Genomic DNA, 70,489 nt, shown 5'->3' with positions numbered 1-70,489 from the left:
GTTTTATTTTTAATCAGTGATTGTGAGATAAGGTTCCTCAGGGACCAGCTGCTGGAAGAACTTAACTTAAACACTCATATTGGACCACCACCTTAGTCAATGGGCTGCATAATATCACAAGGAAATCATTGCTTGTTGCAAAGTAAGTTAGACAATGTTGGGGTTTAGTGCAGCCAGAGTTATTCAAGCTAAACACTGCATGAAATAGCTATAAATGTTTTTGAATATATAGGAACAGCAGACAAAGTCTATGTGAGAAGGGTATAACATCAAAGCACCTCATTCTTCAGGCAGTTCAGAACTTCAGAGCAGAAAGGAGCAAGAGGAAATAAGATCAAGGTATATAAAAGAAGGGATGGCATTGAGAAGGCCTTTTGGTTGTGCCTGTTAGTAATCTAAGGACAAGGGTAACTTGAATTTGAAAGACAGATCATTTAAAGTGGATAAAAGGAAGTAGTTCTTTTGCAGCATGAACCTGATCCAAAGCCCCCCGGAGTCAAAGGAAGGGCTCCCATGAACTTCAGCTGATGTTGAATCACGTCCCTTATAACTGAACTGTAGACCTTGGCTGCCATATCATATTATTGAGCTAAGAACCACTCATCTCTAAATCTAATGTTTTTGTTGGTAATACAAGGACTGGAAAGCCTCAGGAAACTGCTGTTCCGACTTCTTGTTAGCCAGTGTGGTGAAACAGAAGTTTAGTTTTGTTGCTGGTTTGGTATATCTCATGGGAGAATAACCTTATTTTTGGGATGTATCTGCTCTAGTTCTCAGCAGTTTGTCCTGAATTTGGTATTCTCAGTTGTGACCCATGGAGGCATGGTTACACCCAGTATGGCCGCTCTTATGTTCTTATGTACAGAACAGATGATGGAAAGGGGAGAAAGGCAGGGAAAGGAGGGCAAAAGGGAGAAAGAGAGTGGGGGTGAGAATGGAGGGAGCGAGGGAGGGAACAAAGCTAGTGAGCTGGATAAGAAAGTGTAAGTGATGCAGGAGGAGCCTAGAAGACATGGTTGGGGCTGAGGTCAATGGGGAAATGAGGCAAAATGGGGGAAGGCAGTAATGTTTGATTAGGTCATAGTGGCTTCCCCCTTGTTCTATTTCACCAGCAGTTGCCCAAATCAGACTTGTTAACATTTTATATAGGGGTGAATACAATTAAAAAAAAAGATTCTCCATTTTTTTAAAGTCACTTTCAATTGATACAGAATAAACCTCTTAAAATACTATGGATGAAAAGAGTGTGGTAACCTGAAGCAGCTGCCTAACTTGCCCCTCACCTCCAAAAAACTCCATGGGAACTAACCTGCTTCCTAGTTGCTGGTACCTTCCTATTAGCTAACCCTTATCCAACACCTTCCTTAAGGCACCAGGCAATGCCCTAGATCTAGGAATTAAAGGTGTTTAGCCACTATCCATGTGATATTAGAAGTCCACAAAGAACAATCCCTCATCAGCTGTGTCCACACTCATTCTCTATGCTTGCTTTTTTGGAAATCTTGAGAGATAACTGATCCTGGCAGATAACAAGTAGGGAGATGAATGGAATCTTGACTTAAAAGGTTTTGCTTCAGTCACATGAAAAGGATGGCAAGTGAAGAGTTACCATTTCACAGGCTGCTGTTTCTATTGCTTAAAACATCTTCATTTTTTTACCACCTTTTCTGTCTTGCTATTGAATCCAAAAGTTTGTAGATGCCCAAAGAACTGAATTGATTTCTGTGTTTAAATTTGCTGTTGTAATGAGTGATTCTGAATTTTACAAGCTTTTCATTTTATGTTCTTTATTATTTCATAGATACATAGAAAGCAGAGATGGAAAAGACTTAACATGGTCAATCATCTAGTTTCCTCTCCTCTGACCCATTCAAGATTGTTCCCAGGAGGGTATTCTTGGGTATTTTATGCAGTTTAGTTTCAAATGACCCAAGCAATGAAGCTTCACCACTTCCTTTGAGAGAAGAGTACATTCTAATGGATGTCACCATTAGGAAAGTTCCCTGATGTAGCCAGTTTAAATTTTTATGTGCTTGTTGTCATCAAATAGACTCTCATGAGGTCACCACCTCTGTCATCCTTTCTTGTTTATACCCTTTTGACAGGTGGGAATCAAAACTCTGCTTGGGATAAATTCATTGAAGTCAATGGAGTTTCATTAGCTCCTTTCCTCTTTTCCTCTAAATTTCCTCTTCCATCGTTGTGCATTATTGTTGATAGTCTTTGAATTTCTTATAGTTTATCAAAGTTGTGGTTTCTGGAGCGCGTAGAACTGAGGGCAGATTTCTTGGGGGTGGTAACAACAACGTTAGGCTCCTTTTAGTCTCCTCATACCGAATTAGGATTCTGTGTGGTGAATGATGCCTCAGTATATGCAGCCCAAAATCACACTGGCTTTTTTTTGCTGACATATCTCATTGCAATCTCATAGCTAATTTCCTGCACACTGTCACCCGGGGGTCTCTCCTGGGACCAGTTCCTACCAAATTTCTTCTTACATAAGGCTTGTGTTTTGAATGATTGCCTCCAGATGCTTTAGCTTGCATTTTTTCCATGCTGAATATCAGTATATCCTCTCCATCTATCTGACATCTTCAGACCCAAGGGTGTGACATCTTTGTTTTCAGTGGTTTTCACAAAACTTCCTAGTTTAATATCACCCAGAAATTTAATTAACAAATGGCCTGATTTTCATAAGTGTTCCTAGCTCAACAGCTCCCAGTGAGAAAAATGGGAGCTGGCGGGTGATGGGCACTTCTGAAAATCAGGCCACTGCTGTTTACCTTTCTAATGACACAGTGCTTAGCACAATAGGGCCTCAGTCCTGCCTGGGGCCTCCGAGACACCTGTTAAAGAAGCCCAGACCTGATACTGATCCTTGGGGGACCGCATTAGACACCTTGTCCCATCCTGATACCTTGATGTGAATCATTCTCCTTTGTTTACAATTCCCAAACTGTGAAACTATCAAAGCAATTTGAATCAGTTTTGAATAATACAATGTTTGGTAACATATTATGCAGGAGGTCTGCAAAGCAGCTGTAGTGGCCCTGTGTCTCTTCGCTGTCTGTAAGCCATTAAGCATCTCTATGGTGCTCTATAAATAACAGTTTTGTATGAATGCTTGTAATAACTGCATGTGTTTGCTCTTGTATTAACAAACATGGGGATGTCCAGCTTGATCCTTTGCTATTTTCAATGTCTTTGTGGAATGGAAACCAAAGTTAGGTTGCTGAATTCCACTTGTTGGGCTTTTCTGGCCTCTGTGAGCTGCAGACGTTACTGTTTGGGATATGCTTAGTTATCTTCTTGGTTGTCACCCCTTTGGGGAATGGACCATAATGATGGCGATCTGGCTGGACCATCACCTCCACACCCCATGTACTTCTTGTTCAGCCACCTTTCCTTCTTGGACAGTTGTTTTTCCTTCATCACCACCCCCAACCTGCTGGTAAACCTCTTGTTGGAGAAGAAGTGCATCTCCTTCAGTGGCTGCATTGTGCAGATAGTTTTTTTTTTTCATCACCATGGCGGACACTGAGCTCTTGCTGCTGGCAGCCATGGGATATGACTGCTAGGTTGCAATTTGCCACCCCTGCATTACACGGTCATGAGCAGAGCAGTGTGCATTGCCTTCATGGCCAGCTCATGGACAGATGGCTTCACAACATCCTTGTTACACATTCTCCTGATGTCCAGGTTGCCTTTCTAGGGCTCCATTGTCATTCACCATTTTCATTGTGACATCTAGCCTCTCTTGGAGCTGGCTTATGCTGACACCTTCCTGAATGATGTCCTGATCTTTGCCGTCGGAGCGGGGTGACTCTGGTGAGTTCTTTCATCCTGACTTGCATCTCCTATGTTTCCATCCTCCCCATCATCCTGAGAAAGCACTTTGGGTGCCACGGGAAAGTAAAGGCCTTCTCCACCTGCTTCTCCCATCTGACAGTGATTGCTATCTTCTATGGGAGGATGAGCTTCATATACACGCGCCCCACCTCCAGCTTGTCTAGCAGTCTGGATAGCTGGTATCTGTGATGTATATGGTGGTGACACTCATGCTTATTTACAGCCTCAGGAATGTGGAGGAGAAAGGAGAAGTGAGAAAAATACTGGAGAGAAAAAAGTGATGCCAATTAAATGAGGACAGTGAATGTCCACTGAAAATCTCCTCCTCTCGCCTCAGAATCCTTGTATCTCTGTTTCAAACCACGGTACATCAACGTAAACTAGGGAACTTTTAGTGCTCAGCAGTGGGGTCCACACAGATAATTAGTGAGGCACTGGAGAACCCCAGCTTGCCACGAATGAAGTATTCGCGTAGACATATCCTCTCTCTGTTCCTCACCCCCCACCCCCCAACTCCCTCTGCATATCTAGCAGAGGCCTCCTCTCCGTCCTTCACGCAATCTAGTAGCTGTTGGTATGAGGGCCTTCTCCTGTGGCAAGTTGCCCATGCAGAGCTGTCTTCCTGTTATTTCCATCTCTTTGACTTTAGGCTCTTTCATTTCTGCTATTATTCCTTCCCTTCTATAACATGGTCGCTGTATTGCTTGACTCTGTGAAGCATTTTGAGGTACACTTTGAAAGAAAGAGGCTATAAAAGTAAAGTGGTGGTGTGCTGAACTTTTCACTTGTGTGGGTGCCTATCAGCAGTCTTTTCTGTGTCCCTTCTCATAACATTCCTCCCACAGGTAATCCAGGAGCCTTCTCCTCTGCCGCCTCTGCCAATGAAGCAGCCTTCAGGTATCTTTTGGCTTTGTTCACTTTCCACTTCCTTTTAAATCTTGTCTGAAAACTTCTTTGTCTTTACATCTCTCAATCTCTACCTCCTCTTACTCTATGGTGCCCACCTCTCTTTAGTAATGTTTCCCATTCTCTCTGAAAGAAGAGATCCTTTCACACAACAAGGGGAGAATTGGTTATGGAATGAGGGTTTATTTCCAAGTTATTGAATGTATTCTTAAAGAACAGGGGCCAAATCCCTGGCTGGTGTAAATCAGCACAGGTTCGCTGACTTTGAGGGAGCTATGCCCGTTTGCACCAGCTGAGGATCTGGCCTCTAGTTGGAGGTACATTTGAATGTAGTATTTAATTAGTTAAAAGCAAATTCTTCAAGAGCAGGATGTTAAAACCTTTGCTAAGATTCTACCCTGGGTACTTTGAAGAGGACATCAGCAAAGCCAGATGTGTCTCACACTGGATTGAGAATTAGGAGACCTGGATTCTAAGTTTGCCTCTGCCACTGATTTTCTATGTGACCTCAGGCAAGTAGTTTCATCTCTCTGTGCTTCTGTTTCCCCTCCTACCTTTTGTCTGTCGCACTATGTGTTTGTACAGCACTTAGCAGTTCAATAGATCCACATCTCAGTTGGGACCGCTAGCTGCTACTCTGTGGTGCAGTCCTGCTATTTAAAGTATAGGTACTCTGCTCTGCCAGCATGGCCATGCATATACAGGGTGTGCAAGCTCACGCTGTGTGGAGATGCTGTTTTGTTCTTTACAATGGACACCTCCATGCAGCTGCATGGAGGACACCATTTTGTTTCTGTATAAAATAGTATCCTCCATGTGGTGTGACCTCACACAAGTACAGTGCATGCGAGGCCATGCTATGCAGAGGATGCCATTTTGAGAACAAAATGGCATCCCTCCATTCAGTAAAAGTGCCGGAATGCTGTTCAGGTGTGATCCAGCCCCACGACAGCACAGCTGCTACCATAATAAAATAATACTAAAAAAGCTATACAATTGGGTATTTTTAACCAAGGGAGGAATGCTTAAGATGTATCACTAAATCCTCTCACTTCATTTTCTGTATTTCTTCTGATTGTTTACTCTGAACGCATCTTTGCTATTGAGAGAGATTATTGTGAGATGTGTATGACCCTTTGAGATATAACTGAATTGATTTATTTTGGTTTACTTGGGATTTACTGTAGGCCTTATCATGTAACCTACACAAAGAACCAAACACCTAATTTACTCTGAGGGGGGACGCTTGGACTTGGTTGGCAATAAATACCTCAACTCTGTGATCAGACCCATTAGAAAGGAAAGCTTTTATTATTGCTTAGAGCAGGGGTAGAGTGGGGAGAGGAGAGCATCTTCTGAGAGGGTGGTGAATGTGATCAGTGTGTCAGGAACCTAGTTACAGGTATGAAGCTGGGAAAGGAGGCAGTCTTCAGAAAGAGGGCATTACATTTCAAATTTTCTAAACCTTTTTTTTTTTTTTTTACTGTTACATAGGATGAATGATTGAAAGTTTGCCAGTGTTGCCGACTTCTGTGACATTTGGTGATTTTCTTAAAGCCCCAGCTGCTGGAGTCAGGTGATTACTAGAGAATCTCAGTTTCATTTAATTTTTTGTTTGTGTGTGTATGTGTAAGTTTCCAGCCTTGAAGGGTTGGGGAGAAAAAGTGTAACGTGTATAGCAAAGGCACCCTAAAGCTCAGAAACATAACCCAATATTTATTATTTTAAAAAATATTTGGATTTTTAAGCCCATCTCATGATTTTGTGGGGGTCTGGCTCATGATTTATGAATACTTGTGTTGGTAATATGGAAATCTGCTCATTTATTCAACTGTCACATCTCCCCCGTCACGTGTATGTACCCTAGGGTATTTTATAGGGTGATTCATGAGAGATGGCCTATCCAGACTGGGTTGTTACTGTAGAGTGACTCTTATGCACTAGGTTGTTCACACATTGATTTGTCATCATGGGGCTGCTTAGTGTTGAGCTTCGAGAGTTCTTGAATTTAGAAGTAAAAGGGCTATTGAAATATGTTTTGGATTAGTGAGTTGGGAAACATATAAAGAGTTTGCGAACAGCTTCAAGGCTATATCCATGGAGCTATGCTGGAGCTACTCCACCTGAGGTGCTGGCCCATAAGTTACAGAAAATGTAGGCTATGATGTTCCAGAAAATATGGGCTAAATCCCACTCCTGCTTGTTATCGATTCCACTGACAGTGGCCTGTCACAGGAATCGGTGACTAAGTATTATCTCCCCAGTAGCAGCACAAACAGAGGAGAATGTAGATTTGCTTCTCAAATGATGTCATAACTGAACTCTGTCGCTTATTGGCTACATGGCAACAATAGCTCAGAAAATAACTTGCCTTCTTTCAAGGGGGGATGGGAGGTGGGGGCAGTGATGGAGTGTTTCTAAAAGGCTCCTTCTGTCCCAGTCCGATCTGGCCAGAGGTGAAGGAAATAGCATGAAATGCTTCTAGTGAAAACATGATGTGTCTATTGTTAAAAGTAATTTCAGACCATCTCTTCAGGATTTTAAAAACAATTTTAATAGTAAAAGAACAAAGAATAATCTGTTACAATGTGTACATGCTGCAGTAGTATTTCATAAGGTTTTTTTACATATATTTTTTTCCTTGCAACATTGACAACTCTCACAGCTTCTTCTGAAAATTAAGATTGCAGGGGCTCTCTTGTTCTCTCTTTTTTTAAAGACCAAAAGAGAACATGTTTTAAAATTCCTTTCATAAATCTTAAAACTCCTTAAAATGAAAGGAACAATTATCATCTTAACCCCCCCCCCCCAAAAAAAAAAACAACCTAAGACCAACAGCAGCTGCCCCAAAGCCCCTGCAAAACAGGACTTCAGCCAGGTATGGGAGCTAGCAGGGAATGTATTGATTTTGGACTCCTTTGAAGAGGAAACCTAGCAATACTCTTATGGCAGAAGGGAATGTACCAACACAGGGTTCAGAGGAGAAACTATATCAATACCTTGATGTTCACTAGAATGTCCCAATCTCTGGACGCCTTTAGAAAGAGGGAACTTTGAGAATGCCCCAGTGTTTGCTGGCAGAGAACAGTCCCAATGTCACAAGGTCATGTCTCAACCTGGGACAAAAATGGGAGCTCAAGGGCTACTCTAATGCTCAGTCCTTTTGTTATGTTCCTAATTAAGTACACTGATGAGAGAAGCAATGATCACACTTCTCTGTGTGATCCAGAAAGTGGAACCAATAGGCCTTTTCCCAGACAAATTATAAGAGAGGGTCAGACTCTGAGAGGGAGAGATAAGGGTCATATAAATGGAGCAATTTAAGGTGAGAGAAAGCACAAGAAAACTGACATCCTTATTTAATCAAAAAACCAAAGGCTATTAAGTATGACTGAAGATAAATGAAATAAGTCACTCATATTTAAAAGCTAAATACAAATCAGACCTGCACAGAGAAGATTTTGAGAAAGAGGAAGAGCTGTAAAAGGAGCGAAGGGTGCAAGAAACGAGGAGCAACAGTGCATGAAAAACAAAGGTTATAGATGGTATCTGCCTAACAAGTAGTCCTGTGATTGGTTGAGGGGGTTTCCTGCAACTGTGGGGCCTACTTTCGATCCTCCCTCTGTTCACACATCTGGGCAGAGTTCCTCTGGGCAGCGTCCACTGGCTCCCTTGACACCTTTGAGGAGCAGTGGTGCTGTCCAGGGTTCTCTGCTCTGTGTCCCCCACAGGTTTCCTACCTTTGACCCTCACACTTATCCCTGTTATTTTTCCATTGTCCCATGCAATTATTTGAGTCCCGGGCCCAGTGGATCCTCCCCATGGGCTGCAGGAGGGCGCTTTACCAGTGGGCGGGCTTGTGTCCACCGACTTCCCGGAACCCAGTATGAAGTAGTCTTGTGATGTAGTTCGCCAGTTGACACGCAACTTGTACTTGTAATGGTTACATTGCTGTAATGTGTTTCCTGTTTGTGTACTATGTACTGCCTTCTAGTGACTGGCCTATTGAAAATAAAAGCAGTACAACTGACAGCTAATGAGCATATTCCTTTATCTTTAAAGTGATGAGTCTTGTTTTTTTGGATTAAAGATCCTCACAGTAGCTGGTGATGATGATGCAGCCATGTATTTGTAACAAATCTTTGCGTAAATTGATTTTAAACTTTACACATATTTGCTAAACATTTTCAAGTAAGAATGGAGATATATATAGAAATCATTAGTTTGACACATGCAGTGTAAACCATGGAAAGGTAAATTTGAATGAAGCTCACCACAATGATTAGAAAGATGACATCCTCTTTTATGAGTATCAGACAATAAAAACCACTTGTCCCTTGACTCTGAACAAAATTAAAATCCTTTCTTAATGCAAGAGGGGAAGGGAATATTCTTGCCCATTCTCTGCACAATTCTGAGTGTGGCTAAATGCAACACCATTCACCAGCCCAACAAGGACAAAGGCTGCCAGAGATCAAGAGATAGATCCATAAGGTTAAGTAGAACTACTCTCCTTCTGCCTACTCCCAGTTGTTCTCTTCCACCTGCACCCCAACTTGCTGCACCAACCTCTGAGATCTGGAGTTCAACTTCAACACATGCAATCTGCAAAGCTTGAACTGGAGAAGGGCACGGAAAGAAAATGCTTCACATTCCATGGTTGATAGGGATGGAGTGATGTGGGCGGGGACAGGGGATGGGGGCGGGGGGAGGGCTACTGTATGCTGAATGTGAGGGAGAAGGAGGTAAGTAGGACTCCAGCTTGTGCTAAACCTGCCCTGTACTAGAAGGACTGACCTAAATCTGGCTGGTACACAGCCCATGCCTTAGGATATGTCTACCTTGAGTCGGCTGCCTGTGCGAGGGACCTCTAGGCTTGAGCGGCTACATTATATTTTTACCTTATATTAAGATTTTTCTAACCCAGGCTCAAGCGTAGGACTCTGGCGTCCACACTGCAGTGCGCAGACCCAGGTCTTAGTAACCATATCCCAGAGTCCCTAGCACCTCCACCCTCTGAAATGTGGCTTTTCTAGCCCTAGGACCATGGTGCACTGTGGGAAAACTTTACTGCCTACCCTGCACGTTACCAGGAAGCAGGTCACTTTGCAAAAGGCTTGTTCAGTTTGTTTTCCATTGCGAGCCCAGGAGGCCCTCTGACAGTGTGCTTGCAGATCAGTGATCAGAAGAGAATGGGTTAACACTGACCTGAGCTGCTGCCGTTTGCCATTTTCACGAGAGTGGACTGCAGATGGTTGGGATAGAGAGGACCAAGGAAGTTGTCCCATGGAATTGTGGGATACTTCCAGCTGACTCCAGGACCCGAGACAAGCGGGGCTCTGTCAACATTGCAAAGCAATAGGGTCGCACCCTGGGTTACAGCTTAACTCCTCCAGCCCTGCAGGGTCTGGGACCCTGGGTCCGAGCCCTGGATTAGCGCAATTGCAGTGTACACTGGGGGGTTAGGCTTGAGCCAAGGTTCATGCATAGGCCTACGTTACAGTGTAGACATACCCTTAATGTGCTATATGTCACTGTCAAGTGATGATTGCAATGCTTCTCCATTTTCTTAACCAACAACTGGCAGATACCATATTTACATGAGGACCAGCTTGTACCAGGAACAGGAAGGGATTTCTACTTATAGGATATGAACGTTTATATCACTCTGAGAGTCACTTGATCAGAATGGCAACCTCGCAGGATAGCAGAGGGGTGAGTGCTGTGATAGATTTAGCTAGTGATCTTGAACATTCAGGCTGTCAGCTGTCCTTATTGGACAACAGAAATCTAATGACTACTCCACTAACCTGTGGATAATATAGGGAAGATGTAGTATTCCCAAGCCCTTCTGTTCTATGGCTGTGAGGTGAATTTTAGTGGCAGATTCCCTATGCAGAGCTCACATGAGAGACTCCAGGTTCTCCTTCCTAATGAAAGGTGGATAGGTGACTCTGAGGACTCTGTTCTCTATGAATATACACAGAGCAATTGATTGCTGGCTCAGATATCATGGGAATATCATCCACATCTGTTGGACTTCACATACACATGGAAAGCCTGAGAGTGTCCCGAGAGTGGCGGATAGGTTTAATTCAGAGTTAGATTTCATAGGGTCAAGGGTGGGAATACAGGATAAGACTTCAAATAGGCACATACAGACAGTATCTCAGGAAACTCAGAGCAGGGGATATAGGGTGAAAATTCATACATACAGCATCCCAGGAGTCAGGGGATACAGGTGAGACTTCACACACATGAATACTCCAGGGGGAAGAGAGGATATTTTACAGAGATGTTTAAACATTTCCAGTAGTTTCATCAGACGAGGCCTGGTGAATATTCAGGGTCCCTGATAACTTCTTGCCAAGTTAATCTGAGAAGGAATTGTTTAGGACTAGGTGAATTTCATGAAGCCACCCTGCACGTGCTCAACAGAATCTCGGCAGGTGGATGGAAGGGCCGAAAATAAGTGTCAATGGTGAAGAAGACCATTCTGGAACCTTGGAAGACACCATTCTGGTGACTTAGATGATACCAAACTGCGCCAGCTCATGCAGTTCCAGATGGCTGAAAGCCTCCCATGGACAGATCACTGTGATATCTGCAAGACAGAGAGTGAAACTTGACAAGCTCAGCACAAGCTCGGTATACCTGATTGATTCTTCTGTCCTATAGGGATGGGCAGGCTGCTTTATTAAAGAAATAGTGCTAGGTGAAGGAGAAAGGAAAATGGGCCTCTATTCAAAGACTAGGCAGAGAGGTGAGGGACAATATTTCCCCACCCCATCAGGGTAAGAGTGGGCAGACTCCTGCCTCCCGCTACACTGAACTAGATCAATGGTTCTCATGTGGCATCTCACCTCTTGCTGCACCAGAAAAAAAAACATAGTCCATGCAGTCTTGTATCTCACCTTCAGCAACTGATAACTAGAGCTATTTGAATAGCTCACTTAAAAACTTCTGATTAATTTTGCTTCCCCGTTTGTTTGTTTTTATAACCAGATTGTGATTTTCTTGAATACTTTTGTTATCTGACACTATTTGCTGAATAATCTTGGCACACTGTTCTAGGTGTGTAGATTATTGGGCTGTGTCTGATGTTTGAAATCTGAGCTGTTTTGATTGGACAGATCACATGACACATTTCTTGTCACCGGGTGGATGAGTGTAACTCTTAGAATAAGGAATCTGGTGAGAATGCTAACAATTAGCAATTTGAAATTCACTTTCTGTGATTTTCTTGCATTACTGGCATTAAAGTAACTGTTTCTGTGAACTTTCCTGCCAGTGAAGTAATTTGCTAGAATATTTGCAGAAAGCAAAACACAAGTGAGCCCATTCACAGCCAAGTGAATCCATTTAAAAATTCAAACAGACATAAATTTTTCATAGTATTTGCCTAATTCCACAGCTGATAGAAGATTACAAGGAAGGGAGGCTGGAACACTCACAAGGCACCTTGGCCACTTGTGCAGTGCTACATTATGGAAGGACAAAAATGAAATTTATACCTGACCATAGTAAGCAATCATCTTAAGCCCTGAAGCATGAAGGCTGATTGTCCATCTGTCTTGTAGGGTTTAGACACAACAAATCCTGCATCTTGTCAGGAGGTTAGACTAGATCACCCTTGCTGTCCCTTCTAGCCCCATGATTCTATGTTTTTGTAACAGAAATACTTTAAAGGCATCTGAAGAGCAATATTAAATATGACTTACCTGTTCCAAGTCCCTCCATACCTGGAATGTCATCTCCAAACCTGTGAGAAAGGACAACAGAGGAGAGGTGAGACTGGAACAGAACCAAAAGAGAAGTATTACCTCACACAGGGTCTTTCCTAACTGAAGGGAGATTGGATCAGCACCTGAGAAAAGGGAATAGTTCAACGAGGATTTTGCTAAATTACAGGGACAAAGGACAAAAGATTAGCAGCAGAGGAGTGAACAGCTCACAAGAAGTTCCTCACTGCCAAGGGGACGTAGGGTTGCCAATTTTGATTGGATGAATTCCTGGACATAATCACATGACATAATCTTTAATTAAAGATTAATCTTTAATTACTGGATTGGCAACACTAAAAGGGAGTGACACAAGAGTATAATACAAGTGTTTCCTGGTTTGGCCTAATGGGTTCCATGGAGAATTTGGTGCAACTCTCTTGTCGGACTCATATGGGGGAAGTGTCACTTCTGGCATGATTTCCTCCCTATGAGAATGTATCTTGCCTTTTCATGTTCTATTCATGCAGAGATCATCTGAAAGCTCCCAGATATGAGAAGGTGTATCAGATCTCCTCACTGCTTCACCTAATATATGGGAAGGGACATACCACTCCCTGGAGCTCTCATTAGTGCTCTTACCCTTTTACTCCTTTCTTTGGGGGCTTGCTTTTGAACTGTCTTGTCTGCCTTTGCTTGAACTTGGGAGGTCCCTTGCGTGGTGTGGTGGGACCAGTTGCCACTTCTGTGGTGTTGAGGGTATTGGCGTCGCTCATTCTTGGGTTGCTGTATGCACGAGGTACTCTTTCAAATCTTCCTGTCTGTAAGACAAATGCAGATAATGAAATGGAAGGAGAGTGCTCAACTTATGACTTCTAGATACCATCAACCAGAGGAGGAAGAAAGGACTATAACTTTGACCAGAGCCTGGATGGAGATTCAACAGCCAGGATGGGCAGGTTTGGTGTCCCGAGCCTCTGTTTGCTAGAAGCTGGGATGAGTGACAGGGATCACTTGATGAGTACCTGTTCTGTTCATTCCCTCTGGGGCACCTGGCATTGGCCACTGTCAGAAGACAGGATACTGGGCTAGATGGACCTTTAGACTGACCCAGTATGGCCGTTCTTATGTACAGTATAAGAATCAGAACAGCATCTGCAGTCACACTTGCTTGGATAAAAATGGCAAGTTCTCAGTCTCCAAGCCATGGGGACACCAGCTGGGGGCAGAGAGACATTTATCCCCATAGCAGGATATTGCACAGTGACCTGCAGACAGATGGTTACCCCTGCTTCTGAAACATGCATTACTGGTTAATGTTGGAGACAGGTTGCTAGAGCAGAAAGTCCAGTAATCTGTTCTGGGGGAGCAGGAAGACTAGTACTAATGGAGCTAGACAATTGGTTTGTCCTACTCTGGTAAGGCCTATATTTTTATTTGCAGATTTAGTATTTACCTACTGGGTGCCACATCACCATAAGAAAATGTTTATAATCATTACAGAATATCTAGGCAATATGGACTATTAGCCTCCTAGGGAAATAGTTTTTCCCAAGATGTTTTAAACTGGACCAGTGGAGAATATATTTTAGGAAACAATCCTTCATTGACTAGGATGTGGGAGAGTGTGAATGGGTGAGATGGCCCAATAGACATTGTCCATCTCCAATTTTGATGATTTTAAGTGTCATGAACAACGGTTTTGCATACTCTATTGCTGCATATGGATCAGGCCACAATTCCATATCGTAAAAAGGAAATCCAGGAACAAGGCTAAGTAATTAACACTGTGTGGTTCTCAAATCTGTACATCTGTTCAGCAGATTGTAAAAGTGCCAAGGAACCATTTGGTCACTGTCATCCCCTAGTGGATGGTGGACTGGAAAGGATATGAATTCAATTGCTGGCACATAGAGGACATACATTCTCTTTTGCTGCTTTGGTATCTGAGGGTCCTGTGGTTCTACACCCTATAGGACATGGATCCCTCACACCTGTGTCCCATGGTGTCACCATCCCTTCATTAAGTCTGATGCAGCTCATTGCACATTGTTCAAGAGCACCCAGTGGTATACTGGTTAAAAAAAAAAGTGGATAAACTAGCCTACAATACATTCCATATTCTCCAAAGGAGAAGGGAGTAAACTCTGTTTACTCATTTTACCCTCAGCTCCACTCCTATGTGCACCCATGGAAAAGGCCATTGTCCATCTTTCTCCCTTCCTGAAGTCACATACTTCCCTTCTTTGCGTTCATCATGTAACTCCTGTCCTAAAGCATTTCTGTTGGTTCACTTACTGAAAGTTCATGCTAACAAGTGTTGGAATTAGCTTCATGGTCTCAGTACTGACGTCAAATCCCTTTATGTCACCACAGTAACTTTAGTATAATCCTCCAAATATCCTCTTTCCCTCCCCCACCCTCTGTGATGACGCTACAGTCTGCAGAGATGAGATCTTTCTAATCACCAGCCTATAAAAGCCACCAAAGAGCTGAGAATATTTTTAGATCATTGACAACCATGGAATGAGAGGGCTTCTTGCCCCTCATCAGTGCCTGCACTTGCTGTAATTCTTTCCTTTAAACAAAATCTGGAAAGGTCAGGGGGGACAGCCTGAGGAGCAAAAAATATATTCTTAGCAATTCCATTTTAACGTGTGCATGTGTGTTGATACACCACATACTTTGAAATAAGAGTGTTCCATACAAGGTGCTCAGATACCTAAGTGCTGAACACTCTATGAATACCTCAATAGCTACATCTTTCCATACACTAATACACGAGAGACTGAACGGTGAAAGCCATCCCAAGTGAAATAACAGACAGTAGAGTTTGCAGTGACAGCCAGGAATAGTTTGAAATGTATATGCACTAGCCTTGCTGCCTACAGTATATCCATAATCTTCCAAGGCACACTTGCTATACACTCAATTTGATCACAAACCTAGTCACAGTAAATCTAGTTATGTATCTGTCTTGTTACCTATATGAATCCTGTCACCATAGTATCTGAGCATCTCCCAGGAATTTATGGATTTATCCTCACAACAACCCTGCAGAGTGGGGAAACTACATTTTATAGAAGAGAAGCTGAGATACAGAGATTAAGTGATTTGTCCAAGGTCACAGAGTAAGTTTGTGTCAGAGCCAAGAATTATACCTAGATCTCCTGAATCTCAGTTTAGGGCCAAATTCACTGACGAAGTAAATGGAATTGTGCTAATTTACACTAGTAGGGAGTTTGGTCCCTATTTTCTTAGCCACAAGACCATCTTTCCTTTCTGAGAATGTGTTATTTAAAGAATTGACAAAAATTTTTTTAAACCCTGCTGCTTTGCTCTAAGAAATGTAGAGCTTTAAGCATAAAAATTAAGCATCGTGCATGGGTTATACCTGCCTACACTTGCGGTTAAAGCATTGTGCACTATTCTCAAGAACAATAATAATCAAGGGGTAGTACACAGTTCCAATGATGTAGACACCCTCCTGGAGTACTAGAGGCACAGGGCAACAGAAATGTGTAATCCATATCCAGAGAACATCTCTAACCAGCTTTGATCCACTTTGACAGACCCAGATACTGTGCTGGCTGCCTCCTATCCTGGCCACGAAATGTGACATGATGGTAAAAATGGCTGACTGAGATTTTTAAGCTTGGATACTGACATCAGGAAACCGGAGAGGCAGCGGGGCTAACATCTGTCAGTGAGATCACTCCCTGTTTCAGCAGACACCAGGCTGGTGCTAACACCACACTCCTTCCAGATCATAACGCCTTTGAGAGGCAGCGGCCTCCAGTCCCTCAAAGACCCCTTGGCCCCGAGCTCAGGAAGAGAAGCAGATAATAGGAGGGCTCCGTCTGTGGGATTCAGAGCCTTTCCTCCACCCCACTCCTAAGTGATGTTTCAGCCACCTCCACCTGGTATATGGTGGGAGAAAGCTCAAGACAAAACCATACTACATCCTATTTCTCGTCTGCACCGATGTCACAGAGTCACAGAATCACAGGGTTGGAAGGGACCTTAGGAGATGTAAGAGAGAGGGGGAGACATGGGATTCAAGAGGGTTAAGGAATTACAGTTCTCTCTTCCCCTCAGCACCTTCATTACTCCTGTTCTCCCTACCCATCTCCACATCTTGATGGTGCCTTGGGAAAGAGCACAGAGCTTTTGGGTAGGAAGTAGCCTCAGTGTTGGGAGAGTTCATACTTCCTTCATCTCAAGCTCGGCACCAGACAGCACAACATCAGTGTGCTGCCATTACACTGACAGGCCAGTGAGAGTTAATTTCCATCCACACACAGGCAAAGATGTCTCTGTTCTTGCAGTGGAGACCAATTCTCATGGACACAAGAGCTGCACCAATTCTTGTCCTCTGTGACCAACTCCTCCGGAACCATGCAGGACCACTGAGTGGGGCTGCAGCCCAAGACTCACAGAAGTAGGGGAAACACACAACACAGCCTTCCGCTTGTGTTTTGAAACCCTCTCTATCCATTTATCTATGTACTCAGATGGTCCCCGTCACCCCAATACTTAGGTGCCTGCCAAACTCCTACTAGATTTGATCTTTTTCTATGGCACCTCTTTGAGTTCTCTGGCGCCTTACCTCTCAATACGTTCCAGAGGCTTTGCCACAGCTCCCCTGCCACTAATGTCACTGCCAGACAGTGAAAGATAGTCCCAGGGTGAGAGAACTGACAGAGCCAGTAGCTGTGGATTCCTGTCCTTTCCCAGTGAAGGTTGCTGGACAACTGAATGTTCCTTCACATCCTCTGCCCTCCCTCACACAGTGTTATCTAATTGGCTCTGACAGGATCTCTACTTGGCCCAGGATTTAATCCATTTGCGTAATAGCCTTGCTTGCGTCTGAACACTAATTTTACCTAATACAATCTGTCCACAGTGATGTTCTTATCCCAGTGCTGGCAGATGACATCCTACCTTGTGCTTCCAATGCACTTAAGGAGGCTTGAGTACTAGTGACAAATAGCTGCTCTTTAATCCACCCCCTTCACAGCTTTAATCTCTGATCCTCTATGGAAAATTTCCCTGACAGGCGAAATAGACATCTGACATGATCTTCTTTATAGCAACATCAAACAGATTCCCCATGTGGGCTGTGACCTTCCTCGGGTCCGTGCCCTGGGAAGGTCAGACACGCACTACTGCATGTGTGCTGGGATCTGCAGTGCAGCCCCCAAAATGTCCCAGGTGGGTTGTGATCTTCCTCGCAATAATGCCCTGGAAACACACACCGTCTCCAGGTAGAAATGCTCTCGCTGTTTTATTCCAGGTGGTGATGTCCTCACCATCTCAGCTATGGTCCCCATGTGTGCTGCAGCAGTGATCTTCCTTGCAGCAGTGCTCTAGCTAGAGAACTTTGTATCCAGTATCAGACATAACTGTGGCTGAATGGAGAGAAGACCCACAGCTCCAGTGCCAGTTGTTTGAATTGGGGATGTAATGAATATTTCCAGCCTCGGCCACTGCTGATGCCTGTAACCTACTGCTCTGAGCTCTCAGACTCTTTTCTCTAGCAATGGTTTCAAGACCAAACAGAAACAAAAAAGGATACACTTAAAAAGAGAGTCAGCTTTTAAGCTAGTTCTAAGTAGAACTGAAGTCCTGCAGCCCCCTCCTTGATGGGAATCCTAGGAAATCCCATCCCATCCTGCTAAGGTGAAATGGTGAGCTTGGAAGACAGACAGTTACAGAGAGAAAGGGTTTATTACCAGACTGGGGAAGGGGGTATCTACCTGTGTGAGCAGAACCCTTCAAATACCTCCTGGGGTTTCAGCAGTACCTTGTAAACAGCAGCTGAGGCCTGGACTCCAGTAGTGTCTTTACCAGACTGTACACATTTTACAGCAATGCCCTGCCAGTGCCTGCCACACCAAGACTCAGATGAATTCCACAACAGCCAAGCAACAGTCCAAACCAAACAGTCACCAAGAAAAACACTAAGGAAGAAGCTGCTTCCAAACTAACCAGCCTCTTATAGGTAGGCTGACTATTCGTGCAAGATTTCCATTTACTCCAGCCGCCTTTTTTGTTGCTGTTGTTGTTGTTGTTTTGTTGCTTTTTTTGCTTTGGCAACACCACTCCGGCCACTTTCTTTTTTGTAGCTTCCCCCAAGTGTCCCGATATTTTGTCAGTTTCAGCTGGTCACCCCACCTTATACTAAGGTAAGAGACAGAGCAAAACATTACCTAAGAAATGAAAAACTGTCTCTTCCAGACACAAAACTCCAAACAATTCCCCAGTGGTTTCATTAGACTTTTCTCAGCTCAGTTTCTCTCTTTCCTCCCACCCTCCCTCCCCACCATCAGTCTGGGGTACACAGAGGTTGTAGGGAAAACTTACAGTGCTGAGAGCTTCTCTCGGAAATCATTAAATTACCTTCCTCCAGCCTGATTAGAAAAATCTCTCAAAGACGCAACTCATTCTCCAGAAATAGTCTGCCCGCAGGTGACGTCACAGACTCAAGGCACCAATCATGAGGCATTCGTCCTTGGAGGATGGCAACCACGTCTCCAAGACCTTTGATCCTGGCTTTATTGAGGCTGCATCTAGGGGAAGATTTAAAGAAACGTTATAACCATGACATGCTCCTAACGGAAGGCCCAAGTCGGTTTTCTGAGTTGGGAAGGGAATGTGGGGAAAAGGAATCCTCCCTCATCTCCAACAATCTAGTAGCTTGGGGCAAAGTAGTTGAGTAGCCCACTGCCACTATTATAGCCCATGGGCTAAGGTAACAGCTAGGTCTTCTGGGTGCCCCTGCACTGGAGTAGAGAGGTTAGGCCTGTGGATGAATGGAGTGACAGAAGAGGCAGGTAGGGGTGTGATAGAGAAGACAAGGGGAATACAACATTTTGTGAGGACATTTTACAAGGGAAGCAGATCATACATTGGTCCAAATTAAACTCTGGAATAACTCCACTGATTGTAACATACTTTTTTTTAAAGACCTTTGTTTTTTATTTGGGATGTCTTTTAATGATCAGGTGCACGGGCCTCAGAGGAGAGCAGTTACAGAGATCTAGATGAAAGCAGTGAGTCTGAAGATGATTTTGAAGAAGGCCAGATCTTCAGCTGATGTAACTCCATTGACTTCAGTGGGAATATGCTTATTTACACCACCTAAGGATCTGGCCCAGGGAGTGAGGTCAAGGCACAGAGGAAGGGGTATACTGTTCTGAGAACAGGGAGTGGAATGAAAAGAGATACAGAAATTGCAAGAGGAGAAGGACACAAACATAACATTAGAGAGAGAAGAGTGGGAGAGAGAGTGTTGTATTTCTGAAGCAGGTATCTCTACCTTCCAGACTTACCCAGTAACCTTTGAAGTAGCTACAGTGGTGTTTAAAAGGTGATGCTGCACCTATTGATAGAAAGGATTCTGGGGCACATCTGGGACCCAAATGGCCGGCTGAACAAGAACAGGGAACTCTCTGAGAGGGTAAAGCAACTGAGCAGAAACTCCTGGTGCAGAAGAACAGTTCAAGACTGGACTGTTGATGAGTTACCATAGCATCGCAGTGCGATTCCAGTGCCCGATTAAGTGTGGCATCCGAGGCAACTACCCACTTAGTTCAGGCCTGTGGCAACCTCATGTACGATTGCATTGCTCAGTCATACTGCATTATGTCAAATATCATGAAGGGAGTGCAGTGCTGGGCTGAGCCCACCTTCTGCCTGGCCTGAATGCAATGTCAGAGGTGCATCAAATACTGGCAGTATTGCCAACTCTAGCAAGTGTCACAGGTCTCACCATAACTAAGTCCAGATTTACAAAGATATTGACTTAAATACTCTGAAGATCTGTGCCTTGGTGTTTTCTTTGAAGCGTCACATCTTGCAGGTTGGCCATTACAAGCATGTCTACACTGCCATTAAAAAACTGCAACAGCTGACTTGGGCTTGTGGGGCTCGGGCTAAGGGGCTGCTTAACTGCAGGGTAGATGTCCGGGATCGGGCTGCAGCCTGGGCTCTAGGACCCTGCAAGTTGGGTGGGTCCCAGAGCTCAAGCTGCAGCCCAAGCTGGAATGTTTACACTGCAATTAAACAGCCCCTTGGCCTGAGCCCTGTGAACCTGTGTCAGCTGGCACGGGCCAGCTGCAGGTGTCTAATTGCAGTGTAGACATACCCTGTGTGAGAATCTCAGCTTTCTTTAAAAAATGTCAGTAAGTCCCTACTTTCACGGTTGTGGAGAAAAGCTTGAAAATGTGACCTGGGTGTAACCTAAAGGGTCTGAAACCAGAAGACAAAGAAAAAGAAGCTGAAATATATTTTTCTAGTATCCTCATGATTTTTAAGACAATCTCATAATTTTTTGAGGCTGGACTAACGATTTTTTAATATTTGGGTTGTCATCTCCTCCTCCCTGCAGGGACTGGCTCTGGCACACAAATACTGAGGTTAAACATGGTCAGCAGCTTCCTGCAGGCTGGAGCAGCCTTGGGGATATAAGCAGCTGCAGTATGTTGGCACCAGACTCTCCTCCCACACCCACTGCTCATTCCCAGTTCTCTGTCTGCCTCCAACTGGCCCAGATGTCTGTTTTCTCTCCTTGTCCCTCTCTCTTATATTGAGAGCATGCTGGGAAACAACTGTTTTGTTTTCCCCTGTGAAAAATGTTGATGAAAATGAAACTTTTTTTTAATTTTGTCGAAATTTTTCTTTGAAACTTTTTTCAGGCTTTTGTTCTAAAAGTAAAACTAAATTATGTAGGTTTTCAGCAACCAAAATTCCCAATTTTGCAGTTTAAAACAAATCAATTTTTTTCTGAGAAAAACCTGAAAATGTTTGACGAAAATTGTCATTTTTAATTAAATTTTCCATTTTGTTGAAAAAGTCATTTTCCAGTGAAAAAGACATTTTGACAGAAAATACTCAACCAGCTCCATTTATGTTCTTCTCTTGTCTCTCTTTTTCATCCCTTTCTCACTCTTTCCCACTGTTGCCTTCCCTTTTTCTACTGCTCTCATTCCATCTATTCTCTCACCCTCCCCTTTCGCTTCTCTTTCTCTCCTGAAGGTGCTGGACTCTGCTTTGCAGGGTGTGTGTGTGTGTGTGTGTGTGTGTGAACATGCAGGCAAGCGTGCACTTAATGCTCCCTTTGCATGGCACTAACAGACGTGCAGGAGTGACTGTTGTAATTTTAAGGAGCATCCCAGCTGGATGATGGGATTTGCTGGGCATGATGGCTTGACCAGGAGTCAAGTACCAGATCAGTTCCCTCTGTGTGTCCATGGCTATGGCCTCCCACATTGCTGCTTCATACTCTGGCTTCCATCCCTTCTTGTGAGTGACTAACACAGTGAGAAATTGAGTTTCATGCTTTTTTTCAACTCCCACGTAACACAGCTTAGACCTGAACAGGGCCAGAAACTGGGGTCAAACAATAACAGTAATCCTGTCTCTATGGCCCCGGAAGGGAGAACCACCACTCTCAATGCTGCTGTAGGGATAGCTCAGTAGTTTGAGCATTGGCCTGGTAAACCAGGGTTGTGAATTCAATCCTTGAGGGGGCCATCTGGGGCAAAAATTGGGGATTAGTCTTGCTTTGAGCAGGGGGTTGGACTAGATGACCTCCTGAAGTCCCTTCCAACCCTGATATTCTATGACCTTTCCCCCTCCTTCCATTCTAAGAAATCTTTTGCAACCCCTCCCCCAAGATCTCAAACCCTATGGTAACTATGGTAATCATAACTATACTGGAAATAACAACAAATTTGGCAAACTTTAATGATACAGGAAACACACAATTTAAAATACACTCACAATTCCATGGATGAGTTTGTCTTGCTATGAAAAGATATCTGACCTGAGGCTGAAATATAGCGGGCCAGATCCTTGACTGGTGGTTCTACTGGCATCAGTGGATCTATACTCATTAATTTACACCAGCTGAGGATCTAAAACAGCTGATACAAAACATGTACAATATTTGTTATTTGGACTAACTTGTCACTGTCCTTTTCACAAAACTCTCTGTCCTTCTAAATCCCACCTAGGCCAGAAATGAATTTCCAACAAACAATAAAAATACTTACACTCTGATTGCGATCTCACTTATATTCTAGAGTCATAGAACTGCAGGGCTGGAAGGGACGCCTTAAAAAGTCATCAGGTCAAAGTAAACCTAGGCCATCCCTGACCGATGTTTGTCTAATCTGTTCTTTAAAACCTCCAGTGATGGGGATTCCACAATCTCCCTTGGTAACCTATTCCAGTGCTTAACCACCCTTAGAGTTAGAAAGTTTTTTCTAATATCTAACCTGAATGTCCCTTGCAGCAGCCATTTCTTCTTGTCCTCCCTTCAGGGGACATGGACAACAATCGATCACTGTCCTCTTTATAACAGTCCTTAACAGATTTGAAGACTTTGTCAGGCCTCCTCACAATCTTCTTTTCTCAAGACTAAAGATGTCCACTTGTGTCAACCTTTCCTCAAAGGTCAGGTTTTCTAAACCTTTTATCATTTTTGTTGCTCAGGACTCTCTCCAGTTTGTCCACATCTTTCCGAAAGTTTGACACCCGGCATTGGACACAGTGCTCCAGCTGAGGCCTCACCAGTGCCCAGTAGAGTGGGACAGTTACCTCCTATGTCTTACATACAACACTCCTCCCATACTCCTCCTCCTCCTCCTCTTCCTTGCCCAACACCTCCTCCTCACTGTTCACTTTGGGGGTCTATGACTCCAGCTCCTCCCAAGTATCGGGGGACTCTTGAGGGCGGGAGGGGAAGGGGTCTCTGCCGACAATGGCATGCAGCTCTTTATCAAAGCAGCATGTCTGCGACTCTGCACCAGAGTAACTGTTAGCCTCCCTTGCCTTCTGGTACAACTTTCACATGGCACTGCTGCGGGTCCCTTTTGTAGCCCTTCTCCCCTGACTGAGCTGCTCGTAGATAGCGACATTTCTATGGCTGGGCCAGAGTTGTGCTTGCACAGCCTCTTCTCCCCAGAAACGTAGGAGATCCACCACCTCCTATGTGCTCCTGGCAGGAGTGTGTCTGCAGCGTGGAGCTGGCATGGTCAGCTAGACAGTCGTTGGGTGAGCTTTCCACACTGAGCAAACAGGAAATGGAATTTCAAAAATTCATGGGACTTTTGAGGGGAGAGGCGTGTACCTGTGTACCTGGCCACCAGGCAGTGGAGTTCAAAACGGTGACCAAAGCAGTCACGGTGGGGTATTGGGGGACACCTCCTGCAGGCCACTAAAGTCGACGTAAGTAACGCAGTGTCTACACTGACGCTGCATTGACCTAACTACATTGAGCTAAGTGCTATGCCTCTCATGGAGGTGGAGTTATTAAGTCAGAATAGCAGGCGAGTTACATCAGCAGGAGCAACATTTTAGTGTAGACGCTTACAGACTTAGGTCGATTTAAGTTGCCTTACGTTGACCTAACTCTGTAGTGTAGACCAGGCCTGAGACATTCACTTGCTGTTCTCTAATTTGCACCTAGGGGGACCTGTAGAATCCTTCTCTCCCTATCCAGAAACCTGTCTCCTTTCCTGTATTCACCCTCTTCCTTAGGGTTGACACCTTTCTAATGGCTGGTAACTGGACCCACAAGGCCCTACCCCTGTTTCACCTCTTCCCTTGAGGCCAGGGATGGCAGGTTTGTAGAAATTTTGGTGGTGCCCAGAACATGTAGGCTCTGGGCTGGGGCAAGGGGTGGAGGTGCAGGAGGGGGTGAAGGGTGTAGGCTCTGGGAGGGAGTTTGGGGGCAGGAGGGGCTGTGTGGGAAGTGGGTGGGGGTGCAGGCTCTGGGACGGAGTTTGGGTGCTGGGTGGAGGCTCTGGGCTGGGGCAGGGGGTGGGTGTGCCGGAGGAGTTGAGGGGTGCAGGCTCTAAGATGGAGTTTGGGTGCAGGCTCTGGGCTGGGGGTGAGGATGCAGGCTCTGGGAGGGAGTTTGGGAACAGGAGCGGGTGCGGAGGGAGGGGGTGCAGGATCTGGGAGGGAGTTTGGGGCAGGATGAGGTGTGTGGGAAGGGGGTCAGGGTGCAGGCTCTGGGAGGGAGTTTGAGTGCTGGGTGCAGGCTCTGGGCTAGGATGGGGGTGCAGGAGGGGGTGAGGGTGCAGGCTTTGGGCTGGGGGTGGGGGTGCAGGCTCTGGGAGGGAGTTTGGGGGCGGGAGGGTGTGTGTGGGAAAGGGGTGGGGGATGGAGGGTTGGTGGGGGTGTGTGGCGTTTACCTGGGGCTCCTAGGCAGGGCGGGCCGGGGGGCCTCTGTGTGCTGCTACCCCCAGGCACTGCCCCCACAGCTTCCTATTGGCCACAGGGGCGCTTGGGGTGGGACATAGACCCACCCCGCCCAGGGACAGCAGGGAGGGGCCAGCAGCTACCTGGAGCAAGCAGGCAGGAAGCTGCTCAGCTCCCCTACACTGCCGGTGATGGGTGGGGGTCCCGGGCCATTTTAAATCACCCGGGGGTGCAGGGGGAGTGTCCAGGGGTGGAAGGTGGGGCCGAGGGAGAGACCCGTCCTCAAACAGTGCTGGAGCTGGGCCCCGGGCCACGAATATTCCTGGTGCCCAGGCTCCACAGGCCCATAGAATTTGCCTCCCATGCTTGAGGCCCTTCCCTGTTCTCCACTTCTTCCACAGGCCCTGCGCCTGCTCTGACTCTTCCCCCCAGATTGAAAAAAAAACTGACATCAGAGCTTGTCAAATGGCATCCAGACACACAAGCTGAAACCCAGACTGTCCAGGTGAAAACCGGATGGGTGGCAACCCTACTCTCCTAGTTAGAGTGCCCTCTCCCTTCCTGGGTCTCTCTTTCAAGGTATGTCTACATTGCAAAAAGAGGTGTGTTCTTAACTCTGGTCAGCTAACCCATGTTAGCAAACTCAGGTTAAAATAGCAGGGATGACATGCCAAGTCGACCTAACTCAGGTTAGCAGCTCAAGACAAGCCCAGGCTCCCCTAAAGTATCTCTACACTGCAGCTGGGAGTGAGCCCCCCAGCCCAGGTAGACAGACGTGTGTTAGTGGGGCTTGTGTCTGCATGCTAACAGCAGCAGTGTAGATGTCCAGGCTCGGGCTGGAAGCACAGGGTGTTGTGTTGGTTTGAAAGCCTGAGCTTCCGCCTGAACTGGAACATCCACACTGCTGTTTCTAGCGTGCTAGCTTGAGCCCCACTAGCACGAGTCTACCTCTGTGGGCTGGGGGGCTTGCTGTGTCTTTGCTGCCATTTGAACCTGATTTAGCTAACCTGCATTAAGAGCACACCCATTTTGCAGTGTAGACATACTTGCAGTCTTTGACCCCTCTTTCCTTTACCAGACTGTTTTTCAATCCTTCTGGCTCACTCCACTCTGCCCCTTCTCTGTGTCCCCACCCAGGTCCCTATTTTCCCCTTTCTTCCAGCTGCCCCCTCCCGCCACTTTCTACCTTTCAGTCTCTTTCTCCCTGCCTGAACCACCCTCTCATTTCACCAACACCCTCTCCCCCAGCCTTGCCCCCTTTGTGTGTTTGATAGGTGGAATGCTTCATGAATTTGCATGTATCCTTGCGCAGGGGCCATGCTAATCTTCTCTGTATCATTCCCATTTTAGTATATGTGCTGCTGAAGCAAGTGGGAGAGGCAGCAGCAGTTGCCCAGGGTTCCTGTGTCTTCCTTCCTCACCTTTGAACTGGGGACTGGAGTTATGCGATTAGCACTTTAGCTGGCTTAAAAGCTGCTTAATTGGGCGTTAAGTCTCCAATCTCTCCCCCCCCCCCCTCCCCCAGGCAGAGCACTCCATCACGTTCCCCTGGGCTCAGGTTCCCACCTGACTGATTCCGTGCCACCCAACCTGGAAAATACCTGCAGTCTCATCCCTCTGAATGAATTTCAGGAACCTACTTCCACAGGAAACCTTCTTCAGTAATATGGGTCAGGAATTACGGAAACCCATGAAGGCCCCTGCTGTGTGCTGTGTGTCTGGACCATTCCATGTGTGTCCCCTCCCATCTTTGCTAAACACATGCTCTGTGACCTTCAGCCTACCACATGTAGTGCTGAGGCATGTTAAACACACACCCATTCCTATCTATACAGAGGCTCTCACACTGTGCACATCTGCGCCCATACCAAGGTATGTATTCACATCTCTGTCACTTTCACTTTCCACATAAACTAGTGTACTAGCAGAGTGAAGTAGTGTAACAATGGGGAAAATATGTTGTAAGTTCCTGTGAGTAGCAATAACTTCAACAGGATTTATGCTTTTAAATGATCCCTCAGGCAGGCTGGGGACTTGTACTTGTATAGCATATATGCATTTATACAATTTCAGTTACTGGGCCAAATTCTCCTGTCAATCCCACTGAAGTTGCTCTACATTTATTTTGCAACTTTCTTCCCACAGAATTCCAAAGTACGTCACTAGCTTACCATAGAGACAGTTTCCAAGAGATACTGTAAATTTCATTGGGGCAGGGGGGATTTCTGCATTTAGAAGGGAGGCTTACTACTCTAGCCTAGGAGCCTAATATAGTCAAATTTCATTGTGTGGGCAAGTCAGGGATGGAAGGGTCAGGGAGGTGTCATCTGATTCATAAAAATCCACAGAATCATCATTTCAGTGGTGTCACCCTTGGTAGCGTCACAGGAGGGACTCACTATCCTCGGCTCCCAGCTCCTGCGCCTCCGGTTGGTAGAAATTTTGATAATATAATGCATCGGAAATAGGGCGAGTTGGGTATCATTCGAAAGCCCTTTCCCCACCCCACCCAAACTCAGTTACCAAACAAGGCAAACCTAGAACAATTATGTAGATATATATTGGAGAAAATGTTTAAAAGGCAAAGTTGTGGTAATTACACTTTAACACCAGGATGCATTGCTTACATAAAAAAAGACTTAAAGCGTTCATTCATCGGAGTCATCATCAGTGTTGTCTCTGTCTAGGGCACCACTGCTAGATGCATTGTCACACTAATCCTCATCCGTTCCACACTCATACATCTCCATAAGTGATAGGCTGATGGCCAAACATTTGCAGGGTGGTGAGCATCTGGTCTTTGCACATGACCATCGATTAGCGGAAGGATTGATTCCAGAGCGTGTGGTATTTCAAACATAACTGGTGTGATCAGTCCATTCTCCAAGATCCATCTATGCCCGATAAAGGAGAGTAGTTTTGGATGCTGTCAAGGTTCCTTCCCCACTCTGAATTCTAGGGTACAGATGTGGGGTCTTGCATGAAAACCTCCTAAGCTTATTTTTACCAGCTTAGGTTAAAACTTCCCCAAGGTATAAACTATTTTACCTTCTGCCCTTGGACTTTTGCTGTCACCACTAAACATCTAACAGGGATATAATTGGGAAAGAGCCCGTTTGGAAACGTCTTTACCCCCAAAATCCTCCCAAATCTTACACCCCCTTTCCTGGGGAAGGTTTGATAAAAATCCTCACCAATTTGCATAGGTGAACACAGACCCAAACCCTTGGATCTTAAGAACAATGAAAAAAGCATTCAGATTCCTAAAAAGAATTTCAATAGAAGAAAAAGTCAAAAGAATCACCTCTGTAAAATCAGGATGGTAAATACCTTACAGGGTAATTAGATTCAAAGCATAGAGAATCCCTCTAGGCAAAACCTTAAGTTACAAAAAGACACAAAAACAGGAATCTACATTCCATTCAGCACAGCTTATTTTCTCAGCCATTTAAAGGAATCAGAATCTAACGCGTATCTAGCTAGATTACTTACTAAATTCTAAGACTCCATTCCTGTTCTATCCCCAGCAAAAGCATAACACAGAGGAAAGAAAGAGAGAGAGAAAGAGAGAGAGAGGCTTTGTTTCTCCTTCCTCCCAGCTTTTGAAAGTATCTTGTCTCCTCATTGGTCATTTTGGTCAGGTGCCAGCGAGGTTATCTTAGCTTCTTAACCCTTTACAGGTGAAAGGGTTTTTCCTCTGGCCAGGAGGGATTTTAAAGGTGTTTACCCTTCCCTTTATATTTATGACAGATGCACTTAATCATCCTGAGGCCATTCCATTGCCTGGTAATTTGCCTTCCTGATAACAGATGAAAATGCATCCTTTGTCAGTGGCATTTTTTCTCTGTTTGTCTGCTTCTTGGAAAACATCCACTTATGTAGCTCAGCAAATGTCACAATGATGGTCTTCAAATACTAAACTTGGCATATGAATGCCTCCAGCTGTTCCAAGCATCTTCAGAGCGAGGAAGGAGTCTTTGGTGGCTGAATCAAATGCCTTCCAGTAAGATAATTTGATGTTTCCAGCCAATTGTCCAGTAGTGTCACATTCGGAAATGGCATGGAAATCTTTCAGGATGGCGTCTTTTAATGGTTCAAATTATAGGATATAGAGCAATTCTGATGGATATAGAGCAATTCTGTTCCCCAGCAGGAGGCACAAAAACAAAATCTTGCTGACGTCTTGGGTAGCATCTCACAGTGAGCACTAAAACATCTGTGTCTTGTGCAAATATCCAAAGTTTAGTAGCATTTGTGGCATTGATAGCATGCAAGATTATATTACTGTCAGCCTCCTCATGGGAACTACAAAGAAACTCCACTGAATAGTGAGAGGCAGCAGCTTGATTATACCATGTGACAACCAAATTCTTCAAGCAATTCTTCACATGCTGGAGTGTTTTTCCTGCAAGATATGCATTTAACTCATCCTTCGTGTGAATATGAGATAGTAGCTATTTCATTGTGGCACTGGAGATGTTCATGGAGTCAGTGAATTTGTATTACACAGGTCCAATAGCGTGGAGGCTCTTCTTTCTGGTAATATTTTTAATTGATTTTTCTGCATACATGTCAAACACTAGGTGGATTTCATCATAGGTCCAGTATTTTCTCCGTGACATCATACTGAAGTATTCAGCCCAATCTCAGCAGGTGTTAACAGGTTCTGGTTTGCCGAGAACTTGTACCTGAGTCATACCATCTATGATTGCTCTGCTGAAAGGCCCCTGCCGACATAATGTGCCGGTTACATTGTCAGTAGGTCCTGGCTTAGGAGGACCATACAAGATGTGCATTAGTTTGCTTTTCACCTGGCACACATGCATTGTTCCATAGCATTCGAACATCAATCATGATACCTTGGAGAACTCGGACTTTCCCAAAGTCTCATGTAGATCAACATCATACTAAGATCTGGACATGACCAGGACATGAGCACCCGCGGAGTTGGCGCCTATGTAACCAGGTATCATGTTCTGAGCATTAGCCGGTAACACAGTACTGTCAATCAAGGGCTACAATGTAACTTGGTGAGGGATGCATGTTTGTCATGCCTGTGTTAAAGTATAATTTTAAAAAGTTGATTTTTCAACATTTTCTTGAATAGTTATCTATATAAATGTTCTAGGTTTGTCATATTTGGTACCACTGCATTCGTGGGAGAAAGGGTCTTTGAATGATGTGCATTTTTGACGACATTGTGCAGTATTATCAACATTTCCACCAACCAGAGGACCTGGAGCTGGGAGCCTGGGGAGGAGGGCAGTGAGTCCCCCTGCCATACTGCCGAGGGTGACACCATTGAAGTTAAGATTTTGTAGCTTTTTATGAATAAATGACAACTGTTTTATCTTTCTGGGGAAGCCTCGGGGTGAGACTTACAACTACTTTGCATCAGCTCTACTGGCATAAGGTTGCTGCAACACAACTGTGAATTCCTCCCAGAAAAGATCAGTCACTTGTACGGCTGGCACAGTTAATGATGTAGGTGCAGGACCAGAGGAAATTATACAGAGTAGAGTGAAGTCTAATTAAATAATAATACTTGTAAAGTTCTATACAAGTGCACATTTATACCCCTCACTCAAACATCTCTACATTAAACATTGTTTGCACTAGGAAAAACATAGGCTTTATAACTTCTCATCATTAAAAAATGCTGGAATCTCTGCTCCAACTTCAATCACCTTGTGTCAGAGCCCATAACTAGAAAATTTCGCCTCAAAGATGAATGTTTGGGAAACTTACAAGCATGTGAAAACAAAAGGTTATGACAGAAATTGGTCTGCAGTGTTAACTAAATCTGGTGGTCACCAGTTGCAACTGGCAGAATATAAAGATCACTTCATCCCTTGCTGAAATGCAGCTACCTCTGGGGTGGAATATATCAAAGGCATTAAACAGCATACAGCAACATTCTGCAAAATTTCAGACACAAAATGAAGAGGACACTATATCCAACTGAACTCAGGACAGCAAAATGTAGTTACCTACAATATGTTGTCTATTGCCTGTTGATTAGAAGTGAATACACTGATTCCAAAAATTAAGAACTCCAGAGACAAACCCTGAATATAAACCACCACACCACTTGGATCCTCTCTTTCTCTCTCTCTTTTATTTTTGGTGAGATTCTGAAATGTATTGATAAGGGTTTGGCCTTCCTGGTTTCAGTGGGAGAGAGAACCCAATGGTCACTGGGAGATCTAACCATCACATGATCCTCTACCCCTTCCATTACAGTCACAGAAATCTCTTCTTCCAAAGAGGGCTAGTCAATACTTAATTATGTTCTAGGGTCTCTCAAAATGATGAGTGGTGTACTGGGGAGAGTTTGATTGATCTTTTACGCTTCCTGCCCTCCTCCACAATTTTAGAGAACAGGGATTGTTGCATGGTGTTTGTACTTTGGGGATGAGACAGATTTGCATGCACTGAAAGGCTAATGTGCAGCTTTAGTGAGATTCAAATGAGTGTTTCCAATTCTGCAGCTAACTAAAGGGGTGGATAGGAAGGCTGCCTCCTCCAAAAAGATAAAGCAGGATGGTGTTAGAAGGAGTGCATGGGTTTACTTCTCAGCTCTTCCAAACATCATGAGAGCCTCCTGAAGATGTTAAAAAGTCTGTGAGATGCGCAGAAGTTCACCCTGACCCGCTGGGAAAAAAACCCTCAAATAGACGGAAGCCCAGGACTGTAGGAGGTTTGGAAGGGGAGTGTTGCTGACTCTCCTGCTTTTATCACAATATTAGGGTTTTATTCCTTAAAGCTCCTGGATTCCTGTGTTGATATGAGAACCTCAGCATTTTTCTTAATTACTAAGTTTCTAGCTTGAAAACATGAACCCTAAAGGCTCCAGTACCAGATGGCAACTAGAAAGAACCCCACATTTATTTTTTATTTTTAAAAACTCTTATGATTTTTAGCCCAATCTCATGATTTTTGCTACTTGACTGATTTTAGATTTTAGAACACTTGGCCTTAGGGGGCAAAGGTCGTGTGGTTTAGGAAGGTGCCTTTAAAGATTTGGCTAAACTAGTAAGAAACGGTCAAACTTCTGGATACTTCTGTGATCCAAACTCAGACTCTGACATTTTGAAGTTTGACCACCCCCTCCTGTTGATGTGTTTAGTATTTCAGGGCTTCTTTATAGTCAAGACAAGTGAGGCACTGAGTGTGTGCCTTCAATGCCGGGAATACCATCAGACATGATATGCCTCATGTCAAACCTGGTCTCTTGGCCCTTGGCCAAAGATAACTAGCATTAAAACCTTTAACTTTTTAAGTTAAGCATCAAACCTAAACGACAATACCTAAACTGACTAAACCAACAACTAGAGGCTCTGTCTAAAGAGCATACAATATGATGGGGGCTAATTTAGCTACAACTAATCAGGAGAAAGATCTTGGAGTCATCGTGGATAGTTCTCTGAAGACGTCCACCCAGTGTGCAGCGACAGTCAAAAAAGCAAATGGGATGTTAGGAATAATTAAAAAAGGGATAGAGAATAAGACAGAGAATATCTTATTGCCCTTATATAATAAATCCATGGTACGCCCACATCTTGAATACTGCGTACAGATGTGGTCCCCTCATCTCAAAAAAAGATATACTGGCCTTAGAAAAGGTTCAGAAAAGGGCATCTAAAATGGTTAGGGGTTTGGAACGGGTCCCATATGAGGAGAGATTAAAGAGGCTAGGACTTTTCAGCTTGGAAAAGAGGAGACTAAGGGGGGATATGATAGAGGTATATAAAATCATGAGTGGTGTGGAGAAAGTGAATAAGGAAAAGTTATTTACTTATTCCCATAATATAAGAACTAGGGGCCACCAAATAAAATGAATGGGCAGCGGGTTTAAAACAAATAAAAGGAAGTTCTTCTTCACTCAGCACACAGTCAACCTGTGGAACTCCTTGCCTGAGGAGGTTGTGAAGGCTAGGACTATAACAGGGTTTAAAAGAGAACTGAATAAATTCATGGGGGTTAAGTCCATTAATGGCTATTAGCCAGGATGTGTAAGGAATGGTGTCCCTAGCCTCTGTTTGTCAGAGCGTGGAGATGAATGGCAGGAGAGAGATCACTTGATCATTACCTGTCAGGTTCACTCCCTCTGGGACACCTGGCATTGGCCACTGTCGGTAGACAGGATACTGGGCTGGATGGACCCTTGGTCTGACACAGTATAGCCATTCTTATGTTCAGGATCTTCTTTCCAGATTTGCTCCTGGTCTGTTGCAGCTGGTGGTTGGAAGGAACTTGTAAGGTGATGAGTCACTCCTGCGCTAGGCTCCAGCCAATCCACAAGCTAGGAACTGGCCATGTGACTTCCAGACCAGGTATATAAGCCTCTCAAAAAGAAAGAGCCTCTCAGTCTGCTCAGTGTCTCTGTAGGGCTTGGAACTCATTTTTGACTGACAGTGAAAAGACTCCCCAAGCCTTAGCCTGTTCTTTCTCCATCCATGCTTTCACTCTAACTCTACCCTGGACTCTTGATTCCAACTCTGACCACTAGGCATGACCCTCCTTATCACAGTTTCTCTCAGAACTGAGGTGATCAGGGTGTGACACACTCTAGAATGTTCAAGAACAGATGGGGGAGGGGTGGGTGTGTGGCCACTGCTAGGTAGGTTCCATTGTCTGAGCTGTACATGACTCCTGCATCCCCAAGGATCTACAAAGGAGCTAAGATTTATCATCTCCCATTTTACAGTTGGGGAAACTGAGACATGGAGCGGTGACATGACTGGCCCGAAGTCACAGGTCACTTCACCTCCCTGTGCCGCTACAGGCTGGCTGAATCCCATTCCAGCATTCTATCCAATAGGCCACATCATACATACTCCTACATCCATGGCTATACACAAACACATTCTTGCACATACAATATCATATGTACATTATACACGCATACCTATAAAACACACAGCTACATGCACCCCTTCCTACATGCACCTGTGCACACTCCTATAGCTATATACACTCATACGTACATCTTGGTATCTACACACACTTGCACACTTAAATACACAAACATGCATATACACACAGATTTGTATGTTTCCCTCCCACCCCAACCCCCCAAAAGCAACAACAAAACTCCATTCACTTAAAGTTGCTCAGGTACATCTCCTTTCCACACAATCATTAAAAATCTCCACCTGTGACATTTACTTTCATAGAATCATAGAGTTGGAAGGGACCTCAGGAGGTCATCTAGTCCAACCCCCTGCTCAAAGCAGGACCAATCCCCAGTTTTTTCCCCAGATCCCTAAGTGGCCCCCTCAAGGATTGAATTTACAACCCTGGGTTTAGCAAGCCAATGGTCAAACCACTAAGCTATCCCTCCCCCATTTCACAACAGCCTCAACTCACATGCTTTTGCATGATCTGTTTACTCACAGGTCCTAATTCTGTTCTGCTACTCCCATGTCAATCTGGAGTAAATCAAAATCAGCGGATTTACTCCAGATTTGCACCAGTGTAACCGAGAGAAGAATTTGGCCCTCAGATTGTGGTTCTACAACCAACATGCTTTCAGTTCCAACACACAGAATCACCCAACACACATCCAATTCTTCACAATCACACTCAAACAATCACACTGAAACAGAAACAATAACTCTAATCTCAGCTGGATGGACTATAAAACCTACCTAGTGGTGCCTACACACCCACCCCTCCCTCATCGATTCTTGAGCATTCTAAGGTGTGTGCCTGTGAACATACCTGGAGGGGTTAGGTCTTTAATGTGTTACTGTATTTGTATCTGGAAAAGTATGAGGTCAGAGGAAAGTTTGGCATCTGAGTGTGACTGTGAGGCATTAGATATGCACTTGGTGAGGAGAAAAGGAGGACTTGTGGCACCTTAGAGACTAACCAATTTATTTGAGCATAAGCTTTCGTGAGCTACAGCTCACTTATGCTCAAATAAATTGGTTAGTCTCTAAGGTGCCACAAGTACTCCTTTTCTTTTTGCAAATACAGACTAACACTTGGTGAGGATGTTCTGTGTGATTGTGAGGCATTAGATGTGCACTTGGTGAGGATGTTCTGTGTTGGAAGAGAAAGAATCTCTATTGACATTTCAAAGAGGAAATGGTTTTAAAACTGCTACATGTCTGAAAAGCAGGCTCTAAAGAGCGTGAAAAGCACATAGAAAATCAAAGTTTCTCCTTCTCGAGGTTGTTGGTGTTTGAGGATAATTGATTCCTGTGAGTTACCATGCTTAATTTAGGGATTCACACCCTGCTTTAAGTGGAAAACTAAACACACCTTAAATTTGGGGAAGATGGGGGTGCCTCTGTAATGCACACCTATATCTACACCCTCTCCCCCCCCCACACACACACACCAGGAATAACCCTGTTGAAATCAGTGGAGCTACACCAGCGGAAAACGAATGCGAGAGAAGAATCAGGACTGCAGTACACGCACCCACATCTGAGCACAAATGCATGCAACAATATATTCCCATATCCACACAGACTTTCAGGCACGGACAAAGAGGTACGGTACACAGTAATATACAAAACACCCACAGCCAAACCCATGCAAGCACACAGTGACATACACACACACACACACACAGGCTGTTTGTGGGAAAGGATGCTACTCAGACCCCGTTGATCAAGATGTAGGAGGATCCAGATAAAGTGAGCACTGCAGCATGAGCAGTGACTCTGCAGCTAGCTCAGGGCTTCCTCTTCAAGTGTGGGCGCTTTCCCCCCCCCCTTCAACTTCCTTCCTGCTCTAACGGCCAAAGCTCAAAACTGAGCGCAGAGAGCAGAGAGGGTCCCCGGACGCAGACGCCAGCCAGTGAGTATAAATGCAGATAACTCGGGGGAGGGGGAGCTGGAAAAGAGCCTTCTCACTCTGCTACCACAGTTTGAGCCTGTTCCCTGTGGCGGAGGGAGGATTGATTTGCACAGCTTGACAATAGGGAAGGGTCTGAAATGCAAAGAGGACGGTCCTGGCTGCATCAGAAAAGGGAAGTTAGACAGCAGTGAGGGGAAAGGGGAGATGACTGGGCAGCCGGAGTTCAGCTCTGCACTGCGCTGTCAGTGAGCCTGGGAAATGCTCGTGAAGGGTTCGAGGGGGCTGGGAGTTGTCTCCTGCCCAGGCTCTCTTGGTAAATAACGCTATGCTTTGCTTTCTCAAGAGGCCTGCTCAGGCAGGGGGGTATTTTACCTTTCATCCCTGAAGGGTGGGGCTGGGAGAGGAAGTAGTTTACCCTGCATCATGGAAAATTCCATTGCATTCCCTCTGCCAAATCCTCATGGTTGCGTAGATAAGCCCTATATTTGGGGGTTACGTTGTACGTGAGTTTGATGCTCTTAAGAAGCACTGGTAAAATGGCTGATGCCCCCTATTTATGCCCAGGGCAGATACCATACATCACAGGGAGTGGCAGTAAGGTCTTTCTCTGCCTGCTGCCTCCTGTCAGCATGCCTCCCTCTGACCTACAGCGAGCACGTCTGAAGCTTCAACCTCCCCTGCCCGTTCAGCCCTGGGACTCTGCCAGAGTGGGTGGCTGGCACCAATGATTATGGTGTTTTTGCTCTTTGCCTTTTGAAGCTGTCACTTTCTGGCAGGGGCTCCCTAATTCTGGCCCATTGTTTCTCCCCCATGGCCAGAGATGAGCCCCCGGGCCTCACAGACACAATTTGAATTCTAGTGCGTGAAGAGAGGGAGGTCTCGAGGGGCAGGGCAGGGGCACAGGGAGGGCTGAAGAATCTGTGGGAGTGGGTAGGGAAAGAGAAAGCATTCGTGATAGGAAACAAATCTTTAATTTCTTTCCAAAAGTGTTTTAAGGGTTAATTTTATTTTTTCATTGTAAAAGTGGCCATTTAGTATGTAGACAATATATCAGAAGAGCCCCAGGGGCATCGCCCTTCCTGTTGGGCCAGTGAGGCAAACCACACCCGTGTGCACTAACAAACAAGGTGGAGGAAACTGAGGTGTCCAGGAGAAGCTCTGATGTGTTCCATTTTGTAGATGACAGTAGTGAGTGAGGACACATATGCACAGAAGGCCCATCCTTTCCCACTGAAGTTAATGGGAGTTTTGTACAAAGCAGGATTGGGTTCTTGAACCCTAGAAGTAAAACTCAGGCGTGGGTCTGACCTACTCCATGTAGTAGGGATCAGCAGCGTAGGCATACGAATGAGCCAGGAGGGGACTAGCCAGAGCCCTATCCCTTTGGCTCACTCAGGTAATCAGGTAGTCTTCCATTCCAGCTTGCCCAGTGAGTTGCTAAGATCTCTGGGAGGTTTAGGGCACCCAAAGGAATTCCTGAGAAGGGGAGTCCTCTGCACTAGTTCTGATGGAAAAGTTCCTCAGCCCTGGGCAAAGCAGGAGGAAGATCTTAGGGAAGGGGAGTAATCAGAAATTCCAGGACAAAATCTCTATTCTCCACCTCCCAAGATGGTGCAGGGAATGATCAACAGTTTCAGGGCTTCATCCTGCATTATTCATGCTGAAGCTGGGGGATCAATCAGATTTTTTCCCATAGGGTCCTGGGACAGGCCTGGATTTCCTCTTTCATGAGGACAATCTCAGGTTCTTTTGCCATGGAATGCAGACTCCCTGAACCAATTTTTCAGTTGGTGTAAATCAGTGCAGTTGCAATGAATCACCAATTGGAAGATCTGAGCTTTCTCCTCATCCGTAGGGCTGTCTCAGATTTCCTTTTCTCACCACTGACTTCTCCACATTAGTGCCAGACTCACTGAAGGATTTAATTGTAATGCAGTTTCATAGAATATGTATCATCCATTGGAAGGCATGACCAAATCTGTCTGTTCCTTGGCTCGTTAGTCAGTCTATGTATCTATCACCTTTACGCCACCAAAGGCATCTGCTAACATGCTCCTCCTGGAGTTTTTCCATCAGTCTCACCAGGACTGGGATAGTGTCTGAAGCTGCCAAGCTGGGTGTGACTCAGCCTTGCACAGTTCTATTCACAAACTCATCCCGGGAGAGTCATTTTAATTTAATTTAAGTTTTTTTGATGACCAAGTGAAATATGTCATTATCATCAACATATCCATTGTGTGAGTGGGCAAACACTAGGGTTACCTACCTAGAGAGAAGAATTAGAGGGAAATTGATTGAGAAATTTAAAATAACTAAGGGTAAAGTGGAAGTGTATCAATTCCCCCTTTTCATACTGTCCCATGACACAAGAATGAACGGTCAGTCACTAAAATGAATGTCCACTATATATAGAACAAATCAAACAAAACTGTCACACAGCAAAGAATGATTTGGTTGATGTGCAGTATCCACCATTGGCTATGGCATTGTGGCTGGGGTTTTTTAAACCTTTCTCAGAAGCATCAAAAATTGGCCACTACCATATACCAGACTAGATGGACCAGTCATCTGATTCATTAAGGCAGAACCTACAGTCCTATCTACTCAACCGCTCAACCTTTCCTTCCTTATTCTGGCCATTTATCCCCTACTCTACTTCATTCTCTCCTTTTGGCCATCCATTCTCCATCCATCCACCTATCTCCTCATCCTCCCTCCGCTTTTTCTGTCTCTCTTTACTTCTTTCTGTGCAGCCACCAGAGCAGGTTCATTCTTCCAACTGGTGACCTCAGTGCAGCTGCACTGATTTATACCAACTGCAGAAGTGGCTCTGGAAGTCTGGGATAATCCCAGGATTCCGTGGGGAAAGAACCCGCCGTTGTCTTCATGGAAGAGGAAGTCCATTGAGCAGCTCCTGTCTAAGCCCGCGCTGAGACCACTGCTCATTGACTTTAGTTCTCACTTCCTCTCACTTCGGAGATGTCTTATGGTTGAAATGCTACTGCTCAGAGCAGGTCTGCAGCTGGGGCAAGTATTGTCATAGGAACAGACCACACATTTCCTTCCTACACAGGAAGTGGACCCTGTCATTGCATGAAGTGAGCTATTTTCAAGGGTGTGCAGCAGAGAAAGTCTGGGGCATGTGCAGCTGTATTTAGTAGGATTCATTTTCTTGAGCAAAGAGGGTTTATTTAATCTGTTCAGTTAAGAGAGTCATTATCAGGTATTTTACCTTTTTGTAAATTCTGCGTTTCTAAGTGTTATTTATAGCCCATTAGAAGCAGGAAAATTAAACCTTTTCCTTAATGACTTTTATTTCCCTCCATGCTTCTATATGTGACAGTCGCTTTTAATGTGAACTCATTGATCAGTGCTGAGGCTGCTTGCCCAAGTTATTGTAGTCCTGTGCTAGGGTTGCACAAGGTGGCTTGTTGCAAATTGCCATTGGTTCAGTCTAAGTTGTTTTCCTCACTCCTGGAGGCCCCACAAAGAGCAGGGGAGCGGGGGGCGGAACAAGAAAGAAAGACAAGGGGGGAAGCATGTCTAACTGAAAATACAAAAACAGCAACAACAGACTAATTCAACCCTCAAGCATCAGATTTCTGAGCATTTTGCTTTGGCATTAGGTTACGACGTTGAATGTGGTGCTGATGCAAGGCAGCAGTGCTCGGACAATTTGTATAGTGGAGGTGCTGAGAGCCACTGAACCAAACTGTGAACCCTGTATATGATAGACACCACTTCAAGCCACTGGGTGCTGCAGCACCGTGAGCACCCCTAGTTCCAGTAGCTATGGTGCCAGGTGTCTGACTGACAACCCTGGAGACTGAGTTGCTTTCTCCAGAGAACAAATACCCCCCCACACCCCCCCCGGCTGTACCCACCTGCTTTGTTCTGCCACTGACTGGCTGTATTGCCCTCCTCAGGCCAAGAGACCATGACTGAGAAAACCCCAGACCTACATGTAGAGGAAGAGGAGGAGGATGTGGATGGCAAAATCAACTACAAGCCCCCACCCCAGAAATCGCTTCAGGAGCTGCAGGAGCTGGACAAGGATGATGAAAGCCTCGCTAAGTACAAGAAATCCCTGCTGGGAGATGGGCCTGTGGTGGCAGGTATGGATCTCTGATGGAAAAGGCTCACAGAGAAATATAGTGTGTGTCCAATCCTGGTTGTGGGAGGACACAATGGTGGAATGCATTGTGGGGAAGGATTGAGGTTGTCCCCAATGGGGAGGGTACAGTACATATATGCATTGCTCTTGCTGGGGTATGGGAGCAAGCTACCAGATATGTGCCTGACTGGGGTGGGTGGACTCAATTGGAGATAGGGTCTGTAGTGTCAGGTCTGTGGCTAGGGATGTCTGGGATGGGGCGAAGGCTTGTGGAGGCATGAATGCATGCCTGAGAGAGTTTCTACTGAGAAAGAGCTTTGTGGTCTCAGGTATGTGCCTAAGGGGGAATCCTGCCTGGACGGACCCAAGGTGGCAGCTATGCCCGGGTTAGTTCTTTCTGGGGCAGCGTCATGTGGTGGAAGGTATGTTCCTGACAGTCTCTTCTAGAGGGGTAGTGGGATGTGGCTTATGGAATGGTTCCCATTGGGCAAGGTGCATTGTTCTGTCTTCCTAAGAGGACCCAGTCATTATTCCACGTTAGATAACAGAGCGTTCTTTAGACAGGGAGATGAGGAAGGGACCCTGGATTCCTTAATTCCTCTCCCTCCCTCCACTTTGATTTTACAAGCCAATTGGCCTCCTCTTTCCAATCCTACAGACCCAACAGCTCCCAACGTGGTAGTCACACGGCTCACCCTGGTATGTGATACTGCTCCAGGATCAATCACCATGGACCTTACGGGTAGGTGAAGACTTCTTTCTTTGTCACATATGGGAATGATCAGAGGTCCAGCCCAAATTTCAAGTCTAAGGATAATTCCAGAGCCCTGTTTCCCATTTGAAGTTGGTGCTGTGGAAAGTGAGGTAAACCCTAGGGGAATATTCCCTATGGAGATCTCGGGCCTAGTTTCTTATTTAAAGTACAATTACAGTAAAAAGAAGGTTAGAAGTAATAAAGACATATGTCTGTGGTCTCCATCTTCAACTCCTCTGCAGAAGATCTTGGAAATCTCTAAGAATTGCAGGTCTTATAGTTCTTTGTACAAAGGGAAAGGCGTGTGCTCTGGTTTCTGCCCAGCTAGCTCCTAACAGCACAAGATATAGGTACATGTTAGAGTAACAGGCCATTTTGAAACTGGAGTATCAAGCAACCTTGCACTTCCGGCTTCAGGGGACATGGTGAGAGAGTCATGCTTCACCTTATATGGGCTTCTTATCAGAGAGAGGAAGTCAGGACTGGCAAGGCATTGATACTTCCTGTTCAACTGAAATCCCCAGCATGCACGCATGCACAGCATTGCAAAGCCATTTATCTTCACACACTGTGCAGCCCATCTGAGTTTCCAGCCGAGACACTCCCCGCCTCCACTCCCTCTCACTAGAACCAGGGACTCCACATGAGCGAAACAGCTAACATGTGGTGCATAGAGGGCCATGCTACGCACCTGGTTCACTGGAGTAACAGGAGGGCAAAACACATCTGCACACACGTGTGTGCCTCTCATTTGTGTATCTGCACACACACACACACATGCCTCTTGTGAATGCATGTGCACACACACACACAAGTGTGCACATGAATATATATACACAAGCATGCTCTATTTTTGTGTATGAAGAGGAGCACATATGTCTATGCATGCATATACCTGCATACACACTTGGATATGCACGCACCTGTATGTATGCACATTCATAAAGAAGCTTGCATATACACACACCTGCATGCACATTTCCCAGGTGCGCTATAGGAAAAACCGATGAAAGGGCACATCCATTCCCTGGAAGAGTCTGGTTTCTTCTCTTTGTGGCAGTACTATCTATCTGTTTGATTCTCTCTCTACAGGGGACGTTGCGGCACTGAAGAAAGAGACATTTGTACTAAAGGAAGGAGTTGAATATAGAGTTAAGATCCACTTCAAAGTGAGTCACTTTCTCTCTGGTCCCTTCCCATAGGTTGCTCAGTGCACACTCCAGTCACCAGCCAGTCATCACAGATAACCAGAGCTGAGCAAAATGTTGGAAATGATGCTCTGAACCATGTAAAACTCCAGTGATTTGGGGTATTGTTACAAATCACCTTGGACCACATGCACCTAAAGATTTGCTAACCTTTGTAAGCCTGTTGTGTGAACCTGATGAAACTAAGGTGGTGAACTGGAGGTTGCATGGAAACCAGTCAAAATTCATGCTTGGAAATGGTTCATACATGTCATTATGTGAAACTCAGTAGCCGTGACTGAGTTTTGCTTTCAGTTTTTGGGACTCAAAGCAAAATTTGATTCCATACAAACCAAAGCTGGAAAAAAAAGCTTCCAATGAAGCCCTGTGAAGCTGATCTGCTGAGAGTTGCTGGGCTTCCCAAACACCTAGAGGTGGGTAAAATAGTTGCAGCACAAGACAAAATACACAGAATCTGAGATTTTCTGCATTGTGTTATGCCCTCCCAAATGGCTTCACATTGCCAAAAATTTCAACAGAGTTTCATGCCATTTCCACCTGCTTCCTTTTGAAAATGGGGTGCATTCAAAGAGCAAGGTGCCATGCAAAGCAGACACGTTCATCTTTACAAGTTTTTGTTAAAAAAGTAGCTGCATTTTGCAGAAAAGCAAAATTTGAGAGATGTTCAACCTCCTGAACTGAAAAAGTGAAAATGTTAATGTGGACAAATTTTCCACCATTTCCATGCAGCTCTACTGCACACAGGCCTAGAGATAATGACACCCCAAGAGTTACACCCCAGTCTTCTTTTTGCTAGGAAATGTTTCCCTAAATTTCCCACCCTTGCTGATGGGATAAGGCTATGGCCAGACTAGTTATCTTAACTCTCTCCCTGGCTCCCAGGGCTGGCCAGGATTGGGATCACTGTAGGCACAGCAAACTGAACCCTGGGATGTGAAGCAGCATGTTGTGTTGTTTTCGGATTTAATAATGCTTCAGTGAGGCACTGTGTCCACAATAAATAATAAATAAACTGTGTCCACTGCAGCCCTTGAGGTGAGGGAGTGAGCTCAGTTAGTCTTACCCTAGACTTTCCCCATCTCTTTGTGCAGAATGCATGACTCCAGTCAGCTGGTTCTGGGGTTTAACATGGGAATGCTCAGCTGTGAACCTTGTGCTTTTCCTGCATTCAGCCTTCCCCCAATTGTCTCTGCAGAGCCTCTTGAGAGACTGGTTAACTCGCCCCACCAAACCACCTTGGGGGCTTGGGCAAGGAGAGGAAGAACTCTGATGCACATTAGAGAAACAGAAGTATCCAGGTTGTGTGAAAACTCATCTCTGGCTACTGAGAACTGCCAGGGCTTCCCTCAGCAATGTCTGCGCCATGTTGGGCCCTGAGGCCTGTCCCGCCCTGTCCAGCACAGGGAAGGAGGAGAGTAGTGGCGGGGGGAGCTGGTACAGGAATGTCTGTGTGTGGTTGAGGGGAGGAGAGCAGGAGAGATTGCACTGAGACCCTCCTCATTAGACTCATCTCTGATCACTTCCTCTTGCAGGTAAATAGGGACATTGTGTCCGGACTGAAATATGTGCAGCACACCTACCGGACGGGGGTGAAGGGTGAGTAAGAGAGAACCCCCTCTCCTCCCAAACACACCAACACCCCCATGCACTCCCAACCCTGCACACAAATTCTCCCAGGCTATAGAGATATCCCTCAGATCAAAGAGCCCCTTCCAAAGGCTCTCATCCTACACTGAGCCTTCCCCTGACACAGGCAGCCATGTGTACACCACTCATCACACAGGTTTCCATTATATACAGATCCTGCCCAAGCCACCCTCTCAGAATTTCCCATTCCATACAGAGCCTTCAAACAGACACAGGCAAAAACAGCCTGTTCTGTGCTACCCCACAGAGCTTCTAACCGTATAAAGGGCCCTCTTCCTTTCGTACACACACAGCCCTTCTCAGGCTATCCCGAGGGAGATCCTCATTCCATACATAGATTCTATATATAGACTCTGCAAAAAAATCTCGCATCATTTCATTCAGTGAGTCTGTCTGCCCCCTGCCTCTGCCCTCTCCCGCTCATGCCTGCCTCAGTTCCTGTGTGATCCATACTCGGGAACCCAGCTTTTCCTCTCCTTGTTTACTTCCCTCCTCATGGACTTTTCCCTTGTGGATTGTTTACTCCTAGTGGATAAAGCTACGTTCATGGTTGGCAGCTATGGGCCACGGCCGGAGGAGTACGAATTCCTGACACCTATTGAGGAAACACCCAAGGGCATACTGGCTCGGGGCACCTATCATAACAAGTCCTTCTTCACTGATGATGACAAGCATGACCATCTCACCTGGGAGTGGAATCTGTCCATTAAGAAGGAGTGGACAGAGTGAGCTCACTCAAGCTGCCTTCTCTCTCCTTCCCCTGCCTGCTGCACTAGTCACCAGGAGTGCCACGCCCTGGACCCGCACACCATGCTGCCCCCCACAAAAGGGTTCCAGAACCCTCCTAACCCTTGTTCCTTCCTGCCACAGGAGATTCTGTTAAAAGCAGGTCTTTGCACAGGCCCATGGACAGCCTCTGCATTTCCCGCTGCTATATTGAAAATAACCCACCTAGAGCTGTCGTGACATATGAGGGGCTAAATTGGGAAGAATCCCTCTCCCTTCTGGTCCCTTTTTTGCTCCAAATCAGGTCTCTGAAGTGCCTTTTTGAGGGAACACAATCATCTTGCCAGCTCTACAACTCTCATGGCAGGGCGAATTGCCCCCCTAAATGGTCCTCCACGGTGTTATTTCTGCCTTGTGCTCACTGTAAATGGCTGTTCCCATTATGGTCTTCTTATCCTGGTGTGGTGCCCAAATCATAGTCCTGCCTTTGAAGACAAAAGCAGTCAAGGAGACTCAATTAGCTGCCATGACTTGTAAAGACACCAGTGTCCCAAGAATAAAGTCAGTTTCTTTCTTCCCTTCTGAGTGAGGCTCTCAGTCTTTTGTGGAACATGTCTCCTCACTCCGCCTTTCACACATGCAGAGTATTGCAAGATCATATGTGGATAAACAGTATCCAGGGTTAGAGAAAGGACTGAAAAAATCCCAAGTGTCTAATAAGGACTATAACCCTCATACTTCAGCGCATAAACCAGCCTCACCCTAATGGGGTTTAGGGAGACATTTTTCCTGTGGGCAAATTGTTTCATAGCTCCCTTATACAGTTTCCTTCAAAGCCTCTTGTGTGGGCCACTATTAGAGAAAATACCAGACTAGGTGGCCCACTGGTCTGATCCAGTCTAGCATTTGTGTGTTCCTATGTTGTGTGTCTAGTCTGGTATAATGTGGCCTCCATGGCATTTTTAGGCATCTGCTCCTTATCTCCCATAGCAGAGACATGGTCTCTCGTGCCACCCATACAATCAGCTGTCCCGGGAGTGGTCCATGCTGAGGCCAGACTGTCTGATTGGCCATGGTGCAGTTGGAGGATGAGACCCTCTGGGACTTAGTGCACAGAGAAGGGAAATAGCTTCCCTGGTACAAGCAGGGGGTAGTCTCATTGGGTTGGGGTGCAGAGGACTGGGGAGGAGTGCCCAGGGCTCAGAAGAAAGGAAAGGGGCATCTGGAGCTACTCCCTGGTGCCAGCATGGGGTACTCTCACCAGCCTTGCCCCTCCAGAGTGCATAGCATGGAAATGTCTCTGTGGGAGCAGCAGGGGTCACTGCTCTCCAGTTGGTCTCAGTGCAGAGGTGTCAGGGTCAGATTGTTCGGCATCAGCCCCGTAACCTGTGCAGAACAGTGAGGCACTGGGACCCTATCTTTCTGCCAGACTTTTATCTCCGAAGTTGAAGGTTTCACCAGTGCCAGGTGCTTAGTTCCCACACTGTTGGGAGAACGACGTCTGACCAAGAAACCACTGACGTGTCACCTTTCCAGGCAGAGTCCAAAGCAGAGCCCATGACAAGGAGAGGAGACATCAGGATAATGGCGACCTCTGCCTTGTGGTGTCTCTTTTTTTCCCTCCTCACTTGGGGCTGCCCATCAGGATGTGCTGAGGAGAGCCCTGCGCCCCATGGTAAGAAAGTGACCCTGTGGTCAGGCCAGAAAACGAATGGGGTGGGTGAGAGAGCCACTGGGGTCAGCGTGTACAGTGGATGAAGGGATGTGAGATGTGAGTCCCCTCACAGAGGTTTGTCAGTATCCAGAGGGGGGAGAGATGTGCCGAGATCAGCATGCACAGAGTGCGCGCGTGTATGGTAGTGGGGTGTGTGTGTGTGTGTGTGTGTGTGGGTTCTTAGCTCTGGGCTGCTCTCCATGCCTGATATGATTCTGACATTTCGTCCTCGTGCTCCCTCCAGACGTCACTGGAGACACAAAGAAACCTGTGCTTTTGAGAGATATTGCAGCCACAACAGTCTTCATCAGTGCTGCTGAGGTGGCCGTCATTGGATTCTTCCAGGTCTGTTTAGATAATCTCTCAGTTCCCTGGTTACATTGCTATTGATTACTTGTATTCCACCGGGGTTGGAGCCCCTTGGGCTGGGTGCTGTACAAACACAGAGTAAAGACAGTCCCCAACTCAAACTGCTTACAATCTAAATAGAAAAGACAGACGTGGGCAGAAGGGGAGGGGATAATAACAAACAAGCAGAGTGATCAGGGCGAAGGGGTAAACATTCTGTGAACTCTATAGTTGGGGATGGGGTAATGGGGGGGGCATAGAGGGGTGAGTTAAGGAGCACAGGAATAGGAAATGGAAGAAGGGAAATATTGAGGTGGAATGGAGGGAAGGATGCAGGGGAGCATAGGTCACAGAATTTAAGGCCAGAAAGGACCTTAATGGAGAATGGAAGGCAGGGGGATCAAGACTGCAGTGGAGGGACCCTCTGCAGGACCCTCACTGCACTGATGAAATTCAATAAAGACAAGTGAAATGTACTTCACTTAAGAAGAAAAAGTCAAATGCATGACTACAAAATGGGGACTAACTGTCTAGGCAGTAGTACCACTGAGAAGAAGCTGGGGGTTATAGTGGACCACAAAGTGAATATGAGTCATCAATGTGATGCAGCTGCAAAAAAGGCTAATATGATTCTGGGATGTATTAACAGGAGTGTTGTATGTAAGACACATGAGGTAATTGTCCCGCTGTACTTTCCACTGGTGAGGTCCCAGCTGGAGTTCTGTGTCCAGTACTGGGCACCACAATTTCGGAAGGATGTGGAAAAATAGGACAGAGACCCTAGGAGAGCAACAAAAATTATCAAAGGTTTAGAAAACCTGACCTATGAGGAAAGGGTGAAAAAACTGGGCTCGTATAGTTTTGAGAAAAGAAGACTGAGTGGCAACCTGATAACAGCCTTCAAATGTTAAGAGCTGTTCTAAAGAGGATGGTGATCAATTGTTCTCCATGCCCACAGGCGGTAGGAGAAGAAGTAATGGGCTTAATCTGCAGCAAGGGAGATTTAGGTTAGATATTAGGAAAAACTTTCTAACTATAAGGGTAGTTAAGCTCTGAAATAGGCTTCCAAGGCAGGTCATGGAGTCCCCATCACTGGAGTGTTTAAAAACAAGTTTGACAAACACCTGTCAGGGATGGTCTAGGTTTACTTGGTCCTGTCACAGTGCAGGGGGCTGGACTTGATGACTTCTCGAGGTCCCCTGCAGCCCTACATATCTACGATTCTGTGACAGTGAGGGAGGAGACTTATGCAGGCACCCAATCAGCAGGAAGGATAACAAAACTCCCAGAGTAAGAACAGAAGGAAGTAGCGCCCAAAGGACATCACTGGTGTCTAAGGTTCCAAAGGTGCCTCCTGCCAGCCCCACTGATTTGCTGTTGCTTTCTTGGCTCATGGCTTTTGTCAGGGAGGGAAACTATGTACTCTCCAAACAGGCTGCTTCCCAGGAGCTTCTACCCCCTTAACCCACATGTTCCTTTGGTTGGAGGAGGTGGGGGGGCTATAAAGGACTCCCCATGACTGGTTTATTGGAAAGACTCTCTAATTTCAGAAATAATACATGCCCATGTAACAAAAGGTGATTCGTAAGGGGCAGAGTTAAGGCTGAGTGTTTTAAACAGAACTGATGATTTCTGCTGTTTGAGTGTCTACCACACAAGCGCTACCTTCTCAGATTATAGTGTCACAGAATTTTCTCTGGGTCTTCTCTTTCGGCATGCCTAGTACAAGGGGGGCACACAGGGTGAAAGTGATTCCTGTGCAGAGGGCCAGGTGGAGGCCTGATCATCACTTATGTCCTGGCTCAGCTCTCAGACTCATTCTTAAGTGGGGCCTAGGCCTTGCGTTGACCATCTGCACAGAGGTTAATTTCACCCTGCATGAGGCTGGGCTTCACTGCACACAGTAAGGCATATTTCTTCTCTACAAACCTTCCGTCTGGTTTTGAGCATGCAGCTGAACTAGTGTAACACAAACGCAGCACACACCCTGCCTTGGCTCAGAACATTATGCTGTCCTGGGGAAAAGAGTACTATCACTGCACATGCCCTGGAAGTGTGAGAAATGCGATGGCCACAGGCCCAAATCAAACCCAATTTTTCACTGGAAGCCTCCCAAACTCACTCTCAGGGAGGATTGTTCCATGCCTTGTTTCAGCTAGCCATTTCGATATTATATCCAGGGCCATCCCTAGAGCGGTGCGGGGCCCAGGACAAATCGGCCTCCCCTCTAGTCTCCTCACTATCCACCTGCCACGTGCAGCCACCGCTCTCCTCTCCATCCGCCCGCCTGCTGCCCACTGCTCGCCTCCCCTCTAGTCTCCTCGCTATCCACCTGGCACGTGCAGCCACCGCTCTCCTCTCCATCCGCCCGCCTGCTGCCCACTGCTCGCCTCCCCACTAGTCTCCTCGCTGTCCGTCCAGCGTCCTCCTGTTCACCTGACTGCCGCTCTCCTCCTCACCGTGCGTCTGCCTGCCGCTCGCCTCCCCGTTCGCTTCCTCACCCCTCTTGCCCACCCATCTCCCGCCTGCCTCCTCACTTGAATATCGGGACAAATGGTGTCCCGATCATACATCTTTTGAGTTGTTGCCCGGGAAGCTTGAGGTAGGGAAAGAGGGAGACTTTCCCTTCAATGTCCTGGAAACAAGGGAAGGAAGAAGCTGATGAGGAGGAAGAGTATGGGGTAAAAGAGATTAGCTTGCAGGACCTGTTTTTACACTCATACACACACAGTCACATTGCTGTGCAGGGGATGGTGTGTGTATGGGGGGGTGAACAAAGAATAAACATGAAGGACAATGATTATGCTGATTACTAAGGAGGAGGAAATGGATGACGCTAAAGGAACCAGCCCCCCAACTTTCTTCCAGTACCCACTCCTCAGACAGTCAGATTTTAGATTCAGATACAACACAGGTTAAGCCCTCCGCAGTCCCTTCACCTCCTTCTGATACCCAATAGTCTCCATGACCCCCACTTCCCTCTCCCTGAACCCCATCAGCTCACCTGCCCCTACCTGACCTTCAGTACAGGTTCCCTGACTCCTCCCCAATTCCCTGCTGCTGACACTCAGTCCCTTCTTAACCCCCAAGCTTTCACCCTCCCCACAATGATGTGCACACAGCTAGAAATAAGCAGGCAGGATGTGAGTGGGGTGTGGGGAGGTGGATTGGGAACACATGTTCTGGTGGGGAGACTTGAGCTGTGCTTGGAAACGAAGCCCCTCTTCTCCTGAGACTTGGAGGGTAGAGTGGCAGAGTGCTTACACCCGCTCTAGTCTGAGCGGCCACAAGATGTCACCGTTAGTCCCTGCAAATCTCAGCTGCTGCCAAAGCAGCTGTCTGGCCAATGTCAAGAGGGAGAAGAAAACCTGGGTGAGTAGCTTCAGCTGGTTCTAATATTATTTTCTCTTTCTTTACTTCTCCTTCCCCCTCCTTCTTTTTCTCTTTCTCTCTCCTTTTACTATGCCCTTTCTCTCTCTTCTTGTCCATCTCTCCTTCCCTCCATGTCTCCATCTTCCTTCTCCTTTTTTACTCTCTTTCCCACTCCTTCAGGAATTAGAGAGGCCAGAAGTTTCGAACTTCCACACTGTTGTAGGAAAAATCCAGGAGGTGCCGTTTGGACTCAGCACCAACCCCGAGGTCCTGTCTCATTATAACATCACGAGCAATACCATCTCCATCTTTCGCATGGTATGTCTGCCTCATGCCTCTGCCCCGTCTGCCCACGTTGCTCGGGGCACTGAAAACCGTTCTGTAATGGTGAGATCCAGAACTGTTTCCCCTTCACTGCTGCCTGGGTATCAGAGAACATGTTCAGGGTGATATGGATGAAGGTTTCTGCTAGCATGGAGAAGGCCAGACCAAAGGAGGAAGGATGGGGGCTTCTGGAGAACAATTCACTTTTGCATTTTGAGTAGGATCCTAACTGTTCAAGGGGTGAATTAAAACAGCGGTGGAAAAACTTTCAAAAGTGATTGGGTAGTGTTGAGCCACTTTAGTTCGGGAACAGTTTGACTGTAGACACAGCCGGGAGATTTGGGTTTGAATCCCAGCTCCTTCCCTAACTCACTGTGTGGTACTGGGCAAATCACACATCTCTGTGCTGCTGTTTCCCGAGCTATAAAGTGGAGATAATAAGAGTTATCTAGCTACCTACCTCACAATGGACTGTGTTTACACTTGACTATTTCCCACCATTACTAATTCCGGTGCAGATTCATTGGAGGTAGCAATAGCAGGAGATCCAGTAAGGATATGGCACCAGCATTTTTACTATTGTATTGTCTAGCCCTGGTCGGAACAAATGTAGTTGATGACATGGTAGTAAAAATGCAACAGTGGCAGCCACTGGTGCCTTCTGTTCCCTACAGCTTCAGCTGTTTCTTCCATTGGTGGAACTCCACTGGGGTTAGCAGTGGTGGAAAAAATTAGGAGAAAAGGCTAGTGGAGACAAGGCCAGGGATGCTGTGATGATAAATTAGTGAATGTTTGTACAGTGTTTTGAAAGTATAAGTTTATTAGTGTTGTGCCTAGATGTTGCCTGGGTATCCTATAAATATCTAAGATGGATAGTGTTATTGTATAAACACTGTTCATGTTCACTAGTAAAGAATGTCCTGATCTGAGGCATCTTTAGAAAGGCCCTGATTCTGGGGTTCCCTGCTGCCCCTGTACACCAGCTCTGCCAGTGTATAGGGCCCTCAGGGCTGGCAGATTTTCTCACTCAGAAATGCCTGTGGCATATGGGAGTTCCCTGTGGTGCCCATCCCCTTGAAGTCCCTGATGTAGGGGCATGACAGCAAAGTGGCTGGGGGAAAGAGCAAGGCATATTTGGGACAGGCAGGAGAGTGGCCAGAGTACGGTTTGCTCTGGCTGTTCTGGGCTGCTTTAATGGCCCATAGAGGGCTCTTTCAGAAGAACATAAATTAGAGATGCCCCAGGGACTATTCCTGTCCCCAGCTGGCCTCAGGTGCAAAGATGGTGTAAGCCACCTTTGTCTTTTCTGCCTGCTCTAATCACTTCCTGAGCTGAGCTCAGGCGCTTTATGGATAGTCTAATGTAGCTAGATCTCTCCCCCTTCTGTGTAAAAGAGAATGAGTGAATATCACATGAGATCTAGTAGTTGACACTGGATTTACTGTCAGCAGGTGCTACAAACTGCAAAAACACTTATCTCTACGATGGGCTCTTAGTCATAATCATTTTCTTCCAAGGACATTTAAGGATCTTTTGTTTTTGAAATGTGGGAGAGATTAAGGATAATTAAGGTGGGAGGATAGAGGAAACTGATAGAGGCAATTGCATGACATTTGAAACAATTCACATTAAATACAATCTTCCCAATGCATGCTTCTTCCACTTTTGCCACTGAAACATCATTTAATGGAAAAAAACAACAGATCGAATCCCCAAGCCAGAATAAATTTTGACTGGCAATTTGTTTGTAAAATTTCCACTGACAAAAGTTAGTTTATATTAGATATATTTTTTTTCCTGAATAAGTGTGTAGGAGTAGGATCAGATCTTTTTGAAAAAAGAAATTGGAACAGGAACTTGGAATAAAATATTCATCAGAGGAAGCACTGGGAAGACAGGCAGACAAATCAAAAGGACAGCAATTAATCAAAGACATAAAACAATGTTCCTTTATTTTTGCATAGCATGGAAACACCATAAAGGGTACCAAACTTAAACCACAATGACTATACTCCTGGGCCAGATCCTCCGCTGATATAAATTGGTGTTGCTTTGTTGAAGTCAGTAGAGGTATGCTGATCTTTGCCAGCTGAGGATCTGGCTTGATCAACGGAAAAAGGACATAATTAATTGAGGTAATTATATGTTATGAGGGTAGGGTGTGACAGAGCCATTTGGATCTGAGCTAAACTGTTAAATGCAACACTTTTTTTTAGAGATGCATCCTTTGCATAATCCAAGAGTATATCTGAATATAATTTCTCAGGAATGGGAATCAATAGGTTGCAGTCCAAAGCCCACTGAAGTAAATGGGAGCCTTTGCCTTTGGTGTTGATAGACTTTGGATCAGCCCCAAGGGCCTGTTTGATTTTACTTGTGCTGGTTTTGGATTGCACTAGTGGGACTCCACTGATTTCAGTGGCATTACCCCTGATTTACATCAGTGTAAGTGAGAGAAGAATCATCCCCTGTGATTTCAGGAGCAACTAATTCAGCGGCTTAAAGGAGCATAGGAACATATTGGATCAAAGACACAGTGACAGTGACCATGGGATGGAAAAAAGGGTTGCATGCCTGCACACCTCTGGCACAGCTAACGTACATGTAGAGGGTGAGCAGACATAGCGAATAAAATATGGGACATCTATGTGGACAGAAGTTCCATGAGCCTAGCACAGCATGTTTGGAAAAGGCAATTAAATTCCAAAGGGCTCAGCTGTACTCTACTGTTCTGTAGCTCCACAGCCCAATCCCTTGATTTAGCCGTCTCCTGAAATGTAACTGCATGTGTAGCTGTTATACTTCGGGGGTTAGCTGTTGTTTGATGTTTTCCCTTTCTCCCTGTTTATGGGGAAGAGAGCGGAAGAGACTCTCAATAAAACAGCTTCCAGATAGTGATGAAGGGTTGGAGGGGGGAGATGAGATGGGATTGTTCCCTAAAGATGATCTTTGCGAGGCCTGATTTTCTCTTGGCTGTACTGGAAAAATTCCTCTCTTTATTGGAGAGATTTCCTGCTTGCACAATGTTTCCAGGAAATCCACACAGGCCTGTGCCAATGTTTATTACTTTTAGAAAGAATGAAATAAGCAGAACTTTTTTAAAGGAGAGGGCGAGAGCGATGGAGGGAGTTGGGTTTGTTTAATGCTGTCTCCCCAGAAGGCCCAGGAGAGATTGTCAGCTAATCCCCCCTGGCTCCAGTGGAGTTTGAGTTGACGATACAGGGATGTCTGGCACCCTTAGTGTTTCCTCCTATTCCATGAGTTTGTCCTGTCATGGGAAGCTTGAGGAAGAGACTGGGCAAAAGAGCAAGATGGCAGATTTATAGGCCCAGTGGTCCCCAAGAGAGTTTCCAGTGGTGAAAGGTGTGTGTATGAAGGCATCCACAGGTGTCTATGTGCACAGGAGCATTTGTGTATGTCTGCCCGTGCCACTGGACAGAGGGCAGGGAAGGGGTACTGAATGGAGAACAGCAGTGATTTAAGGTTTCCTTGCATCGTTGTAGGTGGATGACAAACGTCAAGATTTGGAACTCACCGATGGCAAAAAAATGGATGCCACCAAGATGAGCCGTTTCATTCGGATCAATGAGCTGCGACTGGTGACAGAGTACAACCCTGTGGTAACTAAGGATCCCCCAAACCCCCTCCCACACACCCACCTTCTCTTAGGCTCTGTCTAGTTGGCTGGTTTTTCATTCTGGGGGGATGATAGGATCCTGACTTGCAGCGACTGTTGGTGGGCAAAGAGCACAGTGCAGGAGCCATGCAGGTGTCTGTGCGGACACCTCTACCACTGCCTCTCACTCCTGATGGGCAATGCCCCCTTGTATTCACAGGAGCAAAGGGATCACCATATTGAATCAGACCTGTGGTCCATCTAAACCAGTATGCTGTCTCCAAAAGTGGACAGTAGCAGCTGCTTCAGAGAAGGCTCAGGAAATCCTGCAGAGGATTTCCCACAGGGGAAATTTCTTCCTAACTCTGATCTATTAGTGGTTGGCTTAAGCCCTGAAGCATGAAGACTTCTATCCCTCGTCAAACATCCACATACAGTCTAATGTAGCTGTGGATAGTCTCATTATCCATATAAATGTCGAGCCCCTTTTTGAATCCTACTAAACTCTTGGCCTCAAAGGTATCCTGTGGTGGTGAGTTCTGCCAGCTAATTATCTATTATTCGAGTCCTGCCCTTCATCTCACAGCTCTGCAAAAGCCTTTCAGTCCTGACCTGCAGCATTATTCCTTCAATTCAATCCCCAGCCCCTCTTCCTGCCTCCCCCCTCTCAAACTACTTAGCCCACCCATCTCAAGTCTGACTTGGAGCGCCCATGCTGTTTCATTCGTTAGGCCACAGCACAGCTCTACAGTTCTTACCTGGCGGGCCTCCTGCTGGTCCAGTCCCGGAGCGCAACCTGCTCTGCTAATATACCTGCCTTTCTTTAGTTTAATATTTATTCTAGGCTCACAAATGTATAAATAAACTAGTTTCTTTTAAGTATATTATAGGCCCCAAACAATATAAGGCCACATGGGTCAAAGCAAGCCCTGCAGAACTCCCTACCTTCCATTCTTTGGGCCCTCACAGCTTCCCCCGGACCCGTGAACCCTGGCTTGCTGCAACACCTCCTGCTTTCCCAGGCCTGTGCCCTCTCAAGCAGCACTTCCAATACACCTCAATCCTGACTCAACTCACCTCACCGCCTGCTTCTCCAGGCCTGTCCATTCCCACAGGGTCTTCCAGCTCTCCTCACGCTTGACTTGCAGCCCCCTGCTATTCCAGTCCTGACCTCTCCCACCCTCAGGCAACATTATGCAGAGGTGTTATGGGGGTGGATGAAAGTCCACTAGCAATTAGGCTACGGTGAAACTCTGGTACTTAGGCCCTCCCACACTACCTGAGACCTGGTGCTCCCTGATGGAAGGCTGTTACAGAAATGCACTCCCTGACCCCATCCCTATTAGTCGGCTCACTCTTTCCTCTCCTTCATAGAAATGCTGGCAGGCATTTACACAGGCTGCCTCTGTGGTCTGGACTGGCACATGGAGAGGCATAGGGTCAGAGGCAGCCTGGCCAGACTTCTGTTTGGTTTGAGGGAGCGGCTGCGGCACTTCAGGAAGTGGGTGGGGGGAAAAGTCAGATGACAATTTGCCCACCAACTGGAGACTGTGCAAAAAACACCATTGGCGGTACCAACCCAGAGTGTCTTCACAGAGGGCCAGTGTGTGCTGCCTGCTTTCCCCCTTCCCTGGGGGGTGGGGGGGTGTCCAACCCATTTCTTCCTGAAGAGCTGCAGATGGAGACTTAACCCTCTGCGCTCCCACCTACCCAGCTCACACGTTGCTTAGTCAACAGTTTCTATTTTAAGACGCATCCCCACCACTCACAGCTAATGTTAAAGAAAGAAAACGAGGTGCTGGAGAAGCTTCCTGGTTAACTCCATGAACTCCCCAAGTTGCTTACTCCCATCCCCTCCAGATCCCAGTCCCGAGTCCCTTGCAACCCCTAGTTCCCTGTGGTCCCTGTTATCCAGGCACCTCAAGAGCTCCCAATTCCAGATTCTTGCCCTTCTGGGCTTCAGCTTGCTGTCCCCAGACTCTGTCTTCCTGCCCTCTCCCTGAACAGTCTGTCTTTCCTCCAAGCCTTAGCCCCAGGGCCTCCAGACCCTTGGCTCAGGTGTCCCCCAAACCATGACTTTAGGAGCCTTCAGGGACACAGCTTCAGTTCCTCCAGAGTTTGACTTCAATCTGAGAACATGGCCTGGGTTGTGATTCGTAGAGAGCGAATTCATCTCTGCCATTGGGATTTAGGACTCCAATATTGCAGCAGATTTACTATTCCTAATCGCTGTGTCTGTCTGTTGGTGTCACGTTTGTCTTTGGCAGACGGCAATAGGTTTGTTCAACAGTACAGTCCAGACCCACCTCCTCCTCTTCACAGACAAAACCTCCCAGGACCATACGGAGCGAGTGCGCAGGTACCGGGAGGCAGCGGAACTCTTCCGAGGAAAGGTGAGGCCAAAAGGAGGGGAGGAGAGGCCATAAGAGAGGATTATTTGAGAGGGAAGAAGAGTGACTTCCCCCAGGGGGAGGGAGGAAGTCACCCCACATGCCCAGGGAGAACAGAGGCCAGGTGAGTGGGAAGGGGAGAAGCAAGTGGAGATAGGTGATAGTCCAAGACAAAAGGAGCCAATCTGCTCAACCCTCTTTGGTTCATGATCTAACAGGGAAGGTGCCCAATACACGCTGCATCTCTAAAATCTGCCCTGTGGTTTCAGCTGGATATTGTGTTCTTCTTTGCTTCTTGTCCTAAATAGCTGATGTATTTTGTTGTGAGATGACAAACAGCTGCTGCCTTTCACCCCAGCAATGGTTACATTCCACTGGTGTGCCAAGTGATCTCTGGCTATACAGCTGGAGCTCCCTTTTGGATGCTGAAAAGTGCTATTGAAATGGCCAGATAGCATGAATGCCACAACGATTTTTTAGCTCTCATTAGTTCCCAGGAAAAAAGACCTGTGAATTTGCTGTTTGAAGGGATTTGCAGGTGGGTCCCCTGGGCGTGTGAACAGATTTCCCACAGTGGGGATTCCACAGACAGATTTCCCCTGCCTCCCCGCTGCCACCTGCTCTCCCTGACTACAAACAAGCACTCCCCAAACAGCCCACCTTCCCAGGCTTGGTTCTCAGCTTGCAGTTGGGCTGGACAGGAGCGCATGGGGACGGAACTAGTTAGGAGGCAGACCTGGCAGCAATAGGAAGTCCTGGGCATGGCAGACAAGTTGGGGGAAGAAACCAACAGTGGGGCAGGGGGTTGAGCTGAAGCCCTTTTGGAAGGGTTTTTTGTGGGAGGGAATGGAAGCTGGAAAGAATTGGGGCTGTTGCGTTAGAGCCCAGGGTTGGGTCAGCTGCTGGCAGAGGGCTGAAGCACCTATTAGTGGGGGAGAGAGTGGGTTGAAGAGCAAATATACTAATCCTCAGTGTTTTATGGTTTCAGAGTAAGAGCAGTGTTAGTCTGTATTCGCAAAAAGAAAAGGAGTACTTGTGGCACCTTAGAGACTAACCAATTTCATAGAATCAATCATAGAATCATAGAATCTCAGGGTTGGAAGGGACCTCAGGAGGTCATCTAGTCCAACCCCCTGCTCAAGGCAGGACCAATCCCCAATTAAATCATCCCAGCCAGGGCTTTGTCAAGCCTGACCTTAAAAACTTCTAAGGAAGGAGATTCCACCACCTCCCTAGGCAACGCATTCCAGTGTTTCACCACCCTCCTAGTGAAAAAGTTTTTCCTAATATCAAACCTAAACCTCCCCTACTGCAACTTGAGACCATTACTCCTTGTCCTGTCCTCTTCTACCACTGAGAATAGTCTAGAACCATCCTCTCTGGAACCACCTCTCAGGTAGTTGAAAGCAGCTATCAAATCCCCCCTCATTCTTCTCTTCTGCAGACTAAACAATCCCAGTTCCCTCAGCCTCTCCTCATAAGTCATGTGTTCCAGACCCCTAATCATTTTTGTTGCCCATCGCTGGACTCTCTCCAATTTATCCACATCCTTCTTGTAGTGTGGGGCCCAAAACTGGACACAGTACTCCAGATGAGGCCTCACCAATGTCGAATAGAGGGGGACGATCACGTCCCTCGATCTGCTAGCTATGCCCCTACTTATACATCCCAAAATGCCATTGGCCTTCTTGGCAACAAGGGCACACTGTTGACTCATATCCAGCTTCTCATCCACTGTCACCCCTAGGTCCTTTTCCGCAGAACTGCTGCCTAGCCATTCGGTCCCTAGTCTGTAGCGGTGCATTGGGTTCTTCCGTCCTAAGTGCAGGACCCTGCACTTATCCTTATTGAACCTCATCAGATTTCTTTTGGCCCAATCCTCCAATTTGTCTAGGTCCCTCTGTATCCTATCCCTGCCCTCCAGCGTATCTACCACTCCTCCTAGTTTAGTATCATCTGCAAATTTGCTGAGAGTGCAATCCACACCATCCTCCAGATCTTTTATGAAGATATTGAACAAAACCGGCCCCAGGACCGACCTCGGGGGCACTCCACTTGATACCGGCTGCCAACTAGACATGGAGCCATTGATCACTACCCGTTGAGCCCGACAATCTAGCCAGCTTTCTACCCACCTTGTAGTGCATTCATCCAGCCCATACTTCTTTAACTTGCTGACAAGAATACTGTGGGAGACCGTGTCAAAAGCTTTGCTAAAGTCAAGAAACAATACATCCACTGTTTCCCTTCATCCACAGAACCAGTAATCTCATCATAGAAGGCGATTAGATTAGTCAGGCATGACCTTCCCTTGGTGAATCCATGCTGACTGTTCCTGATCACTTTCCTCTCATGTAAGTGCTTCAGGATTGATTCTTTGAGGACCTGCTCCATGATTTTTCCGGGGACTGAGGTGAGGCTGACTGGCCTGTAGTTCCCAGGATCCTCCTTCTTCCCTTTTTTAAAGATTGGCACTACATTAGCCTTTTTCCAGTCATCTGGGACATGGGGTGCATCCGATGAAGTGAGCTGTAGCTCACGAAAGCTTATGCTCAAATAAATCGGTTAGTCTCTAAGGTGCCACAAGTACTCCTTTTCTTAGTGTTTTAAGGGTTAAGCTCCAGTCATAAAGGCATCCCTTGCCGTTACTTTACATAGATCTCGAACAACCTCCTGCCCCCCACTCGTTTTCCATTGAATCCCCTCTTGTATGTCTACATTTGTTTAGCAGTGAGACACTCACTGAATGCTACTGTGCAGTAGGTGTGGTCTCACCAGTGTCCTGTAACGAGAGACTGTTCCCTCTTTCCTCAATTATATGATGTCTCTTTATACGCAGCTCCAAACTGCATGGCCCTAACACTGATCCCTGCTACACACCCCTAGACATCTCGTCTAATTCAGTGCACTGCTCTTTACCATCATACGCCTTTGAATAGGGTTCCACAGCCAGTTTTCCATTCCTGTGACATGTCCAGCTTCAAGCTAATATGAATTCACTTTCCAAGCAAGACTTCACAAGGCACTTTTCCAAATGGTGTTCTGAGATCCAGCTAGTTTATAAATTATTAGCCAGCCAAGTCCTGACTCCTCACTCAGTTTTTAGTTAGTTTTGACTCAGGCAGAACTCAATGGGAGTTTACCTGAGTGAAAAGAGAGGGAAGATTTCAGGAGCTGACCCATTATTTATTGTTGTTATTGTTATTTTATTTTATGTATGTAGCGCCAGAGATGTACATAATTCTGCATAACACTAGGACTGTACCAGACTAATACCAAGTTCCCTGCCCCAAAAGGCTAGATGGTGACTTGGCTGACACACCCACACAAAGGCCTGAGAGGGAGTAAGAACCACTGCTTACATCCCTACGGGGGCTACCTGGGCTTTAGGTCTGGGCACAAAGGAGTAAGCAGGGCTACTTGCCTGCCTACTCTCTTCCCAGAGCAGATGAACAAGGAGTGGTGGTGGACTGGATGGGAGCATGAGTGGAGCCTTGGTTCCACCCCTTACCTGTTTGCCCGAGAAGCTGAGCCAGCATGGGGGTGGGGGCGGGTAAGTTATTTACTATTGCTACAGGCCAGCAGTAAATTACAAGCCCTGAATAGCAAGCAGGGAGTAGGGAAGGAACTGTGACTTGGAAGGGTATCTGAACTCACAATGGACCCCTAAGAACACAATCTGGAACAAAGCAAAATAAATAGAACAATCCAAGAAAAACAAAACAGACCTCAGCAGAACACAGACCAACCCAATTTAAGCAGAGCAGTGACTGGCTGTTCTAGCTGAAAGCCTCAAGAGTGCGGGAGCTTTGGATATGTTAGCTGGGAAGCTGTTCCAGACGTATGGGGTAGGACAAAAAATGGCAGAAAATGGGAATGAGCAAAGAATTAAAATGATTTTAAATGAAGCTCAGGAGGAAGAGAGGGAGGAAGAAGGGGGTGGTGGTAATGGTATAGGCAGGGGCTGAAGGAGAAGAGGAAAAGCATAACTTTGATGTGGAAGTAAACATAAACCCAAGAAAGGGTATCAAGAAGGTGGAGAGATTTGATAAAAATGGCTGAAAAACCTTGTTCTGCTGGCAGCATTTTGAATGGATTAAAGCAGGAAGAAATGGGAAGTCAGACAGAAGGAGGTTGCGGTAATCCATGAGTGCACTAACTAGGGCACAGGTGATTGTCTTATCAGTTTGGGAAAGAGGAAGGGAGGAATTTTACCTGGGTGTACAAGAAGTCATGGCAGGTTTTGATGAGAGCCTAGCTCTGAGGAAAGGAGTACTTGTAGCACCTTAGAGACTAACCAATTTATTTGAGCATGAGCTTTCGTGAGCTACAGCTCACTTCATCAGATGTATACCGTGGAAACTGCAGCAGACTTTATATACACACAGAGATCATGAAACAATACCTCCTCCCACCCCACTGTCCTGCTGGTAATAGCTTATCTAAAGTGATCATCAGGTGGGCCATTTCCAGCACAAATAGCTCTGAGGAGAGTCCAGTCTATCTGATCTCATTTATCTACCACTTTCTAGCATGTCCCATCACCATGATAGCTGGACTGCTGATGGGAAATAAAGATAACTCCAAGGCTGTGAGCCTTGATAATGGGAAAGCTGCTGCTGATGTCAATGGTATTAAAGAAGAGAGATGAAAGAGAAAGCTTGGGAGGCAGGACAGATGATCTCCGTTACCGTGCAATATAAGTTGGTCTCATTTGAACACATATTTCTGTAGTTATTGCACAAGAGGATGACAGTTGTCAACTTTCATGCAGTAAATAAGCACTCCAACTTTCACAATAAACCAAAAATCAAGCTAATCCCATTTAAAAACAAGGCCAAAACAAGCCAATCCCTAAGAGCCCCAACACTCTATGTGACTAGATCTCCCTGGCGTGCAGTCTGGGACTGTGGTGGGCCCGCTGTGCATCCCTGACTCTCTCCTCCCTTTGCCCCTGCTTGCTGGGAGCTGATCAAAAAAAGAAGCAACAAGCTACAAGCCAAAAACTAGCCAACAAGCAACTCACAAGCCAATTAAGCCAAAAAGAAGCCCAATTTCTGCATTATTTTCGTGGGTTTGGCATGTCTGGTGTGTGGAAACACATTGTACGCAATTGCAAAACTACTTCCTTTGATTCACACAGTGACAAAACAATCTTTAAAACACAATTTATGATGATGATAATAATAATAATAATTAATAATAAGTACAATGTGTCACCTATGCTGCAGCACTCAACAAAACACAGCCATTACATATTTTGGCCATTTAAATAGTGATGGCTTGTGTCACACCTTGGCAGGTTTGAAGGTTGAGAGGTATTCAGGGAATGGAAGCATAACAATACATGAGTTATATACTCAAAAAGAAAAGGAGGACTTGTGGCACCTTAGAGACTAACCAATTTATTTGAGCATAAGCTTTCGTGAGCTACAGCTCACTTCATCGGATGAAAGCTTATGCTCAAATAAATTGTTTAGTCTCTAAGGTGCCACAAGTCCTCCTTTTCTTTTTGCAGATACAGACTAACACGGCTGCTACTCTGAAACCTGGAGTTATATACTGTAACTAACAGCAGAGCATTAATTTTGAGTTTTATAATTGACTATACAGCTGGTATAAACTGGTATTGATTTAAATGGAGCTGTGTTAATTTATACCAGCTGAGGGTTTGGCCCACAATTTGAAATTAGCTTTTGAGTGACGATTTGAGCTAAAAACGCACTTTTCAAGAGCAGCCGGGCTAGGAAAGCTTGAATGCTCAAACATTTGTAGAAAACAAACATGAAAACACCAAGGACAAAGAGGGTTTATTACATGCATCATAATGGACATTGCGAAGGGTCTAGGTGCTGTAAATCTGGTGTAGAGAACAGACTGTATGCTACCTCCACGTTTGTCTTGAAGCTGTAGTGCTGCTATCAGTCGGCTTCATGCAGGGCTGGATAAAGAGGCAAGATAGTTGTTGTTTCTGTGGCAACTGGAGGAAAAGCTGCATTCTCTGAGACACAGGCAGGGTTGTAGTAGCACTCTCAAGCCCCGCAGGGGCAGGAGTGGGGCTGTAGAGGTCTAGTATCTACAGTTAATTACAATGGTATCCTACTAAATCTTTGTGTGATCATGTGTGTCTGCTGTCCCTCAGGGTCTCTAGTTTGCTCTCTCTCCAATGCAGATTCTTTTCATCCTGGTGGACAGCAAGGTGAAGGGCAATGAACGTGTGATATCATTCTTCAACTTGAAGAAGTCCCAGCTGCCAGCTCTGGCTATATTCCACATGCCAGATGAGGAGCAGGATGTGCTGCCCCTGGGTGAGGTCACAGTGGAGCGTGTGCAGGACTTCTGCAATGGCTTCTTAGAGAGAAAGCAAAGGGTGAGTGTACAGTATGTGGGAGAGCATTGCTGCTCACACGCTTCTGAGCAGGACGCTCTTAGCTCTCTGCAACCTCGCCTGTGTCATTTCTTCCACCACGCTTGGGCATCAGATCTCAGCGATAGTACAGCTGACTGGGTTTGGAGAGCCCCTGTCTGCCCCAACTTTTACTTTTTAGCCTAGAGCAATAAGGTGTCATATTCCTTGACTTCAGGACTGGTGTGAGAATCTCATTTAAGGAAGCCATTTCCCTTCCTGAGAGCAGTGCCTGGGGAGATGAAGAGTAGGGCTGCATCAGGATGCAGGGATTAGGAGCAGGGGTGAATGTGTTTGGACCCTGAATATAGCTATAATGGGGGTCAGGGAGACAGAACGTGGCTTTAGAATGAAAATTCACCAAGAACCTTTCAGATCAAAGGACTCAAAGTTGGGCCAAATCTACCTGAGATTAATCACCACCCCTTTGCAGAGGGAGGGGAAACTTAACCTCCATTTTCATTCAGTGCTGAGCTTCTATTGCTTTTATAATGGCTTAGCTTGCTGTACTAAGAGCCCTTGTGTGCCAGAGGTCCCATGGCCTGTGCTGCCCCATGAAAGTAACTCAGGGGCTACTGAAATGGGATGGGGAAATTAGGCAACATAGGCTGTTGAAGCAGGAATTTAAATATTTTTCCCCCTTAATCTCTGTGTGGAAAACCATGATGGTATCAACCCAGCTTTCCTGCCCCTACTGTATTTTAGAAAGAAGATCCCAGCCCAGAGGAGAAGACAGAGCTCTGACTCCCATCTCAATCACCAGATAAAAGACTGTGGCTCTGCCCAGTGCCACCTGCAGTCAGTATAAGAAGAGTTCACTGTGCCCAACATCTCTGGAGACCCTGAGACAATAGGAATATGAGGCCAAGTCAACTATGATCAACCCTTCTCCATTCCATATACATATATGCTCTTTCTCCTCTCTAGGTATCTCCTCTCCTTCTCAATTGCCAATTCCACCCTCGCTCATCTTAATGCTCCAGGAACCATGGCACTGTACTGCATTGGTCCTTCTGGGTTCCCACTGCCTCTTGCCATATACGAGAGCAAGAGGCAATATGATGAAACTGCCGTGTCAAAAACACGCCTTGCAGAAAGTTTATGCAGAGATTGGCAGCTCTGTTTCCCTGATAACTCTGTCTCTGCCCCCTTAATACATGGTTCTCTCCCCCTCATCTGGCACTGGTACCATGTTGGGGTTCCCTTACACATCTCTCTGGGTCTAGAAGCTGATTTGTCGCCTGAGGTTGCATGACCTATAGCATTACATTTTACTAAATAAAGCAGAAAGTGAATTCTCTGAATTTGTGTGATTTTTTTTTTAATTTAAGTAATAAGCCTAAATATCTCTAAAAGAGCAGGTTCAAGTCTCTCTTTTGGCTGAATTTAAATAACCTTGCTGTATCTAACTAGTCAGATTATTCAGTAAATAATGTTCCTCAACTTATATTCAGAGTGCCCTATGTTTGACTTAGATATTTCTGTTTTACGGTTAGACTGAGGGCTTCTATGTGGAGGTCTAGGGCTGGAATTGCACTTGGTACTACAGGGGTGGGATTGACGTACGTTGGCACAGCTGCCAGGGAGTGCAGAATTGGAAAAGCAAGAAGTGCTGCTACTTTGGATTCAGGTACAAAGGCAGAACTGTGTGGGAACCAAAGACTATAATGGAATGATGTGTTGCCAGGTGGTGGGTTTCTGAGGAATGGAATAGTAAGAAGTGCTGTGGGTCAGGTATACAACTAGTTTGAAATTTCTGAATGAAACTTCTTATCACTGGGAAATGTTGAATCATCAAAACCTAAACTTTTTCTGGGCAAGGGTCAGCTTTAACTAAATTTTTTACTTGAAAAAATGTTGGGGAAAAAGTTTCAAAATTGGCAAAATGTTTTCTTTTGACAATTTTTTAAATGAAAAGTTTTGTTTCGCTGGTTTGAAATGACTTTTGGTTTTGAAATTTAAACCGATTATAGTAAAATAAAAAAAAATTAAAATGGTCTAAATTGAGATGAACCCTTTTTAAACTTCATCCTAGTTTGGGAAAGAAGATTGTTTTGATATCCCAAATATTTCCAAGGGATGGAAAATCATTTCCTTCCTACCTCTAGTCAGGACTGAGAAGACTGAGTTGTCAGTAGAGGAGGTTTTGGAACAAACTGGTAAATTAAACAGTAACAAGTCACTAGGGCTAGATGGGTATTCACTCAAGAGTCCTGAAGGAAATCAAATATGAAATTCCAGAACTACTAACTGTGGCATATGTAACCTATTGCTTAAATCATCCTCTGTACTAGATGACTGGAGGATAGCTGAGGTAACGCTGATTTTTTAAAAAGGTTCCAGAGGCAAAGCTGGCAATTATAGGCCAGCAAGCCTAACTTCAGTATCTGGCAAATTGATCACAATTATAGTAAAGAACAGAATCATCAGACACATAGATGAACACGATATGTTGGGGGAAGCGTCAACAAGGATTTTGTAAATAGAAATCATGCCTCACCAATCTATTAAAATTTTTGAGGGTATCGACAAGCATGTGGACAAAGGTGATCTAGTGTATTTGGACTTTCAGAAAGCCTTTGACAAGGTCCCTCGCCAAAGGCTCTTGAGTAAAGTAAGCAGTCATGGGAAAAGAAAGAAATTTCTCATGGATCAAAAACTGGTTAAAAGACAGAAAACAAAAGGTAGGAAGAAATGGTCAGTTTTCACAGTGGAGAAAAGTAAATAGTGGGTCCTAAATTCTCTGTAAGCTGTGTAGCCACTGCACACGTGCTCAGGGAACCTGCCCAGCCGGGATCTGCCGGGATCTGGGGAGGGGCACCCCCTCCTGGTCCCAAGTCAATCCTGGACCTGGGGTGGCCGAGACACCCCTCCCCCAGCCAGAACCCAGGCCCGGATCACCTGCAGCCGGGGGAGGAATGGCCCGAACCCAGCCCGGACCTGCCATGGCCGGGGTGGGGGCACCCCTCCTTCAGCCCCAACTCAGCCCCGGACCTGCCGTGGCCGGGGTGCCCCTCTCCCAGCCTGAACCTGCTGTGGCCAGGATGCCCTTCCCCTGGCCCAAACCCAGGCCCGGACCTGCTGCATCCAGGGGAGGGGCGGCCTGAACCCAGCCCCGGCCCAGACCTACCACGGTGGAGAGAGGCGCCTCTCCCCCCCAGCCCAGGTGCTGCTGCAGGGAGAGAGAGCTGGGGGGAGTCCTCTCTCCCTGATGTAGACCTGGAGCACCTCCTGCACCCCAAACCCCTCATCCCCGGCCCCACCCCAGAGCCCGCACCTGCAGCCAGAGCCCTCCCCTCCTCCCACCACGCCCCAACCCCCTGCCCCCGCCCTGAGGCCCTCATCCCCAGCCCCACCCCAGAGCCCACACCCCCAGCCAGAGCCCTCACCTCCCCTGCACCCCAACCCTTTGCCTCAGCCCTGAGCCCCCTCCCACACTCCGAACCCCTCGGCCCCACCCCGCCACATGACTTTTGTTATGTGCACCAATATGGCATAACAAAATTCATTCTGCACATGGGTGGGAAAAATTAGAGAGAACATTGGCGGGGTCCCCCAGGAATCTGTACTGGGACCAGTATTGTTCGACATATTCATAAATGATCTGGAAAAGGGAGTGAACAGTGAGGTGGTAAAATTTGCAGCTGATACAAAATTACTCAATATAGTTAAGTCCAAAGCTTACTGCAAAGATTTACAGAGGGATCACTCCAAGTTGGGTGACTGGGCAACAAAATGGCCGGTGAAATTAAATGTTGGTAAGTGTGAAGTAATGCACATTGGAAAACATGATCCAAACTATACATACACAATGATAGGGTCTAAATTAGCTGTTACCACTCAAGAAAGAGATCACAGGGTATGCCTACATTGCAAATTCAACAAGCATGGCTTGTCCTTGCCAGCTGACTCGGGCTCGCAGAGCTTGGGCTAAGTTTTTTTATGATGAAGCAGAAAAACTGCCAGTCAGCATGGCAGGGGTTAAAGGGAGCCTTTGGGCCCAGCTAGCCCAGCCTCATACCTGCAGGTGCAGCCAATGCCAGGCCTGGAGAGAGGGAGAAAAGGAGAAAGCCTGGCTGAGTTTGGGGCTGACTGGAAAAGACGCAGGACCCAGCTGTATCCCTCCCTGAGGGGAAGGAGCACTAGCTTGCCAGCCAAGGCAGCCAACAGGGAGGAGGCACTGTCTTCCCAGCTTGGGGAGACTGCAAAGGGGACCTAGGAGCCTCCAGCACCTGAGGTAATTGAGTGAGCGAACTGCAGAAACATTGTGGGGTTCGCGCTCACCAAATTGCGGCTGCCTCGCCTGAAGAAGCCTAGGACCCTGGCAAGGTGCCACCCAAGAGAGGACCCTACAGGAGGCAAATTTCCCAGCAAATTGGACTAGGGGGCCACATCCCAAACTGAACAGATTGGTGGGAAGTAACCCAGGGCACTAGATTTGACTCCCTACTGGGAGGCCCTCTACCGCGTTCAGTGGTTGACATACAAATGGCCCTGGGCTTGGGCCTGATGAAGAGGGAGGGGGAGCAGGGCACGAAGAGCCATGTGCTCTAACTGCTAGGCAGCCCAGCCCTCCAAGGCACCTGTTGCAGTTCTGTTTAATTGTGGTTTAGATGTTCGGGTTTGGGATGAAGCCCCACTTCTGGGATCCTCACAAGGTTCATAGATTCATAGATGTTTAGGTCAGAGGGGACCATTATGATCATCTAGTCTGACCTCCTGCACAATGCAGGCCACCGAATCTCACCCACCCACTTCTGCAATAAACCTCTCACCTATGTCTGTGCTATTGAAGTCCCCAAATCGTAGTTTAAAGACTTCAAGGAGCAGAGAATCCTCCAGCAAGTGATCCGTGCCCCATGCTACAGAGGAAGGCGAAAAACCTCCAGGGCCTCTTCCAATCTGCCCTGGAGGAATATTCCTTCCTGACCCCAAATATGGCGATCAGCTAAACCCTGAGCATATGGGCAAGATTCACCAGCCAGATGCTACAGAAAATTCTTTCCTGGGTAACTCAGATCCCACCCCAGGCTCCAGCCCAAGCCTGAATGTCTGCACCACAATTAAACAGCCCCTTAGTCTGAGTCCTGAAAGCTCAAGTCAGCTGGCATGGGCCAGCTGCAGATTTTTAATTGCAATGTAGACAAAATTTAAAGTCATCATGGATAGTTCTCTGAAAAGATCTTTTCAATGTGCAGCATCAGTCAAAAAAGCTAACAGAACGTTAGGAACCGTTAAGAAAGGGATACATAATAAGACAGAAAATATAATGCCACTATATAAATACATGGTACGCCCACACTGTGAATACAACATGTAGTTCTGGTCACTCCATCTCATAAAGATATATTAGAATTGGGAAAGGTACAGAGAAGGGCAACAAAAATGATTAGGGGCATGGAACAGCTTCCATATGAGGCGAGATTAAAGACAAGGACTGTTCAGCTTAGAAAAGAGATGACGGGGCGGGGGGGGATCTGATAGAGATCTATGAAATCATGAGTGATTTCGAGAAAGTAAATAAAGAAGTGTTATTTACACCTTCATTTGACACAAGAACCTGGGGTCACCCCATTAATTTAATAAGCAGTAGGTTTAATACTAGCATAAGGAAGTACTTCTTCACACAATGCACAGTCAACCCGTGGAACTTGTTGCCAGGGGATGTTGTGAAGGCCAAAAGTATAACTGGGTTAAATAAAAAAATTAGATAACTTCGTGAAGCTAGGTCATCGATGGCTATTAGCCAAAATGGTCAGGGATGCCCTGAACCCTTGGTTGCCAGAAGCTGGGACTGGAGGATAGGAGATGGGTCATTCGATAGTTGCCCTGTTCTTTTCATTGCCTTTGAAGAATCTGGCACCAGCCACTGTGGGAGGACAGGGTACTGGGCTAGATGGACCATTGGTCTGACCAGGTATGGCCATTCTTATGTTCTTAAGGTGTGCTGAGTCCCAAGACTAGACTAGCAGGGGACGCTGAAAGTGAAATCTATGACCTATAAGGTCTGGTTAAAAAAAATGGGCATCTTTAGTCTTGAGAAAAGAAGAGTGACCAGGGCCCTGACAACAGCCTTCAGATCTGTTGAGGGCAGTTATAAAGAGGATGGTGATCGATTCTTCTCCCTGTCCACTGAAGGTAGGTCAAGAAGTAACGGACTTAGTCTGCAGCAAGGGAGATTGAGGGTAGATATTAGGAAAAGCTTTCTGACTATAATGGTAGTTAAGCTCTGGAATAGGCTTCCAAGGGAGGCTGTGGAGGTTTTTAAGAACAGGTGGGACAAACACCCGTCAGGGATGGTCTAGGTTTACTTGGTCCTGCCTCAGCACAGGGCTGGACTTGACGACCTCTTGAGATCCGTTCCAGCCATACATTTCTATGATTCTATGATCCTTCTTACTGCTTTGCTCCTTCACATCTATGCAGCAAGCTTGCCTTGCGATTGGCTCAGCATTCTTGGCCTGAAATGCTCCAGCTCCCAACAAACAGTCACTACATTATTTCTCAAGACGGGACGTGGCTTTGAAGAGAAGTGCCTAAGTACTGCAGAGCTGAGAAACCACAGGCCCTCCTGAGAGATTGGCCCAGAGGGAAGAACTGGAGTAGAAAGCATGGTTTGTTCTCCTTGGTGCGGTAAACAAAGTTCCCCAGCTCAGAGACCAAAGCCAGCATCTTGTCAGAACACTGCGAAAGTCATGGTGCAAGGAAAGGCAGAGTAACTCACAGCAAGCAGAGAGATGCACTGCACCTCTCTCGTCTCTATTCCCTCTCTTCACATGCTGTGCTATTTTAATTATGTGCTCTCTAACACTCTAGACTCTGATTTATGTGTGGGGACTCATTTACTTCAATTGGGCTCCACATGGGTGCGAGGTTCTGTCCATTGCAGGGGCTCATTGCAGGGCAGAGCCCATGGCAATATCAGGGCCTTAGACTGTAAACTCTTCATGGCAGGGGCCTTGTCTTGGTATATGCTATAAATGTCACGCACACCTGTGGTACTGCATAAATAAAAATAAATGGGGAAGTGGCCCAGCAAGGACACTTCAGAGGAGGCTAGACCACTGCTTTTAGTGGGGAGAGCAGCTGCACTGCTGTGCCTTTCACAGTGCAAGGTGATTACTCGTCAGCCACACTGGCTGGAGAAAAACAAAACAGGAAGTGAGATGGAGCTGTGTTTATGGAAACATGTTCCTGAGCAGAAGAAGCCTCCCCAGTGACTGTCCCATCAGTGTACACAGCTAATTATAGGGACAATTTTTAAAGAGCCTTGTTATGTACACTGGTGAGTTTAATTCCTTCTGTGTCTTCCGGAGGGCTAAATGTAAACCTACAAATCCTTGAACCACAATGCGGGCAAAACCGCTTCCCATTCCTCCCTGACCTTGCCGTAGTCCAATACTGTGACAATACAGAAAGCCACAGCGTGCTGCCCGCAACAGACCCTGGACTAGGAGCATTGGGTGGCAGTGGTGCTGCTGAAAGAAGGGGTCTGTCTTCGATCCTTTTCCTCAAAAGCCTCTGACATGCAGTTTTGAGGTATGGGCCCAAGGTATCTAGCCACTGTGATTGTGTGACCTCATAGACATGAACAGGAGAGGGGCAGACTCACTTCTCAGGAGGTATAATACCTGGACAATAACTTCCGTTAGCGTTTAATACCCTGCTCCCAATCTCTGGGCTGTAGCTAGAGGGTTTGGGCTCAGTCAGTCAGTAACATCGGGACAGTAGTGGAAGGTGATGGGGAGCTGAGAGGGTAAATACCATTATGAGAGTTGAAACACAGAAGAGAATGGGCAGTAGGACATTTCTGGAGCATTGTGCTTGAGTCAGCAAAACACTTAAGTACACAGCTAACTTTAAAAAGAAAAGGAGTACTTGTGGCACCTTAGAGACTAACCAGTTTATTTGAGCATAAGCTTTCGTGAGCTACAGCTCACTTCATTGGATGCATAAAGTGGAAAGTACAGTGAGGAGATTTTATACATACACACAGACCATGAAAAAATATACATTGTAAGGAGAGTGATCACTTAAGATGAGCTATTACCAGCAGGAGAGTGGGGTGGGGGGAGAGAAAACCTTTTGAAGTGATAATCAAGGTGGGCCATTTCCAGCACATTTCCAGGAGTTAACAAGAAAGTCTGAGGAACAGTGGGGGGGGGGGGGGGAGGGGGAGGGAAGGAATAAACAAGGGGAAATAGTTTCACTTAGTATAATGACTCAACCAGTCCCAGTCTCTATTCAAGCCTAAGTTAATTGTATCCAATTTGCAAATTAATTCCAATTCAGCAGTCTCTCATTGGAGTCTGTTTTCGAAGTTTTTTTGTTGAAGGATAGTCACTTTGAGATCAGAAATCGAGTGT

General features: G+C 46.1%; 3 protein-coding genes and 1 non-coding gene across 7 annotated transcripts; 2 read left to right on the top strand and 2 right to left on the bottom strand.

Annotated features, from left to right (window-relative positions):
• Window positions 1–10,828: 10,828 nt before the first annotated feature.
• On the bottom strand, window positions 10,829–35,978 carry PDE6H (phosphodiesterase 6H). Of its 3 annotated transcripts, none has more exons than XM_048835409.2 (5): window positions 35,877–35,978; window positions 18,879–19,048; window positions 13,119–13,297; window positions 12,477–12,517; window positions 10,829–11,359 (listed from the first exon to the last, which is right to left on the bottom strand). In XM_048835409.2, the coding sequence occupies exons 3-5, from the start codon at window positions 13,250–13,252 to the stop codon at window positions 11,283–11,285; spliced, it is 252 nt and encodes an 83-aa protein (XP_048691366.1). In that variant the 5' UTR covers window positions 13,253–13,297; window positions 18,879–19,048; window positions 35,877–35,978; the 3' UTR covers window positions 10,829–11,282. The 3 variants fall into 3 exon arrangements, with proteins under 3 accessions (XP_048691366.1, XP_048691365.1, XP_048691367.1); XM_048835408.2 differs by lacking the exon at window positions 35,877–35,978 and adding an exon at window positions 28,182–28,208; XM_048835410.2 differs by lacking the exons at window positions 18,879–19,048; window positions 35,877–35,978 and adding an exon at window positions 17,086–17,216.
• Window positions 25,958–26,059, bottom strand: LOC125630741 (U6 spliceosomal RNA). Its single transcript, XR_007354782.2, has one exon. It is a non-coding gene; the product is annotated as a U6 spliceosomal RNA (small nuclear RNA).
• Window positions 35,321–44,531, top strand: ARHGDIB (Rho GDP dissociation inhibitor beta). Its single transcript, XM_048835375.2, has 6 exons — window positions 35,321–35,504; window positions 39,431–39,619; window positions 40,277–40,360; window positions 41,465–41,541; window positions 43,113–43,176; window positions 43,757–44,531. Exons 2-6 carry the CDS (start codon window positions 39,442–39,444, stop codon window positions 43,954–43,956), a joined length of 603 nt encoding a protein of 200 aa, XP_048691332.1. The 5' UTR covers window positions 35,321–35,504; window positions 39,431–39,441; the 3' UTR covers window positions 43,957–44,531.
• An 82-nt stretch (window positions 44,532–44,613) lies between these two features.
• Window positions 44,614–63,423, top strand: ERP27 (endoplasmic reticulum protein 27). Of its 2 annotated transcripts, XM_048835412.2 has the most exons (7): window positions 44,614–45,628; window positions 45,912–46,012; window positions 49,568–49,705; window positions 53,215–53,331; window positions 55,595–55,720; window positions 61,890–62,087; window positions 62,829–63,423. In XM_048835412.2, exons 1-7 carry the CDS (start codon window positions 45,511–45,513, stop codon window positions 62,865–62,867), a joined length of 837 nt encoding a protein of 278 aa, XP_048691369.1. In that variant the 5' UTR covers window positions 44,614–45,510; the 3' UTR covers window positions 62,868–63,423. The 2 variants fall into 2 exon arrangements, with proteins under 2 accessions (XP_048691369.1, XP_074980359.1); XM_075124258.1 differs by lacking the exon at window positions 55,595–55,720.
• The last annotated feature ends 7,066 nt before the right edge of the window (window positions 63,424–70,489 follow it).

This window comes from Caretta caretta, chromosome 1 (assembly GCF_965140235.1).
Source record: "Caretta caretta isolate rCarCar2 chromosome 1, rCarCar1.hap1, whole genome shotgun sequence".
Lineage (NCBI taxonomy): Eukaryota > Metazoa > Chordata > Testudines > Cheloniidae > Caretta > Caretta caretta.
The sequence above is the reverse complement of the archived record's forward strand: the minus strand, read 5'-3'. Positions and strand labels throughout refer to the sequence as shown.

Bases quoted from the DNA above. Each gene is read 5' to 3' on its own strand.
- PDE6H (XM_048835409.2), bottom strand. From the start codon at position 13,252: ATGAGCGACGCCAATACCCTCAACACCACAGAAGTGGCAACTGGTCCC. The intron at 12,518-13,118 runs GTAAGAGCACTA...CCTTTCTCACAG, and splicing joins CCAAAGAAAGGAGTAAAAGG to GTTTGGAGATGACATTCCAG. The intron at 11,360-12,476 runs GTAAGTCATATT...TCTGTCTTGCAG, and splicing joins TATGGAGGGACTTGGAACAG to ATATCACAGTGATCTGTCCA.
- ARHGDIB (XM_048835375.2), top strand. From the start codon at position 39,442: ATGACTGAGAAAACCCCAGACCTACATGTAGAGGAAGAGGAGGAGGAT. The intron at 39,620-40,276 runs GTATGGATCTCT...CCAATCCTACAG, and splicing joins AGATGGGCCTGTGGTGGCAG to ACCCAACAGCTCCCAACGTG. The intron at 40,361-41,464 runs GTAGGTGAAGAC...CTCTCTCTACAG, and splicing joins AATCACCATGGACCTTACGG to GGGACGTTGCGGCACTGAAG.
- ERP27 (XM_048835412.2), top strand. From the start codon at position 45,511: ATGACAAGGAGAGGAGACATCAGGATAATGGCGACCTCTGCCTTGTGG. The intron at 46,013-49,567 runs GTCTGTTTAGAT...CCACTCCTTCAG, and splicing joins CCGTCATTGGATTCTTCCAG to GAATTAGAGAGGCCAGAAGT. The intron at 55,721-61,889 runs GTGAGGCCAAAA...TCTCCAATGCAG, and splicing joins CGGAACTCTTCCGAGGAAAG to ATTCTTTTCATCCTGGTGGA.